General features: G+C 32.9%; 1 protein-coding gene across 1 annotated transcript; it reads left to right on the top strand.

Annotated features, from left to right (window-relative positions):
* Positions 1 to 35,863: 35,863 nt before the first annotated feature.
* Positions 35,864 to 66,761, top strand: LOC123664662. Its single transcript, XM_045599179.1, has 3 exons — positions 35,864 to 35,916; positions 58,354 to 60,254; positions 66,441 to 66,761. Exon 2 carries the CDS (start codon positions 58,371 to 58,373, stop codon positions 60,246 to 60,248), a length of 1,878 nt encoding a protein of 625 aa, XP_045455135.1. The 5' UTR covers positions 35,864 to 35,916; positions 58,354 to 58,370; the 3' UTR covers positions 60,249 to 60,254; positions 66,441 to 66,761.
* The last annotated feature ends 5,328 nt before the right edge of the window (positions 66,762 to 72,089 follow it).

Below are 72,089 nucleotides of genomic sequence, written 5' to 3'. Positions count from 1 at the left end.
CTTTTTAATAAAGTTTTTATATAAAACCTCCTAACATTCCTTTTTAACCAACTTCAAAAAAGGAGATTTGACCTACATATGTTTTTTAAATGTATGTTCGGGGATAACTTCGTCGTTTATGAACCGATTTTGATAATTCTTTATTTGTTGTAAAGGAGATATCCCAAGTGTGGTACCGTGATAAGGAAACCAGGATCTGATGATAAAATCCCAGATAAATCAATTGAAACCCTCGAAAATCGTAATGACAACTAGTGCGTTTGGTAATTTTTTTCGTCTACTTACATTTTATTACTTGTCGATGTAATTGAAGTCGGTTTTTTTTTCGTTTGCGAGCAAACACAATTATTCTTATTTTACATTATATTGCATCTGTTCTTTCGTTTCAATCGCGGACACAAGCTGCCCCTAATTTATATAAAAAGTTTATAAGTCCAAATTGTCTCTCTATATACCTTCCTAAATTAAATATATATTTGCTTACAGCAAATAACATTTTTATTATTATAAATTTCCTATCTTATATGATGTAGAATTTTTTATTACTTATAACTCACACACACAAGTCAACACGACAATGTGTTATTCAACATTTATAATTCGAACACGAACACACACATTCAATAATGATTGCGAACAAAAATCTTTAGCATACGTAACTTAAGGTTTCCATAGTGATGGTAATTATAGACTTGTACTCTTTCTTTTTATAAAATCAGCATTATTTTCCTATTATATTATACCTTCTATGTGCTTCAAACGCGGACAGGTTTGAAACAAGCTAATTAATATGTGTGTTGTGTCTGTGGGCGCGGTGAGTTCTTAGGTTCGATGTCCATTTGAGGTATAGCGCGGAAATATGTTCTTGCTATAATTTTTAGTTAATTAAAATTCATGCCATTAATATATGGCCCCATAGATGGGGTCCAGTTGTCATAGCAACTTGTAATTGTTCTAACGGTTACGAGTTTGATCTCCACTTATATATTTTTTTTTTGTGTGTACATATTTCTGTCCCAGTCTGTGCGCTTGTGTTTGTGTAGCGTGTATCTTGGAACGACAATACAGGATTCTCATCATAGAGTATATTATGTATTATGTTCCACACCGACAAGAACCGAACCGGAGAGAAAAAATAATTTAGTTGTCATTCTATTGCTGTTCAAATTATTTCTGTTAGTATTTTTGACAACTTTATGATGACATTGTTTTTTCAAGATGATGACAATTTTCATTAATAACGCCGTGTATCATTAACATTTCGAAGACACTAAAAACGTAAAGACACCGAAGTCATTGACTTTTCACTATTAACGGAAACGTTGACGCGATGTGCATAAATAATATGATAGGGCCTGATTCACCGGAATTGGATAACACTATCTGACGGATGACGGTATCCAATAAATAAAAGCTTGATATAGTCATATTGTCATAGAGATATTATTATTCGTAAATCTGAATCTAAATGTTGTAATTTATCTTATCCAGAAATCGTCCCATAGCGTTGGACGACCAACCTTAAAAGGTAGGCGTGTACCCCATGGTAATGAAGTACAGAAATTTTTAATAGAAAATTTTAAATTACGCCGATCCTTGCAATTATGTTGCAGTGTTGTATTCGTTTTGTTTCGGTCGCTAGATTGAAACAAGATGAGTTGTTTTTTTTTTTATTTGCTGGAAATAATATTACGAACGAAATTATAGCGTACGCGATTTTGCGTGTTAATATGCTTATTTTTTATGTCTTATAAAGGTCAATCAATGTTACAAAAAGGGATCATTACTTTGGATCAATGCTTTAGTTTATCGAGGTATTATAGGCTACAAAAACTCACGCTACGACTCACAGCAAAGATTGACTGAGTTGTCTAGGAGGTAGTTAAATAAAGTATATAAAATTTAAAACAAAATTTAATAATTTTCTTTGTATCTTTAGAATCAGAACTTTATATTTTCGATTCTAAGTTCTATTCACAATTTATTCCTTATTTATTTCATTATTTATATTTTCTTACATAATAGCAAAACGAAGCAAATAACAAAAGGCAATCAAACAAAATGCAACGGCGGCCTTATTTTTATAAGCAATACTCTACAAGCAAGCTTAATTGAGAAAAATTTAGTAACATAATATGGAATACAATTCAATAAGCCTTTGTATTTTAGTAATCTTATCCCTAAAAGAGCGATCTCATCCCGACAACCTCTAGCATGAAATCAGGAGTAATAGAAAACGTACTGAAATAGAGTTATTATTATTTATTTTTTTGGAATATTATAGGTTAGGACAAAGCTCACAAAAAAACGAGTGTGCTTTAGACCACACGACTGAAGTAAAACTCCTTTAGCAATAGACCTGCACTGTGTCTTAGATATACGAAACGTAACTGGCTATGAGAGAAAAAGAGAAAGAAAACGTGTGCTCGCACCTCTCTCTCTCTTGCTCCGTTCGTCTCGCCCGATCACACTTTTCGTAACGTACTTCCCGCATTCACCAGCTCACTCCCCAAGTCAAGCGTACGTAAAGAAGTTTGACTTCAATAATGCTACTGAATACGTCACAGTGACTCCTTTTTATTAAATTCAGATGTGACATCCTCAAAAATTAAAGAATTGTTATTTACCGTTGATCTACTAATATTTATTTTGGGTAACATTTTCTATCAGAATAAGCATGTTAAGTCGCGGGCTGGAGGCAGCTCGTATAAATCACAGTCACAACATACCGGTCGTTATGCTTTTCACATGGGTATCACCGCAAAGTATCACCTACGAAAGTTACAATTTGCTATGCTCTCCTTGACCTATTACATCAAAATTGAATCTTATTTCCTAGTCTACTTAGTCTCAAATTTCTTTAATTAAGTATTCGCAAGAAATATAATTTTGTAAATAAATATGAAACTTGTGCCAATTGAATTACGGTTGAAATTCATTTGACAAAAATTTCGCATTGGGGTGGTCGTCGATCCGTGACGTCATTATATTTAATATCGTGCATATAAGGAGATATGTAACGTATAATTTTTAAATAAATTTCATAGAATCTTAGCTCTTATAGTTAATGTTTAAGGTATAATGTTCAATGAAGCTAATGTTATATTTCCTTTTGTTACAGATTACTACGTGTTAATTTATTCGAAAGGTAATGGTCTACAGTTTTTATTATAAATATAGTGAAACTATTTTATATGCGAATAAATAGCAATCGTGCTCAGTCACGGGCAATTTGATTTAAAATTTATCTTTGTAAAAGATACAGACTCAATATTTTAAATTCCAATAACGACGCATCTCACAAACAGACACACGGACATAGTCTTACTTACTGCAAACTGCGCCAACGGGCGAGTCAAAATTATTGCTTGATTTATTGGTTTAATGGCTTTTAGTTGTGGCAGTAGAGCACGGTTGATTCCGCCAATGTCACGTAGAGTGGAGAACACACGTAGGAGATTGATTGGTATCATAATTATAATTTATTAAATCAATAGAATACTAAAACTGTCAAAATCAACTATAATGATAGTTGTAATTGTCCGCATTCTGTATCCTTAATTTGCGATATAATGTTTTTTTTTAATACAACGGTAAGAGATATAATATATAATAACTTATAGACGTCTGCAACACCAGAAGCATTGCAAGCGCGTTGCCGACTCTATCCCCAATTTCGCCCAGGAGCTCTGATCACCTTACTCACTAACAGGAACACAACACTGCATGAAAACAGTATTATTTAGCTCTCCAATTTGACTGTTCCATATTTTGAGCGGAAAATTTCCTGCTTTGTTAGTTATTAAAATAATAAAAAAATGTTCTATATAACCTTCATTAACAAAAAACCAAACATTTACCTATATTTAGTTGGTCATTTTAAAAATAAATTTGGGTATAAAGTTTCAATGTGATAGCATCATATATAGTTTAGGCATCTTTGAATTATAATTCGTTAAAAAATACTTTTTACGTATTATAGTATATTTTCTTAGGTACTCGTAACTGGCTCTCTCTTACCAGCCTATCGAAGTCCACTACTGGTTTCCACAAATCTCATCCAGCCCCAACCGGATATCTTCGGTCCAATAGCTGGCCTAAGGACGTCCCACAGGCTGCTTTACATCAAATAGAATACTATAATAGGCTGTATAATATCGTGATATTATACGACAAATTCTATAAGAGGATCTGTAGACATATTTAATTCAATTTCAAGTTAATAGAATTTGAATAGAGAATTAATAAAGACAAAGTCGAGTGAAACAGCAAGGACTAAATAGTTGTTTAAAAATATAGCATAAAGTAATTGAAACAGAAATACACCCAGTAATATATAATTTACTCTTGTCTGTTGTTTAGTAAAACTATCGCGTAAATACCGCAACAAAGAAACCTAGGAATTACTAAACCTTATTATTTCATGCAAATTCAATGGAAAATGTAATCCTTGTTTAGTTAAAATCAAGTTTATTCGGAATAAAGTTCAATACAGCACGAAGTTATAATTACATAATGCTTAGACTGGATCCAGCTCTGTCAACTTATACCTTTGCGTTTATATTTTACTGCATCCACGTCAAAGGTTCTTAAACTTTTTAAAATTATATTGTTTAAAAGCTAATATCATTTTTTCTCACTTAAAATTTATGATCATGGGTGTTACAATTTTGTATAAAAACTAATAAGCCGATTTTGATAGTATTTAGACACACTAATACAACAGCCACGAAGCTTCACATTAACAGTAATAAAGTAATTATGTTAGAATATTAGTTCACCTAATACCAACCGTTACCGTATCTTATGGATGCCTGCAACATCAAGACCATCACAACCACCTTGCCGACCCTACTCATACTCTGACCACCACGCATTTCTTGGAGAACTCTCAACCTACCTTACTCAACACATACACACAACACTACTTTGACCGGTATTATTTTGTTATGATTATCTGTTAACTTGAGAGACCCTCCCAATTTGGCTAATCCAGCTTTGAGCAAATATTCCCTGTTATGCTCTACCTCAATGAATTTGACTAGCCCGTTGGCGCAGTTTGTAGTGAACCTATTTTCTGCTCCGAGGGTTGTGGGTTCGATTCCCACCCCGAGTCTGGGTGTAATATAAATATTTATTTATATATTTATATGTTATTGTGTTATTTATAAGTATGTTTATCGAAAAAAAAGTAGCTATACCAGTCGGCTATTACCAATAACACAAGCATTAAGTTACTTACCTACTTTAGGAACAGACGACCGTGTGTGTATTGTGTAGATATTTATTATTATTATTATTAATACAACGAAAAATATAACACAAAAAATAAATTATAAAAAAACATAATACTTAACAATAACACACATCAAAATATTCGATACATATTTGAACGGGAACAAAGTTTGATTACCACTGGCCTGGAATCCAGTGCCTATACATGGTCAGGTTTATCTAGGCTAGAAAAAATCACTGATCGGAGAACCGGTGAACCTGTTCGGACTCACTTAGCAGGTCAGCTGTTAGCTGTTCATTTTTACTTGTTTCAAACGCAAGTATGTGTTTAAAAAGTCGATAGAGTGATTGAACTCTAGAGTAAGAATGTAGACATAAGTATGTATTGACTTTAAAAGCTAAAATAAATTTTATTAATAAAATAAAAGAGAGGAACTCAATCGTTAAGACTTTATCTATTCAATTTTCTTCTCTTTCTTTTTCTCTAAGTGATTTTAAAATAACTTGTTTCGAAACTAATAAAATTGAAGCCAACAAAAAATTCATGTCCAATTTTCGCACCCTCAAAATGACTTATTTTTCAAATTTAATAAAGACAAAATGAAACATCTGATTTTTTTTTCTGATCAGTTAATAAATTTTGGAAATATTATGAATTAAAAAAAAGGGAAATTGGGAACAATCTATTTTGAGATCGGTTAAAAGATAACATGATATGACAGATACAGAACAATTAGTATATATTATATACAAACTATGCCCGCGACTTCGTCCGCGTGGAGTTTAACAAAAAAGTTATCTTCAGTTCGCAGAGTTATAAAATAAATAAATTTCTAAAATAAAAATAGCCTAAGTTACTCCTTACTATATCAGCTATCTGAGCCAGTGAAAGTCCGGTCAAAATCGGTCTAGCCGATTTAGATGAGATTAGCCGGAACAAACAGACAGACAGACACAAAAAAATTGTAAAAAATGTTATATTGATTATATGTATCGTGTATACATCCATATGAATTTAGTATACAGTGGTTATTTTAATATTACAAACAGACACTCCCTTTTTATTTATCTATATAACGCGACAAATATAGTTAATATTAGTTGCGAATAAACGTACAACAGTTAAAAGAATAAGATACTCTTTGGAGCATCTTGAAAAATGTATGCCCTAATTCAGTCAGCTTTTATGTCAACAGCTCAGCCTATCGCACTCCACTGCTGGACATAGGCCTCCCCAAGTTCGCGCCAGACATCCCGGTTTTCCGCAATCCTCATCCAGCCTACACCGGCAATCTTATTGCAGGTTGAGCGACTTTAAGCTCGTGGACCAGTCCCTTCCTCAGTGTCCACGTCTGAGCTCCGTATGTTATAGTAGTACTCCGTAGGTTACACAGGCAGTACGCAATGCTTGAAAACTTTTGTCATCAAGCATTACGGAATCTTCGAAGGGAAGACTCGACGAAGCCTGCCAAACGCCGCCCAGCCCAACCGAATCCTCCTATATATGCAAATTAAAATAATCGCTAAATGTATGGCTAAGCGCTAAACTTGAAAATGTCTGTACCAATCTTGCAGTTTTTTTTCTTCTTTGTAATAGAAAGAAAAAGTAAAAAAATTACTCAGTAAGCTGAAAAATTTAAAAGAAATGTCAAATTGTACCAAATGTGTATAAAAACACAGTTTACATATATTTTTTAAGCGTTTTTTGCCGGTTTTTCTCTGCAGAATCTGCATTCTGTACTGGCGGTAGCTACATTTTAAAAAATAATTAAAATTTTAATTTTTAAAATGACGAATCGAAGGTACTTTCGAAGCCATTTTGAATAAAAATATTTTTGTTTTTTATTTTGACAGAAAAAACGTAAAATTTTTTTTTTCAATTTTACGTGTTTGAAAGTTTGCGAAATTCCACATCGTCTAACAATTTAGTTAGTTAGGTATTTAATGTGTATAATTATTATATTTTAATTATTTTATTAGAAGTTTATAATACAACAATTTGAAAATTCGACAAACATCACGTCATGTAACTGCATAATGTCACGGACGTAATAATGTAAGAACAGGGCTGTCAGCTAATATAAAAACAGGTATATTTGAAGCACGGGCCCAAAATCATACAGTTTAAAGCTTAAATTTTGCTCCATACGTTATAATTTCACCAATCTACCTACAATTACACAAAGACATAGTATGCAAAATATGTTTTAAATTTAGAACACTTCAAATTGTATTCATATAAAGAACTATTTAGTATTTATGACGTAACATTATTTCTATACACGCACTATAACTGGCAACCACTAATATTAATTTTGATATTGATAGAATAATTTTATTTATTTTTTGATTTATTATTATGATTTATTATATTGATTTATTATTTGATTGATTCTGTCTGTTTGACTGCTTTTCGCTGCAGAAAAATTGCTTTTTTCTACATGTAGAGAAGGATAGAATAGTTAAAAATAAATTCATAAAGAGTTGATAAGTAGAGATTTAAAACATTACTATAATTAACGTAAATATTCATGCGGCCTTCCAAACTATAGGAATCGCGCGGATATTGAGCTCGGCGACAGAATGAGAATTGCATCGCGCATCGTGCAGGGGTCGCAAACCGAAAATAGTTAAGTTTACTAGAAAAACAAAAATAAATCGCTCGCTTCAGCCTGTAATATCCCACTACGGGGCATAGGCCTCTTTCCCCGTGTAGGAGAAGGATCAGAGCTTAAACCACCACGCTGCTTCAATACGAGTTGGCGGATATATTCCCTACTATGAGTAACGATCGCTATCAGGTATACATGATAACAACCTGGACCGACGGCTTAACGTGTTCTCTGAGGCACGTTGGGGAGACCCACAAGGACTACACAAACACCCAGACCACGGTAAACACCTGTATGGCCAATACAAATGTTTGTCATGTACGGGAATCGAACCCGCTACTGCCAGCGCAACAGGCACAAAAATAAATACTAATAAATAATTCCTATATATATAAACAAAGCGTTGAAGTAAACTTGAAGGTCAGCGCTCAAAATCCGTGCCTATAACTAAATAAAATATGAAGAGTCAGCCCTGATATAAAACTAACGAACACTTTTTCTATGTTCACACATGTCACAGTTCGTAAAAACAACATTTGGCCTCGAATTCAAATGTCAACAATGTTAGCTTGTTAATCGTATATTGTAAATATGTTTGTATTTAGTGGTGCTGTGTTCACGCAAAATATTACCAATTTGATATTAAACCACAGTATTAAAAAAAAAAAGAGTAACTGCGGAGTTTCTCGATGGTTCTTCTTTACATAATCTACATTCCGAAACGATGGTAACTTCACTTTTAACGATAATTAAATTCTAATTTGTAAAGTGACGAACGTACGTTTGAAGTCTGTTTGAAATAAAGTTATTTTGATTTTGTACATAAGCACAATCGTACATTAGAGGTACAATATTTTGTTGAACGATCAAATACTGAAACTCTATTCTGGTCATTATACAATTATTATAACTTCAAACGTCACTAATCAATAATGTAAACGTTTCACAGACAACGACCCGAAGCACAGATTACTAAATAGTTACTACGTACCCGAAGGAAGAAAGTGTACGTCTTAACCTTTGTACGATATACATTCCGAGTCCACAACAAAGATTTTTATGGTTCTTTCTATACGGGGATCGTAACACTAGTTTAGCGAGAGACAGAAGGTTTAGAGTCTGTCAAAAATATGCAAATAAAATATAATATAGAAAGAAGGATTTATTTGTTCTTGTAACCACAGATACTTTCACAATTTTTAACAAACTATCGAAGCTTAAAATTTTACTTTCACGTATTTCTACGTAATAACGCACTACTTACACTTCATTCTTAGAACATCGTGCTTCGCTAATTAGAAGCATTCTATTAGCGACACGAGATTCCTCTCAACAATTAACAACACTTAGGCCCCAGTGAACCTAATGTCTAGTGTATTCAGGTCATCAAGGTTATCTAGACTGTGACGGAGCGATAGGAATCCACGTAGGCGCGCTGACATCGCTTAATGTCCGCTAGGGATGCGCCTGATTGACTTATCGATTTTGAATGTATACACACAAAAGTATCGATAAAGTTCTAACCTATTTTTAAACGACTTCAAAAAAGGAGGACGTTACTCAATTTGACTGTACATATATTTTTTTAATGTATGTTCGGGGATATCTCCGTTTTTTATGAACCGATTTTGATAATTCTTTTTTTGTTGGAAAGGAGATATCCCTAGTTTGGCACCATAATAAGGAAACCAGAATCTGATTAACTTAACTATTTTTTCGTCTACCTACGTACTATACGTTGTATTACTTGTCGATATAATTGAAGTTGGTTTTTCTTCATTTGCCTGCAAACACAATTATGTACTAAGCTATTTAATAACCCGGCCCGGCTTGTACCGTCATAATTTTATAATATTTCATTAAAGTAGAGACAAAAAAGTCGTTTGTAAGTTATGTGCAGACATACTTTTCCGCTATCATTTTTGTTTAAACAGATATTTATTGCACACAGCAAAAATACAATTAAAAATATTCACATACACATTCATATATACCAAAACAGCAAATTCGCTTTTACTACTTTTTAACAAACTTCAAAAAAGTAGGGGATTTTCAAATTGACTGTTATTTTATATGTATTGTGTTAAATAAGAACTTTTTATTGGATGGAACGATTTCAACTATTCTTTTTTAATCGAAAGGCGGTACTTGTCATGCAGTTCCATTTAAATTTGATCGAGGTCTGATGCGAACTTCTTGAGTTATCACTAATAATGGGTGTCTATTTGAATATTTTTTCATTTATCTATGTCATATTAGTAGTCGACGTAATAAAAGGTCATTTTTTTTTGTTTGCAAGCATAATTATGTTAAGGTTAATTAGGAAAAAGTGTCAAAAAATGGAGACAAAAAACAATGCTATATATTAATGCATGAAAACTTTATAAATCACATACATATAGCAAATATAATTATACATTTATGTAATTTGTAATACTATGACATTTAAAACGATGTCAAAATCTATTGATATGATGACCGTTTGACACCATCATCGTACGATAAAAAAAAAAAAATTAATAATCACTAGGTGTATTAATATTTTGTAACAGTCTCCTTACAATACAAACCGAACAAATATTACTATGTTTTCCTCTAGAATATCTCTAAAACTAATTTAAATAGGTCTGGGCGTTTGCGCTTATTAGTAGTACACAAGAGTAAATCCTAGTGGGGGCTAGTGTTTATTATTATTATTTTTTTACTTACCGTAACACACGTTTTATTATTAATTTTTTTTTTTATTTTTTTTTTATTTGTAAGTACTGAAACTGACAAACTAATTCTAATTATTGTTTAAATATAATAATGTTAAATTATGCAATAAGAACGTGTTAAACTATGCAAAATGTTTAGTGCGTACAAAAATTATAATTTATTTTATACTTGTATTTTTTAATAAAAACAACATAATTTTGCAATGTAATTATATCTAAACCTTGGCATTTACATAATATTAAACGAAATCCCAAAAACAAAAAATTCTAATATACTTCTTTGTAAATTTAATTTAACTATTTGCACAACTAAAATGAGTACCTCGTAGCAATTTACATAATCTAATACACGGCGATAAATAAAATTTAAGAATTACATTCAGAGGAATAGTTCAATGACTTGTTTGTATAGTTACTATTATCATATTAAAATACATTTTTTAATAATCCAATATTCAGATAAAATATATATTTGTAATACTAGTACTAAATAACTTAATAACATGTGTGTAATTTATTATCGTCGTGAGGAAGTTATTGAGAGTATATGCGTAAAATATGACTTGTAGGATATTTTAATGAGCATTCAGTTAATTAGGTGTATTTTTTATTTCTTTCCAGCGTATCATAACAACAGTTTCAATTTATACGAAATGAATTGAAAAAAAAAAAATTATACGACATTGATTAATACGATGTTGGTCTTGAAGAAATGGTGAATGAAAGTTGAAGAAAAATGACAGCTTAGTCGTTTGTATTTATTAAAAACATTTTTAAATTTAACACGCAAAATTAGTGAATTCATTAACGAAATACCGTTTTGTCAAAAATTAATTAATAATTTGATAAAAGAATCGATATCTGTAGTCATGGTTATGGTGGACATTTATCAGACGTCATTCTTCATTCATAAGCGTCTAACCTTATTTTTTTTTACTATAATTTAAGAATTAATTTTTGAATCTAAATCAAATTTTTATTAAAAATAAAAGAATAAAAATTTGAATCATTTATTTTGTTGCATTTTGATTTACAAAATAGAGTCGTTAGTTTTGTTGTACTTTGTGATTTAAAAAACAAAGTTCATGTTGAAAACCCCTATATTCATATTAAAAAGTAACATAAATTAATATAATTATAAACCGTTGTCATCATAAACTTTACTTATGAGACGACTTTTACATTAATGACATCGATATTATTTATCGATAAAAAATTTCATTGATAACGCCCACCACTATCGAGGTCCGCGTGGTAACACTTACGCGTAATGTGTGTCACATGTACCTCTACAAATACATTCAATAAATCGGACATAGACGCAAGAATTTCTATACAATGTTTGAATTGTTTTTTTTTTTTTGTATTCTTCATGAAACTTTCTATTTGATTCTAGAAAGATTTGTTAGATTTCTAATCAACCTTTAAATATCCACTGCTGGGCATCGGCCTCCTCTATCCGTCACTCCGTCCAGTCCTGCGCCCTCTGAATCTGCTGTCTTCTTCAGGTCGTCAGTCCACCTAATTGGAGTGCAGCCTGTGCTCACTTTGCCAAGACGTGGTCGTTAGTTAACAATCGTTAAAATTTCTTGTATTCGTTTAAAAACTATTTTTAATTACATCAATTTGCTTCATTAATATCTCATAGCATATTAACAGCTACGCAACACGATAAAACTCAAGCTTTACCCCGTAATTCTGCCAAATACAACTTTCTCATGTACCAAAAATTCATTCTCAATATCCATATACATGTGAAATTTACGATTTCGCTTGATCTTGACTTTGAACATAAGTAACTTTTCTAAAATAACATAAGTTTATATAAATTTGTGACCATCTTGAACTATTGATAATGAAATATTTATATATTTTTAATCATCAATTCGACTGATTTTTTTTTATGTTATACTCATTAATTTTTTCATAAATTTCTCATAATTTTTTCTTAGTGTACCGATTTTGACAATTTTTTTTTTTTATTAAATATCTGGTCTTTGTCGTGTGGTCCTATTTAACTTTGAGCAAGGTCAGTTAGTTGACTTCCACTACGTATATGCTGTTTTCATCGATAGGAATAGAAGTCAGTTTTTTAACGATTGCTATGAGGTGTACATGATATAACAACCGGGACCGACGGCTTAACGTGCTCTCCGAGAGACGGTGGGGAGACCCAGAAGGACAGACATTCAAACCGGAAAGAAATATTTGTCGTTACAAATATCCATTTCGAGCGGGACTGTACCCGCAAACCGTTGGTGTTTTAGGCGACTATTTCCACCACTACACCAGAGTGATTGTTATATAAATTGTATTAAATAAAACAAAAATTATTTTACTCTCGATTTATATTAATTTTAATTAAATCGTGAGAACATTACCGATAAATACAATAAAATTAGTAATTGTAAAGTGAACAAGCAAGGCCAGGTGACAGCTTGTATGAAATAAAACTTTACGAACCAAACAAGGATGAAAGTTTTTTGTACTTGCATAGCCAACGACATTTAAATGTCTTTCATATTAATCGTCCTTCAATTTGCTCAGACATCGTTTTTTAAAGGAAAGTAATGAGTTATGTTTTAAAAATATCTTAGTGCTTTCGTCTAAGCAGTAAAATTTTGTTGCGCTGACGACTGTTCGATTCCCGCTCACGACAGACATATGTATCGAGACATATGTTTGTGTTTGTGTATTGTGTGTGTTTCCGGACCCTCGACACAGGAGAAAATCCTACTGGGGGATCCTTTGAGTGTGAAGCGTTTATTAATTTAAAAAAATCAATATTTAATCTTTCGATAACTAAAAGGGAACTGCTTGTAAACTTTTTACAGACACACAAAAATCGTGTTTGAGAGCGGACCTTTAAATTAAGAAGATTTTTTTTTTTTCTAATTTATTAATTAATATCCATAGCTAACATTTATCCATGATTAACTTTTTAAAAACTTAAAAAGTAATGATAGTACGACACACTGTAACATTCGGTCTTAAATTTTTTAACAGTTTACAGGTTTTTCAATTTTCATTCGAATGTAACCACCAGTATTCAACAGTACGACGCAGTTATAAGTGTTGTACTATTATTAATTGTCTAAAATGTCAAGTTCATACGAATCGTAACGGACAAAGCGATCTCAGAATGCATTAACACTAATTCTTAAAAGTTACTGTGTAATGATACGTAATTAGTAGCTCTAAATAGAAATTACCTGTCATTCAATATAGCCTTATGGATGTGACACTTGAATATTAATTGATAAACGTAATGGTGTCATGTTGCGTAGGAGTGGTCTGTGCTAATAGGCCAATTAAACGCCTTTTTATCCAATTTCAAAATAAGGAGGAGGTTCTTCTTATTTTAACGGTATTATTGTTGTGTACAAACAAATAAATTTTTACTAGATTTACAGATTTTAATTATTCTTTTTTTTTATCGAAAGCATGTGCTCACCACGGGGTCCCGTTTAAATTTTAGCGAGGTCTGAGTTTTGAAGTTATACTTAATTATGCGAAATTGACGTTTAATTTTTTGCTTTCAAATTTTTTATTTAATACTTATCGGTACAATCTTTTTTTTTTTATGTCACTAGGTCGGCAAACAAGCGTACGGCTCACCTGATGGTAAGCGATTACCGTAGCTTATAGACACCTGCAACACCAGAAGCATCGCAAGCGCGTTGCCGACCCAATCCCCCCCCCCCCCCCAGGAGCTCTGGTCACCTTACTGACCAACAGGAACACAATACTGTTTGAAGACAGTATTATTTTGCTGTGATCTTTTGGTCGAGGTACTACCCCAGTCGGGCTGCTCCATATTTGGAGCAGGAAATTCCTGCTGTGCCCTACCACTTTACCTTTAATAATGGTTATTATCAAATTGGCATGTCGTATCAAGTATCCGAACATCTTACCCTTTTAAAAGCTCACTCACTCGCTCACTTCAGCCTATCGCAGTCCACTGTTGGACATAGGCCTCTAAAAATTCGCGCCAGCAAAGGCACGAACTCGTGTGTTCTATTATTTTTTATTCATTTTTCAAAAGCATTACCGTAAATTAGATAACTATAAATAGATAACTATAAATACAAACTAAATAAACACATTAAATTTAATGCGCACCAGTTCCGACACTATTTTATTTAACGACATCTATAAGAAACGCAATTTAATCCTTTAATTATCACCATAACAACATCTCAATAAGATATCTCATGGAAATACACTTTTATCTGTAATATTAATTTTATTATGATTCCGCTTAAACTATTCTATAATTTACGTATGTAATAATGGAAGTACGTTAGATGTTTTACAACTTATTTTATTAGCGCATAATGATGCTTTCGAATAAGAAATATATGCGATAAGGACACTCGTAAATATGTGCCTTATTTGACAAATTTCTTCCTTATTACGACTTAATGGCGCGATGGACCAGGAATCGTTAAGCTGGTAATAGACTGAGTTTGTAAATAGATTTATGCTATAACTAGCTGTACCCCGCGGTTTAACACGCGTTAATTTGAGGAAAAAATAGCCTATTTTCAATTCCAATTAGTAGTTCGTGAGATTAGTACGTTTCAACAAACAAAGAAACTTTTCAGCTTAATAATATTATCATAGAAAATATGAGTAGATAATATGAATGGATATAGAAAACGATCTTCGTAATAGTTTCGGAATCAAAACATCCAAATTTTTGTGATGATTAAATCTAAATATGCCCATTGGAAATATAAATAAACTTTGTGTATATATTTATGTCAAGTTCACAAGCCTGAAGCGGGTTGAATTGCAAAAAAAAACTAGTAATACATAGTACACTAATAACAAAAAAAAATCATTGTAAAAGCAGTGTTTGTAGCAGTCAGTTGTCTCAAAAGTAATGGAAATTTTCCTCAATTTTAAGTTCGAAGCGGTAAAATTCATAAAATAGCACACGAACATCGAACTTAGGGTCTTAGGTCATCCGTCATCATTCTCACTACCCGCTCGCGGGCAGTAACGGGTTATTGAAATAGTGGAAATGTTAGGAGTTATCACACTAAACGCGATATCGCTGCGGCGTGATACTTCAGACTATATTAGGGTATCGCACTTTAGAGATATTTAAAACGCGTAAGCTATCTTCATACTAAGCTGACAATCATGTACAGTATGAATAGTTCATTACAATTCACAAGTATTCATTAAGTAAAATAAATAAAAATGTTTGAAATACAAGCACTGTTACTAACGCAAACAACTTAAAGCTTTTATTATAGGAAACGTCAGAATGATACATTTATTTTTATTACACACAGACTCGAGGCAAAAATCATACTGACATCCCGCATCCGCTGTCGTCGGATAACAGAGGTCCTATTACAAACTCACGATACCATTTGTGTGGTCTCTTAATCAACAACTATTGCTAAATAAACGCCGCCATAAACGCCACTATTGTTTACAAATTAATTATTATATAAACTCAATATATAGCTAGTCTCGTACAGTAACATGAAGAGATATCAAAAACAAACTATCGCATAATACTCATTTTTGAAAAAAAAAGTTGACAAATGAAACTAACCGCAAGAAATGCGGGTGACACACAGCACCCGCTTTGCTTGCGGAAGACCACATCGTAAAATGTGCAACTTAATTTTATAAACATGTACGTGCATTTTTAACCGACTTCGAATAAATTTTAAAATGATTTTTTTTTTAGTTCTACTTTATGCTGCGAATTTTAATGATTATTTTTTTCGACTAACTACGTTGTCTTACTTGTTGATGTAAATTGGAGTCGGTTATTTTCTTTGCGAGCAACACAATTATGCGGTTAACAATAAAGCTGTGAGTTCTTAGCTTTAGACTAAGCGTATATGGCATCTTCAGGAATACTCAACACATGGCTACAGGGCAAACATTACCAATGCCTCACGAATTTATATGGAATCTCACATTATCAATAAGTAAGCGTATGCGGCACCGCATTCGGTGTGTTAAGCATCTACGTTCCTAAAAACTACGTTCCTTAACACAATTAGTATGTCAAAAACAAAGTAATTTAACAAATTAATTTATATTGTATATATGTATTATTGAAACTGTTATTTATATACTAATTGATATAAATCATTTCCGAATAAAAAGAATATAAAATATTAATTTGATTATAGTCAACTTAATGTTATTTAGTTTTGATTTGATGTTAAGACTACTTTAATATGTGTATTTAAAGTTGCTATTTTTGTTGTAGCTTCTAACTACTCCAACAGATTGTTTATATATATATATGTAGCTAGATCGGTAAACAAGCGTACTGCTCACCTGATGGTTAACAATTACCGTAGCTTATAGACGCTTACTACAACAGAAGCATCGCAAGCGTCAACCCCACCCCTGATCCAGCTCTGACTATCTTACCCACCAGAGGAACACAACAATTAAGAGCAGTGTTATTTAGGTCTGATCTTCTCTCAGGTCGAGGTACGTCCCCAGACGATCTGCTCCAAATTTTGAGCAGAATATATCCTGCTATGCCTTTTGATTCAGCCTATAATATCCCACTACTGGGCATAGGCCTCTTTCTCCATGTAGGAGAAGGATCAGAGCTTAATCCACCACGCTACTCCAATGCGGGTTGGCGGATATGGCGGATATATTCCCTACTATGAGTAACGATCGCTATCAGGTGTACATGATAACAACCGGGACCGACGGCTTAACGTGTTCTCCGAGGCACGGTGGGGAGACCCACAAGGACTGCATAAACACCCAGACCACGGCAAACACCTGTATGGCCAATACAAATGTTTGTCACGTGCGGGGATCGAACCCGCAACCGCCAGCGCAACAGGTACAATCCATGGCTGTGTCCGTTGCGCCAACGCGGCTATGCCTTAACTCACTAAATTTTTTTAAAGTATGAACTTATAAATATTAAATTTGAATATGCATTCATTTGTAACAATTATATTTATAGTTTTATTACTATACAGGTGTAAAATAATACACAGATGCATAAATAATTAATTTACGTTACATAAGTTTAGACAAGCGATAGACGTATGTCCGGTCTTTAAAACGGTCGCTTGGTTTCTAAAGGTCAGGGTGTTCGTACCGAATACCGATGTGCAGTGACCGTACACAACAAAAAAGTTGAATATAATAATTTAAAGGTCGCATTACATATTGTAAATAAATGATTTTATACAGTTTTTACTCTGTATATTAACCGTTTTATTGACATCAGTTTATAATTAATTTTGTTTATTGACTAGCTGTCACCTGCGGTTTTACATGCGGTAATTTGAAGGAAAAATAGTCTGCTTTCCACGGTAAATAGGATACCTGACACAAAAAGAATTCTTCATTCAAGCAGTTCGTGAGATATACGCGCTTAAAAAAACAAACTTTAGAGCTTTACAATATTAGTATGGATATTAGTTATATAACTTGAAATAGTTGTAAGAATTGAATACGATACATAATAATAAATAATAAACGTACGGGGTCCGGAAACACGCATAATACACAAGCGAAAATGCCCGACCACGATAAACATCTGTTGAACATAATGTTCTTTATTTGAATTTCGCGCCTATTTGTGCAGTCTGTGCGCTTTAATTAATACTTGTCTCTCTCTATAATCTGTTACACCAAGCGACCGGCGTATTACTATTAATTTTTTTATTATTTAAATATATAGTGATTAAAACCTGAGCTACGTCTTTTAATCCAACAACATCTATATGGCCAATACAAATATCTGTCGTCAGCGTATATCGAACCCGTAAACCGTCAGTGTTTAGGCGTAAACCAGAACGGTTGTTATTGATTTTTATAGTCTTCCAAAAAATTACCCACCTATCCTCATGCCCATGCCCTTTAATCCCTTAATTTAATTAAGCTATACGTTAAGACTATCGTACATAAATATCATAATAAAAGATTTAATCATAACATCTCGTATACAAACTTTCTCTCTATAACATTCAAATTTTCCGTAAACGCGATGTGAATTCAAACAAACGAATGGTTTCAACGTATTGAGAGCATGCCTTTGTACCGAGATCTTCATTAAACTTTTAAACGATACCCATTTATTTTATTACATTTAAGGATACGTATGTATGTCAGTGAACCAGAACTTTATATATCTGTTACACAAGAGTCGTAACGCGGTCTCACCTACGTTCAGTTTAAGAACAATAGATCGGTGAATTTTTATGACAGTCATGGTCCCCTGGTATGATTTTTTAAAGCCTACCAACCTTCCTTTTTAAATAAGGATTCTTTTTTTTAATCTTTATTTTTTATAGAGGGTTTGGTCACAGGTTGAACATTTCACCCTCATTTTTACACACTAAATCTTACACACGACGCTTAAGATATGTTTGTACAATTTGATACAATTTTTTTGCTTCTTCGCTAAGAGGAAAAGTAAGGATAGTATTATTAACCCCTATGTTACTACGTATTACATCGTGTTCTGTATAAAAAACGTCTCTTTCGGCTTCAATTCGGACACATTCAGTCAAAATGTGATGGATATCTTCTGTTATTTCGAAATAAGGATTCTTAAAAAAATAAAATAAATAAAGTCTAATTAAGGCAAACGTACTTTTACGAGCTTATATAGTGTCGTTCTTCTCGTTGTTGTCTTTGTTCGAATTGCATGATTTTACTTTTATTCCCTTAATGGATCGTACTGAATTTGAGGAAAATCAAATTTAGTGTTCTAGTTGGTAGTATAATCTTTTTATGGTAAACATTCATTTTTATTGCAGAAAATTCATTGTTGTAACATAAAAGAATTATGTTATCTTCGATAACGTAATTTATTAGACTAAAACTACAAACTTCACCTTTAAAAAATATTATTAAAAGGAGTCCTTTAGGCAAGGTTCCGAAGATACTGGCAGCGTTCCCCTTTTGAATAGCTAGACTAATTCTTTGTCCAAAGTAGCTGCCAGCTCTTCGGTCTCATGTGACGTCAAATAACCTTTTTACTATTTCCTTAAAAAGTCTTATAGCGCTAGGACCCCACAGACTAAGGGTCTCGACATCGAATGGGACAAAATTATATTATCATTTAATCTTTTTATGGAGATTAGTTAAGTTTGGGCTTCAGTATAGATTAAATATTCAATTCACAACCAAATCCAGTTCACAAAATGCCCTCTGAAAAAAAACAACATTTCTCCAGTATTCATAACTTGAGGTCCTATTACATTTTTATTACATGTATAGATGCAGTTTGAGACTCACCGTTCCAAAGAATATGTCAAAAAACCAGCATCTAGTAGGTTTTTTTTTTTTTTTTTTATAGAAGAGGGGGCAAACGGACAGTTGGCTCACCTGATGGTAAGTGAAAACAACATCCACAAACACCCGCTACATCAAAGGATTAGCAGGCGCGTTGCCGGCCTTTTGAACACAGCAGAAATTTCCTGCTCAAAATATGGAGCAGGCCTGACTGGGGTAGTACCTCGACCTTACAGAAGATCACAGCAAAATAATACTATTTTCAAGCAGTATTGTGTTCCTATTGGTGAGTAAGGTGACCAGAGCTCCTGGGGGGGTTGGGGATTGGGTCGGTAAGGCGCTTGCGATGCTTCTGGTGTTGCAGGCGTCTATAAGCTACGGTAATCGCTTACCATCAGGTGAGCCGTACGCTTGTTTGCCGATCTAGTGACATAAAAAAAAAATCTGTCAGAAACGTTCTTCCATACTTTGTAGGGTTTACTACCTTTATGCTATCTTTCGGAAAGCAATTTTGCCCAGCTGTGGGAAATTTATGGGCTATTTACTAAACACGAAATCCCCTCAACAAAACCTTAGGTCATTAAAATCTAGTGTACGGTGAACGTGACATTTCGATGCGACTTTTTACGATGTCATAAACAACAGTATTGTCTTGCTGGGGGTCGTTAACATCGCCTTCACGAACCTACCTTATGTCTAACATTAAAACATTACAGGCAATTTTATACCTTATTTAAATACACATAGAATCTATTTTTTATTAATCTCTATTATATTTTTGTTTGATTTGATAGATGTTTAGAATCTCGGAGAACTTAACATGAAGCTAGTTTTATAGCGAAATAAATGGCGTTTTCGTTTTAAATATTTTGTTTTATTTATTAGTTCATAATATTCTCGCATGTGATAGTATATTTTTATAGACTTCCCGATCGTAATAGTGTTGAGGTACCAGGAAATCATCAGTATCGAGGAGTTAGTAACATTATAATGAAGTTATATACAAAAAGGTTCCTTAAAAATGATCTATTATTTTTTTAAATTAACTGGACTTCCAAAGTGTTTTGATTTTTTTTTTATTGTATTGAACTTCCAAGCTTCATATTGTTATGTGATAATTTCTTAAATACGATTTTGTAAAAGATTTCATAAATTATAATAGAATCGATCGTTAAATTAATGAAAAGAATGAATAAAGCAGTCAGCAAACGGTTGGAAATACTTTAAAACAAGTATTGCTTTAAACAAACTGCCACTAATTAAATACATTTTAGTTAACCTCTTCAATTTTTCAGTAAAGCTAAATAATTTACAAAGCCATACACTTTAAATATCTCGTCGGTGCTTTAAAGATAAGTCGATATATATTTTGCATGCAAAATAAACGCTTAAAAAGAAAATCGTAAGGTTAGATTCACCATATTTATTTTATTACTAGCTTTTATCGTGGCTTCGCTCGCGATGGTCTAGATTTATAGAGTAGAGTATCTAGATTTGTCTAGAGAAGATAAATGATAATAATTTTATGAGATTCAGTATTAAAACGAGTGTGCTTTAGATCACACGACTGAAGTAAAACTTCTTTAGCAATAGGCCTGTACTGTATCTTAGATATACGAAACGTAACTGGCTATGAGAGAAAGAGAGATTGAAAGTGTTTGCTTGTATTTCTCCTTCTTGCTCCATTCGCCCGATCACACTTTTCATAACGCTCGCATCACGCATTCACCAGCTTACTTCCCAAGTCAAGCGTCTGTAAAGAAGTTTTACTTCAATAATTACTAAAAAAAATTGTTTAATCGATATGGAACATAAAAAAAATTAATATGTATACTCGTACATTTGCCAAATATTTTCATTAAGTTTCATGTTCATTATAAATTTTTGAGATATTTTCGTGATTCTTTCGCTAATCCCAATTGAAATAGTGAGGCCTTCCCTTTTGAGTTCGTAGGAAAGTCGCCAGGGTGGGGTTACACCCGTAATCTCTTAGAAACTATGCATTTTCGAGGATGAAAGGTAGCCTATGTCCGTTCCGCGTACCTAAGCTTTATGCATGCCGAATTTCATGGCGATCAGTCCAGCCGGTGAGCCAGAAAGTGGAACAAAATAAACAAATTCCCTTTCACATTTATATTATTAGTAGGGCTTGACAATGTTGAGCAGAATATTACCTGCTTCTTTTATGAAAATATAAGTCTGTGCTTCCCGTGATGAGTGATGTAACTCGAGTAATTAAACCCTTTTTGCGATTTTAACATGGGCATTCTTAGAAAAAAACTAACGAACTTTTAAGTCAAATTCATGTTCTTTTTAAAAGATAGGCTATTTTTTATCCTGATATTTCAATTAAATCGAAATTTGCAAATAAAACTTCGGAACACAGCTGGTGATAAATATTTCTTCGCAAAGATGATTACAAAAAACATAGTAATAAGTTAGTTCATCGCGCTCTGAAGCCCATACTTATTATGGAGAGCCCTCAGTGACTCTCGAGTGCGATACCCTTGCTATTCACAATATTCAAAGCCTTTCCAATGTTTTTTTAAGCTAAGAAAACTCCACTGTTGCACGTTTCAAATAACTTATTCTCACTCATGAAATTTAAATTTATTTTCCTTAAGTTCTTTATATTTTCAGATTTGATTTAATAAGTTTCTAGCATTCTAATGCTGGTTATATGCTTTTTTTCTCTTCGACTGCACCCAATCGCATATTCTCTTTATGTTCGTTATTATTAGAATAGTTTGGAGGAAGAAAATAAAATAAAATCGATATCTACACAAAAATATATAAAAGTACAAATCTTTATAAGTCAGCATTAATAATAATAATAATAAAGCCTTTTATTTCCAAGAACCAAAAAATAGTAACCTAATACATGTGTTTATAAAATATCCCTTATCTCGGTGTGCCTCTTGGCATAAGCCTCCTCCAGTGATATCCATTAAGCTCTGTCCTGCGCAAATCTAGTCCACAGATAAGTTGATAAGTCAATTATTAAAATATAAATAAAAAATGCTGAAATCTAGCAAGGCTAGTTATAAGTCTATTGCTAAATCGACAATTGTCACTTGCGTCACCGTGGATTGTGTTCTTACAACATCTCGAGCTAAGGGTCAAATAACGTGAAGGCATGTTAAACTATTTAATACCTTAAATAAACACGTATAAGGAAGATATTTATTTGTTTGCCTTAATTGAATGTAATTGATATATCAAAATAATAATACATATTTTAACCGACTAAAAAAAGGAGGAGGTTCTCCATTCGATTTTATTTTTGTACTTTTCGGTGGGTGGAACGATGTCGATGAAAAAAAATTTAATCGTTAATTATAGTTAATATCATTTAGGTATTAAAATAATTTTGAATGTGTACACAAACCTAACCTAAACCTTTACCCATTACTTGAAGACGGTATTCGAATCTGACCCTTGACCTTTGACATCACAATCTAAGTCTTTCGTCGCGTCCTTGACTTCTGTTCGACCTCAGTTTGAATCGCTGACACACTTAGAAATATTTACTAATTATGATTTATTTTGATGAATACTAAAGGGTTTTAATATTTTTTTTTTTATAATTATCTTAATTTTTTTTTTTTTATCTTAATGCAGCATAAATTTTTATAATTATATTATAGTATTAATTACATACACCAAATCAATCAACAAATGTACGAGCTTAACTTCCCAGATAGCAGTGAATTCAATTTTTGTTACGTTTGTTATGGCCAGTAAGGTTTGTTTAAAAGTAAACATAGTGCAAAGCTCGCCGTGTCATCTACCATGATACTGTACCACATGACATGTAGTTAGATTTAGCAATGCTGACTTTCTGCAAGACATATTATTATTATATACCTTATTGCACTAAAAAAGAATATACATAAAATTACATGTGTAGTTGCTGGCAAAGGTGTAGATACTTATCCCTAGAAGAGATCTCTTCCAGTCAACCAATGGTCATAAGAGAGTGTCATATAGCGGGGGAGACAGTGCAAGAAATAACAAGTTAAAGAAAATAGCTAAATAACTGTTATATATTAGATACTTGCAAGTATAAATACATACACTTACATAGACGGGTCCTGGAGTGGAGACCGCGTCTTGGCAAACGCAGTGTGGGACGTCCTCCGGCCCGTTGGACCGACGATCTACGTAAGATTGCCGGTGTAGGCTGGATGAGGATTGCGGAAAACCCGGATGTTTGGCGCGAACTTGGGGAGGCCTATGTCCAGCAGTGGACTGAAATAGGCTGAGCTGCTGAGCTGCTACATAGACACATGTACATACAAACGTACATATATATGTACATACGAGTATATACTGAGTTACATAATATTTAAATTCTTGTCGCTTCTTGTAAGCAGAATTTTCATTCCGAATCGGTTGTAGCTTCACGTCAACTAGAATTAACCAAAACATGTTATATACTTTGTAAAACGTGATGCAAGAGTTTGAAGGCTTTATTTGATAAAGAGATGTTTAGTTTTTAAAAATGGCTTTAATAAAACAAATATTCTCTGTTAAACGGTTCACCTTTTTGATTTTCGAATTTTATTGCAGTAATATATAGGGGACAGCATGTATGAACAAACTCACAGTTAACCAATTTTGGAGTGATGACAAAACCTAATGCGGTAATCAATTATCGTTATTGTGTTTCGACCTTAAGAGGTCACGAGGTCATTTCGTAATCGTTACGTGAAAATTATAATTATAATGAAATACGCAAAACGTTACTCATAAAACAATTTTTATTATGCGTCATAATTCTTAAATGTTGCTTATTTAAATACCTCGTCACCGTGTAGTTTCTGTAAATGTTTAGACATAAATATTACATAATTATAATGTTCGTATGCATTTACGAAAATTAACTTAACCTCTGATAGAATTAAACCTGCTATCGTGTTGTCCTATCTGCATAAAATGTATAACGATTCAGTGTCTAACATTCCACTGCTGGGCATAGGCCTCTTTCCCCATGTTGGAGAAGGATCAGAGCTTAATCCACCACGCTACTCCAATGCGGGTTGGCGGATATATTCCCTACTATGAGTAACGATCGCTATCAGGTGTACATGATAACAACCGGGACCGACGGCTTAACGTGCTCTCCGAGGCACGGCGGGGAGACCCACAAGGACTGCACAAACACCCAGACTATGGAAAACACCTGTATGGCCAATACAAATGTATGTCATGTGCGGGGATCGAACCCGCAACCGCCAACGCAACCGGCACAATCCATAGCTGTGACCATTGCGCCAACGCGGCGTCTTCATTGTGGTTGTATAAATAACCATTTATACAACTACAATAATGCACACCGAGCAGAAGTCGAACCCGCAAACCGTCGGTATTTTAGGCGTTTACAAGCGCAACTACACCCAAGCATTTGTTGGTCAAACTTTATAATGCCTACAGAAACATATTCAAACATTTATATGCGTATATAAATGGACGAAAAATTCAAAATTTTCCTTTAAAATGTCAGTAGTTTTATGCCTTAGTAGTTTTTACGAGTAGCTTTGGCTATGAAGGAACTGGGAACTAAGACCCACTGGTGAAATATCTTTAAAAACAAAAAAATATTTAAATCAAATATATAATCAATAAAAAAATATAATCAATAAAAATATATAATCAATCAAATTTCTTTAAGAAAATTTATTCATTCATTCAGATTAATGGAACAAAAAAATTACGAAAATTTTACACTCGTCATAGCGTCAAAACTCAAACAAAAGATTTCAACGAGATTGATGTTATTACATAATTTTGTATTTTTCATTATACAAAAAAATCATGTCAGTTAACAAGTGTACGATCGCATATAACAGTATTGTGGGTATACTTGTATATACTGTTTTGACTTACAATCAATATAAATTATTCTTTTCTAGTTATTAATTACCTGCCCAGCAGCGTGGTGACTACGGGCAACACATATGAGTTCACGTCATTTTTGGCGCGAACTTAGGAAGGTCTATGTCCAGCAGTGGACTGCAATAGGCTGATGTGAAGTGAAATTATTAATTATTCGGAGTATATACATAAACTGCTGAAGAGTTTGTTTGTTTAAATCTTAAAATTCACTTGTTTGAATTAAAAAAATATTTTTCTGTTGAATAGTCCATTTACCGCGGAAGGCTATAGGCTATTTTTTCCTTAAATTAACGTGTGTGAAACCGCGGGACACAGCCAGTTATAATACATATGTAGTTACGAAAGAAGAAGACTGTCTTGCAAATATTCGCATATTTTTTCCTCTGGGCTATTTCGACTTACATTTATATGTTGTTCATTTCTAATTATTAATTACAAGCAATATATAAACCTCCTTTCGAATGATTTATATAAAGTTATCTCGGTATTGACATTGACAACTACATTATATATTGTTTCATAATTTTTAACGAGACACGCCGATACATTTGCAGTGATAAGGCCCTTGACCTCTGTGGCTTGTGGTCCAAATTATAAACTGTAGCGGTTTCGATAATTGGACATTTTATTATGAAACTTTGGTAATCGAAACTACAAACAAAATAAAGTAATGATGAAATATTAAATATATATATATATATATATATATATATATATTAGTCTCGTACGTTCTAAGTTTCTGGCATTCAAACAAATAAGGTCTTTAAGCTTTGATATTATTTCTATGAAAAAAAAACATACAAAAAATTAATTTAATTAATATAATCTACTTAACTATATATCGTTAGACTCACAAAAAAACTAATGCAATAAAATTCTATACTTTACTAAGAAAATCAACTTACAAGTACTGTCAAAATAACCACTAACATCTATAAGTCCATTAAAAATATATTTAAACATGTGTCATAAGCAAGAACAAAACCTCAGTCACTGACGTAATCAGCTAACGCATCAGTTCACGGTCAAAATAGGTCACATATGATTTACTTAAAAATAAATGAAAATCGCTATAAGCTCGTGACTTATACCTTGACGCAAAATCTGACCGTCCCGTTAATGAGATACTGACCGATATGCGGGGGAAAGGTCAGCTCTTGACTTTGCCCCATTGTACACTATACAGTAAAACATACACACACCATAATAATCCTTATTATTATTACACAAGACATATAATAGCGTGTACGTTTGCTTCAATAGAAATAGTAATTTTAAGCTTATTGGTCTTATTACCTGATCTGTACAAGTGATAAAATTGTATAGAATTGCCTGTATGTGAATTCAGTATTATATAAAGTTGTTTTGATTCGCTTCTAGTCGACTTCGAAAAAAGGAGGTCCTATTCCTTATAGTCGAACTTGCATGGTCTCATTCAAATTTGATTGATATCTGACTACTTTTTAAGTAAGCCCTAATAATTCGTGTTAAATTGATTATTTTTTCGACTACCAACGTTAGCGGCATCTATTTCGCGACTTACAATCTAGAGAAAACTGACGTATCCTACATCGCGCTATCAAAATTATCAGAGTGATTGAGTACCTATATATATAAGAACCCGACAACAACCGTCGGGGCAGTAGCCCACCAGACATAACACCCCGGTCTGGTCGGAGAATCCTCCCTTTTCAATGGGGGATGAGGGTCTTCACACCCTGTTCTTCCCTTCTCACCCTCAAACTAGTTCCCGACGTGACTCCTCACACTTACCCCTCAAAACATTTTATTGCTTGTCGATGAAAACGGAAGTCGGTCTTTTTCGTTAGGGAGCAAAAACAACTATAATATTAGTTTCTACCCTAGTTTGTACAACGGCCTGTCTCTTTCACAACTGAAACGTGAAAATATTTAGCCTAAAATCCATTTAAATAAATAGACCATCAATCTCAAGAAATATATCGTAAAACGATTTTGTACATTCTGTTTTTAAACGGTTTTATTTAGCTCACCCCGTTTGTTTTATTTATTTTTTATTATTTATTCTTGGGTCAAATTTAGTAATTCAAATTTCACCCTCTTCCTGTCAACCGATTAATCTGAAATTTTGTATACACTTTGGATTTTGGTGACAATACAATTATGTTTATTCATTATCATTATAAATTCAAGATGGCCGCCGCTACAAAATGGCGGATTATTTATGTTTTATTAATCCCATCAATATGGGTATCAAATGAAAGGGCTCAACAAGCAGAATACAATATACTATAAAAAATTGAAATCCAAGATGGCGGCCGCTACAAAATGGCGGATAACGTAGGTTTTATCGATCCCATCAATATGGGTATCAAATGAAAGGGCTCAACAAGCAGAATACAATATACTATAAAAAATTGAAATACAAGATGGCGGCCGCTACAAAATGGCGGATAACGTAGGTTTTATCGATCCCATCAATATGGGTATTAAATGAAAGTGCTCAACCAGTATAATCAATGTACTATATAAAATTAAAATCCAAGATGGCGGCCTCTACAAAATGGCGGATAACTTAGGTTTTATCAATCCCATCAACATGGGTATCAAATGAAAGGTCTCAACAAGTAGAATACAATTTACTATGCAAAATTGAAATCTAAGCTGGCCGCCGCTACCAAATGTCTGATAACAATTTTTTATCAATCCCACCAATATGGGTATCAAATAAAAGGGCTTGACAAGAAGAATACAGTGCACTATACAACCTCAATATTTAAGATGGGCCTTGCAATAATGAAGCACTAAATGAATTAAACAGAATGCGAAATAAAAACTAAAAACTAGAAAATAAAAATAGGTAAAAAAACTTTTTAAGTTAAACGGTTTTATGTTAAACATACATTGCAATGTTTAAGATAAATGTACTAAAAACCAAAAAATAATAAAAAAGATACAGTCGTGGGAATTATAAACATATGCATAGACTAGACTAAAATAAAACCGTGGGGCACGTCAATTGTCTACAAATTATCGACTTAATGTGCGATAGAAGAATCGTTTAATTCGTCGTTAAAATAGACAGTTGGGCCGCAGACGGTGAGGAAATTACTTACTATTTTCTTGCTCATGGAAATTCCAATAGTTATACACTCCATGTAAATAAAAGAGATGTTTCAACTAGTTTATCGTTGGACATTCACACTGCTGGCTGGCGAGGAATCGTTTCACTGCTCGTAGTTTGTCTTTAATCGACAAAACATATGATAAAAATACTACTCGCTCACCACTATGAAACCCTAAAACTCGCTTATAATCGAGCTTGCTAGCTTGTTTCCACATTCTAGCCCTACTTATCACACGTCCATCGTTGTCGGTTGAACAACTGCCTAATTATTGTGTAACATTACAAAACAAACATTTTAATCAACGATTGTAGACAATTGACGTGCCCCACGGTTTTATTTTAGTCTAGTCTATGCATATGTTTATAATTCCCACGACTGTATCTTTTTTATTATTTTTTGGTTTTTAGTACATTTATCTTAAACATTGCAATGTATGTTTAACATAAAACCGTTTAACTTAAAAAGTTTTTTTACCTATTTTTATTTTGAAATAAAACAAAGAAAATATTAAGCCTCAATGTATTTTTATGGAAATCCAAAGACTTATTTAAATATTAAAAAACCTTCAGTGGCTCCGATCACAAATTTCACAAGGACGCAAATTACAAATGTCAATTTTAATATTGAGAAAAAGAATCAATTTGCTGGAGTAAATTCTTTCTCACAGAGATTTATTGCAAATGGATTTTTTATAACAATTTCACGGGAATATGTATCTTATGGCTTATGTAATAAGTATGATAATTGCATGCTTCCAATATCTCATTGAAAATCTTGTAACATCCTCTGTAACCCTAAATTAACTTAAGTAATTTCCTGCCAATCATGTAACGTTATACCTCTCTAGAATGAGATGATTTGTGCTTGATCGCTTATGTACACTTTTATTAAAAAGTTAGTAAACACAAAAATATTAAGATCGGTGAAAGGGAGGAAGCAGGACTTCATATATTTTAGTTTTCTTTTTATTTTAAATTAAAAATAAAGGACAATAATTGTGTTGGTCGCAAACGAAAATAATACCGACTTCAATTTATGTAAGATTGTTGTTGTCGGCTGGATGAAGATTGCGGAAAACCGGTATATCTGGCGCGAACTTGGTGTGGCTTATGTCCAGCATTGAAATAGGCTGAACCGACTGACTGACTGACAATTTACAGTGACAAGTCATAAAGTAGTCAAAAAAATAATATATAATAATAAAATTTTAGGCTACATATTTTAAGACCATTTCTATACTATATAACTCGCACTGCCATTTACTTATCATTGATCAATTATCATTGATCAATGCAATACTTATCATGTAATTATGTTTGCTCGCAAACGAAAATAAAACCGACTTCAATTACATCGACAAGCAATACAACGTAAGTAGACGAAGAAATAGCCAATTAAATACGCCTTATCAAAGGTTACTCAAAAAAACATTGATTACATCTCTATCAAATATTTCAATAAAAAAAAAAAAATAATCATTTAAATCAGTACACCCATTGAAACGTTATGCGGTATAATACAATGTAGGTCGACGAAAAAAATAGTCAAGTAAATACGCATTATTAAATATAACTCGAAAATTACTTGTTAGATTTCAACTAAATTTAAATGTGGTCCCACACATGACACGAACAACAAAAAATAAATGGCGTTTTAAAGTTAATCGCATTATATTTATAGAAAAGTCAAGCGATGCACTTTGTACGTGTGAAATGGGTGTTATTTATATTTAAAAACATTGTAAGTAGGGATTTTAAAATTGTAAATTAAGTATGTTATTTATATGGTCTTATTGCGAACCATTTGTCTGCCTTATTTTAGTAGCGATTTCATACTTATACCGGTTGCTAGGTAAAGTTGTGTTTACATGGATGTAGTCATTTCACTTACCGTTAAGTGGAAAAAACCTTCCCATTACTTTTTAAGTACTTCAACCTCTTAGAACATTACAATTAAATGTTACTGGTCTTAATTATTTTTGTGTTCCTGTGTGAATAAGGGGATCAGAGCTCCTAGAGTAGATTAGGGGCAAGGTCGGCAAAGTGCGTGCAAAGCTTCTGGTGTTACAGGCGTCTATAGGTAACCGCTTACCATCAGGTGAGCCGTACGCTTGTCTGTCTATATAGTTATATAAACTGTGTGTGTACTTATGTACGCACGTAAGAAGTTATATTTCATTCACTAGCTAACTTCACGTAGCTAAATTCTTCTTCGTTGAGTAGTTAACTTCAGGGTGTCGGTTTTTTTATGACGGTGCGCGCGTATCGTAAAAATTGACTCTCATCATTTATCCCTAACGCACCAAACGAAGTATAACTTCAAAAATATAGGCACATAGCTAGTAATACTCAGTAGTGTTATGTTCCTGTTGCATGTATTAAAGGAGTATTGAAGTGTTGGAGTATTCAACGCGCTTGTGATGCTCCTGATGTTACCTACATAGGTAAGTACATAAGCTATTGGAAACGCTTATATGAGAAGAATCATATATAAGCTTGTCTTAGATAATTGTTTAAAAAAAACGATTTGACACGCAATTCAGATATCCACATCAAGATCTTAGATCATTGATGGAATATGTGTATTAAAAAAGAAACCCGTCAATAGAGCTGTTCAGCCCACTGAGTAAGATGCGAACGCAATATTTGCAACATGCATAAAGATTTACAATCAAAAACTTGAATGTGCTTATTGCGCTCAATTTAGAAAAAGTTTAGGATAGTTGTATAAATACGTAAGTGATCGTGCGTTTTTTTTATATTGTATTATTTTATAAATTAAAATAGGGTTTTGCAGTATCGAATGACTTGACGATAACGATAAAATCTGTGATTTGGTTATTTTAATTTAATATTAATACTTCTGTGAATCAAACTAGTTTTTAACCGACCTCAAAAAATGAAGAGATTTTCAATTTGACTATATTTTATGTACCTCAGTACTTTTTTACTAAGTGAAACAATTTCGACTATTCTTTTTTTAATCGAAATTTGGCCCTTTCTTTTGGTCTTATTTAAATTTAATCGAGATCTGACAAGAACTTTTTATGTTATCTCAAATAATGCGTATTTACTCAACTATTTTTCATTGACCTACGTTGTATTATTATTAATAGTCGATATAGTTGAAGTCAGTTTTTGAAGTAAACTTCTTTAGAATCGTTGTGATTGAAACTCGGTGAGACGAAAATGCATCACGATAAAGAAACAAACACAAAAATGTATAGGAAAGAATGAGATAGAATACATTACACAGTATTTCATACCCTCAGTGAAAAAACCTCTCGTAGGCTATTTTTTTTTTTTTGAAGTTTTACTTCAGCCGTGTGTGAATTGCACACACACAACTTTTTTTGCAAGCACACATATTAAAGTCACGTTTAATAAAACAGTAAACCAAAGATACAATAGCTAAATACACCATGTGCGTTTCTTATCAGATTGAGTCAGTTACAAAACAGCAATATTAAAAACCGCAACTGAATTTCACGTAGTGAAGACATAGCCTTATGTATTTGCATACTTGTAGCCGAGAGCGTCATTCGCCTAACGTTATTACCCTAGCTTCTGTATTACGTTGGCTATACTGAATGCTAATATTATGGAGCTGAAGACTTTGTTTATTTGCTTGTACGAACTAATCTCGTGAACGACCCGTTCTATAAAAAAAATAGTTTTTAAACTGACGTAAATTGTAACAGGCTGTAAAATGTCAAGTTGTGTCTAATAGATGTGGAGAGTAGTTGTAATCGTATTTTTTAGATTTTTCTATTATTTAAAATATGATTTTTGAATTTGAAATGGCTGGAGTTTCGGAAAAAATCGAAAAAAAGACCTCTTTTTATACGAATAGAATATTAAATTTCACTTAATCTGATCGAAAGAGCTACTAAACAGATGTACCGTTAAAAAAAAGTGCGTGCTTACAAAATACATAGGTCCGAAGTGAAACTTCTTTGGCAAACTAATTTTTGAGTCTCGTTTATATTTATATAAACCTAAAGCTTTAGATTTCCGTTCCAGCGCCATCGACAAAACGTTGCCGATTCATCAAAACGTTGCTGTTTCATCCGTAAAAAATTTACCCTCATGCGCTTAAAGAAGTCTCACTTCAAAAAAAAAAAACAAGATATAAAATACAATGATACGACTTGTATATGATATGAAAATTAATTATAAAATGAGGTTAGAGTCCGAGTTTGTACAAACTCAATATTGTGGAAAAGAAACTATAAATGTGACTGAAAGCCAGGAGGGTAGTCCATAATATAATCTCAGTAAGTAAGACCTTTATTAATAGCGTTTGGCGAAGTCCTTTTCTTTATTATAAGTATAGTCTTAATAACTGTCAGACGAACATTATCAATAAATGATATACCAGTTTTACCGAATGAAAGTAATATTTATTTATTTTGTTTATTTTAAAATTTATTTTACAATATATTGGAAAGATGCACAAAAGGTTGGTTTATGTCTATAAAAATTCTTCTCTACAGGTTTTCTAGGTGTCTACTTAATTTAGGTACTAGTGGATTGAACAGATTTTCTCTTGACTTTGTCGCTCTGTGATACAAGAACAAGAAGGATGTTAGATTTTAGATACTTATTATTTGAAGAATTAGAAGTTTAATTTCGTAGAAATTTAACGTCATCAATATAAACCCATAAATAAAAAGAAATTATCATTTAAATTAATTATACTCCGGATGTCAAGGGCGTTTATTTTCTGCTTTGAGTTTTGCATATTTTTTTTTTGAGTTATTTATCCAGAATTTTTAAATAAACAAATATGTAATATACCGCCAAATATTAAATATAAAACTGTTTTCTTAAAATGTTACCACGAGTCAATACAAGTAATAAAATTGTACGAACGTATGTCAACTCAGAAATGTTTATTCAACCACTTATTCCCTATCGGATATTATAATAAAAATACACCTATCCCTCATAAACTTCGCCGCAGGCGGTCGGTAATATATGTAAATTAGAAGGTAAAATAATTTCTTTGTGCAACTTGTATTCCAGTCTAAAATATCTCCTTTTAAATAAAACTGCTCATTTGAATATTCTACAAGATTGTTTATATAGAAAAACCATTTATAGCACTTACATAGTTTATACTTTCAAGCTTATGACGGCTTAAGTATAATATAGGTACTATGTCCTACGTTTTCACTCGTAAATATATTTTTTATCTGCAACGATTTTTTTTTATCTTATGCCATCTGGTGTCGGCCGCGTAGAAATAGCACCACATTCTTTCTTCCCGTGGGGGTCGTAAAAGGCAACCGAGGGATAAACCTGGCTCAAAATCATCAGGGTCCTGGAGAATGAAAACTTTATTTGAAACCCGGAATGGGGTCTCCGTCAAGCATTCCTGGCAAAGCCTCTAAAATTCGAAAGACGCCTGCAGCCGAACTGGCTCCACACGTATCGACTCGTCGTTCCTGTGGGCCTAGCCAGTGAGGTCGAGAGGGTTCCTGAAGAGTATCCTAGGCGACACAGTGTCTGTCTGACACTGTCTAAATCGTCTGCAATAGACAGACTACGGCCAATGATGATGATGAATATATTTTTTTATACTAGGTCAACAAACAAGCGTACAGCTCACGTATAGTATGCAATTACCGTAGCTTAAAGATGCCTGTAACAGAATCATCGCAAGCGTGTTACCGACCTCTAACCATCCCTCCAGAAGCTCTGGTCACCTTACTCACCACAGGAACACAACAATACTTGAAAGCAGTATTATTTAACTATGATCGTCTGTAAGGTCAAGGTACTTCTCCAGTCGCGCTGTTCTAGATTTTGAGCAGGATATATCGTGTAGTGCCCTGTTACAACTTTATATTTCCATGTGTTATACTATTAGCTTTCAAAGAATAATGAATTTAGTATCCGCTAAATTATAATTTAAAAAGTTTTGATTCTATTTAAAAACATAGTTATTTATAATTAACATTTAAAATATTTTTATAATAAAATAATGCGATTGTTTTTCAAACTATTAATAATCGGATAAGCCAATTTTAATGATTAAACAAAATTGCTATGATTTTGATTTGTTAATAATTATTTAAATTACATCGTTTCGTTTTTTGTTGAATTATGTGTTTGTTATTTAATTTTATACGAATTTTATAATAATACATTGCCCGCGCGACTCTACTCGCTTTGTAAACAAAAATAAATCGCGGTAATGTAAGTACGAGCTTAACATTCGAACAATTGCACCCAATTGGATAGTTCTTTTTTAAATAAAACTTCTTTACGTCCGCTTGACTTTCGGAGTATACTCGTGACGAGAGCGTTACGAAAAGTGTGATCGGGTGAGGGGAACGGAGCAAGAGAGAGGTGCGAGCACACATTTTATTTCTTATACTCCTAACCAGCTACGTTTCGTATATCTACGACACAGTGCAGGCCCATTGTAGTATATTAGAAAACGTCGTAACGCCGTTGATAATGAGATGAAGATGGCGTTAGCAAAAACGTAACGCGGTCATTCGTTCAGTAGATTTTACTCCTTATATTTTTTTCATACCGGCCTTATATGAAAATCGTTTCTTAAGGAGTAAAGGCCAAAAAACTCCAATAATGGCGTATAGTTCCAATTAGATCTAGCCTAAGCTGTCACATGTACATCATTACAGCCTATACAGTCCACTGCTGGACGTAGGCCTCCACAGGTTTACGCCAAAAATAACGTGAACTCATGTGTGTTGCCCATAGTCACCACGCTGGGCAGGCGGGTTGGTGACCGCAGTACTGGCTTTGTCGCACCGAAGACGCTGCTGCCCATCTTCGGCCTGTGTGTTTCAAAGTCGGCAGTTGGATGGTTATCCCGCCACCGGTCGGCTTTTTAAGTTCCAAGGTAGTAGTGGAACTGTGTTATCCCTTAGTCGCCTCGTCTACCCACGGGAAGAGGGGGTGGCTAAATTCTTTACTACCGTCGCCACACAGTACACAATGTCTACATGTACACAATTTCACACAATTTGTATATTAATTATTATTATTATTTTTTTTGTTTCAGATAGATCTCATCTATTAAACGAAACAATTCTTCACAGGGCCTGTTTATAAGGTAATGTATATTGACAATATGCACGAAATAATGCAACAGTTTTAAATAAGCTACAATGTACTGTATTTTTAGGGTCCCGTACCTCAAAATAAAAAAATGGAACCCTTATAGGACCACTTTGTTGTCACTCTATCTGTCAAGACCCTTTTTCTCAGGAACGCGTGAAAGTATCAAGCTGAAATTCATATCAGGTCTACTGTCCCTTGGAGCTGTGAGAAAAATCAAACTTCTAAGCCAACGCAATTAAAATATTTACCCTACAAACTTTCGACTCTCGCAAGGGAATCAAAACCTACAGGGTACTCTTCCCGTAAACTCAGAATCTTGAAATGTGGTACGAAGCAACGTCTCATAGCACAGATAAAGGAAAAATTGCGAAAAGCATAAATTCTAGTTACATCATAATTATAATAAAAATAATTTTAATAATTTTGTTTCTACGGAACCCTCAGTGCATGAATCCGACTCGCACTTGGCTGTTTTTTTAATTCAATATTATTATTAAGATAGACTGTTAATTCTTAATCAATAATCTTTGTTGTTAATATACTTATACTGTGTTTTTAGATTTTTAAAAACTGTTTGAGACAGGGAACGTAATAAATATATCATCACTCATGATAAATGTTTTAATACTCGCAGGTCATAGCGATGTTTTTATTTATTTATTTTACTTATTAACTAAAGGATAACCAACAAAATTTAAATTCAAACAAAATTATTTGAAAGAGCCAACAAAACTACATGCTCTGATCAACCGAAATCAGTTTAAAGTCACACACACACACACACACACACTTCAGCCTATCGCAGTCCACTGCTGGACATAGGCCTCCCCAAGTTCGCGCCACACATCCCGGTCTTCCGCAATCCTCATCCAGCCTACACCGGCAATCTTACGTAGATCGTCGGTCCAACGGGCCGGAGGACGTCCCACACTGCGTTTGCCAAGACGCGGTCTCCACTCTAGGACCCGTCTACTCCAACGGCCATCGGTCCTGCGACACAGATGACCAGCCCACTGCCACTTCAACTTGCTAATTCTGTGGGCTATGTCGGTTACCTTCGTTCTCTCGCGGATAGTCTCATTTCTAATCCTGTCTTTGAGAGAGACCCCAAGCATAGCCCGTTCCATTGCACGTTGAGCGACTTTAAACTTGTGGACCAGTCCCTTGGTCAGTGTCCACGTCTCGGCTCCGTATGTTAATACAGGCAGGACGCATTGCTCGAAAACTTTTGTCTTCAAGCATTGCGGAATCTTCGAAGTGAAGACTCGACGGAGTCTGCCAAACGCCGCCCAGCCCAACCGAATCCTCCTATCGGCCTCCTTCTCGAAGTTGTTGCGGCCTAGTTGGATAGTATGGCCTAGGTAAATATAATCCTGAACAACTTCGAGAAGGGTACCATCGACCGATACCGGTATCGGTATGACTTGGTTGTTAAACATAACTTTCGTCTTATCCAAGTTCATACAGAGACCGACACGTCGGGAGGACTCGTTTAGGCCGGCCAGCATTTGGCCTAACTCATCCAGCGTCTCCGCAAAGATGACAATATCGTCGGCGAAACGAAGGTGAGAGATGAATTCACCGTTGACGTTGATGCCCCGTTCCCCCCAATCCAAGGTCTTAAAAACATCCTCTAGCGCAGTGGTAAACAGTTTCGGTGATATTACATCCCCCTGTCTTACCCCGCGCCGGAGGGAAATAGGTCTTGTTCTTTGGTCATTGACATGAACGGTCATCGTCGCCGCGTCGTACATAGATTTTAGTACCTCGATATATCGCCAGTCGATAGGACATCTCTGCAGAGAGTCCAGGACAACCCAGGTCTCGACGGAGTCGAAGGCTTTCTCGTAGTCCACAAATGCCATACACAGCGGTTGATTATATTCTTCCGTCTTTTGGATAATCTGCCGAACAGTATGGATGGTTTAAAGTCACAGCTTACAAATAATAATTTAAAATATTAATATTATTGATATATTTTTCAATTTATTGTCAATATTTTTTTTCTTTCTTTAATATGTATCATTTCTGTTTTTGGTGTACAATAAAGTGTATTATTATTATTATTATTATTTTTCATACTAAGTCCGATAATAAAGTATAAAGTAAGCTCTGTAAACAAACCTGGCAAAAATTAACAATCATTAGTTTAGCGAGGTCCAACAACAGCTATGAGAACTACAAACAAGCGAGGGTCAAAGGGTTTCTTGGTTTACAATTAATGTTTATAACGACGTGGGACCCAAGTTCGGTGCCTTGTTCGAACCTGTCTACATTTATATTCAGTTGGAGATTTAAGATGTTTAAGCTTTATTCACTAGTCATACCGCGTGGTTTTGTCCAAGCTGTTATTCAACGTTTCCAAACTTCTGGTGTGATTTAATTCTGGTCAGTTCATATTGCGTACTGGCTAATTTTTCTAACAGCTAACGTTAAAACGCAATTTTTTTCCTGAATATCTATACTAATGTTGTAAAGCTGAAAAGCTTGTTTATTTAAAGCCCGCTAACCCAGGAACTCTAGTTGTAGATATATGAAAAATATTGTTGTGTTGGTTATCCCATTCACCGAGGAAGGCAATAGGGTGTTTTCCTCATATTATGCATGTGAAACCGCGGTGCACAGCTAGCATATACATAAACGTTGCTATTACAATAATTAACAACTGAAGTTACGCGCGTACATATATTACAGGCATTCAATTCTGTTTATCGTTATTAACCCCCTTATCCCCCCCCCCCCCCCCGTAACTTGATATGCACACAAAATTTAATGAAAATCGGTCCAGCCGTTTCGAAGGAGTATTGTAACTAACATTGTGACACGAGAATTTTATATATAAGACGAGCTGCCCGATCAGACTTCTGTCTCTCAAAAGTTAATAGTAATTTTTTTATTTATTATTATTTTTTTTCACATTAAAACTTTTCGTTGGAACATACAAAAAATAAATCAGTCGAATTGTTCAAGCCATTCTCGAGTTATGCGCCTAGCAACATCTTTTTTGATTTATAATTATATATATTATATAATAATTATAAATCAAAAAAGATGTTGCTATAAAAACAAACATTAACTTTGATAATAGTCGAGAATAAATGGTTCCGCGTTAACATAAGAGAAAATAACAAGGAAATCCGCTAGAAATATCTCATTAATATTGATTTCCTTAATATAGCGTCGTTTTTCATCAATTATTCGTGCTATAAGCAGCTTTAAATTGCTTTTCTTGCACCGGTTTTATAATACTAGCTGCGCCCTATTGTTTCGCCCGTGAGATTGAGAAAAAAATAAACTATAGCCTCGGTAAATGGGCTATCCCAATATAATATGGCAATTTATATTTATAATATGGCAATTTCAATTCGAACCACTAGTTCCTGAGTATTCTAGCTAAAAAAACAAACAAACAAACTTTTCAGCTTTATAATCTATAATATATATAAAAGCGAAAGGTCACTCACTCATCACGAAATCTCCGAAACTATAACACCTACAAACTTGAAATTTCGCAGGTAGGCTCCTTATAGGACGTAGACATCCGCTAAGAACGGATTTTACGAAACTCGACCCCTAAGGGGGTAAAACGGGGGTTGCAAGTTTGTATGAAAGTCCTATGTTTTTGAAGTAGGAGACTTGAAATTTAAAATATATGCTCTATAGATGATGAAAAGGTGTTCAAATAATGTATCTTTAGAAATCAACTCCCTTTTGGGGTTAAAACGGGGGATGGTAGGTTGACTCACTCATCACAAAATCTCCGAAACCATAACACCTACAAAATTGAAGTTTGGCAGGAAGGCTTCTTATAAAGCGTAGACATTCGTTAAGAACGGATTTTACGAAATTCGACCCCTAAAGGGGTAAAACGGGGGTTTAAAGTTTGTATGAAAGTCCTATGTGTTTGAAGTAAGAGACTTGAAATTTAAAATATTCGCTCTTTAGATGGTGAGAAGGTGTCCAAATAATGTATCTTTAGAAAGCAACTCCCTTTTGGGGTTAAAACGGGGGATGGTAGATTGATTCACTCATCACGAAATATCCGGAACTATAACACCTACAAACTTGAAATTTAGCAGGTTGGTTCCTTATAAGACGTAGACATGCGCTAAGAACTGATTCTACGAAACTCGACCCCTAAGAGGATAAAACGGGGGTTAGAAGTTTGTATGAAAGTCCTATGTTTTTGAAGTAAGAGACTTGAAATTTAAAATGTACGCTCTTTAGATGATGAGAAGGTGTCCAAATAATGTATCTTTAGAAATCAACTCCTTTTTAGGGTGAAAACGGGGGATGGTAGATTGACTCCCTCATCACGATATCTCCGAAACTATAACACCTACAAACTTGAAGTTTGGCAGGTAGGCTCCTTATAAGGACGTAGACATCCGCTAAGAACGGATTTTACGAAACTCGACCCCTAAGGGTGTAAAACGGGGGTTGCAAGTTTGTATGAAAGTCCTATATTTTTGAAGTAAGAGACTTGAAATTTAAAATGTGTGCTCTATAGATGATGACAAGGTGTTCAAATAATGTATCTTTAGAAATCAACTCCTTTTTAGAGTGAAAACGGGGCATGGTAGGTTGACACCCTCATCACGAAATCTCCGAAACTATAACACCTACAATCTTGAAATTTGGCAGGAAGGCTCCTTATAGAACGTCAACATTCGCTAAGAACGGATTTTACGAAATTCAATCCCTAAGGGAGTAAAACGGGGGTTGGAAGTTTGTGTGAAAGTCCCATGTTTTTGAAGTAAGAGACTTGAAATTTAAAATGTAAGCTCTATAGATGGTAAAAGGATGTCCAAATAATGTATCTTTAGTAATCAACTCCTTTTTGGAGTTAAAACGGGGGATGGTAGGTTGACTCCCTCATCACGAAATTTCCGAAACTATAACACCTACAAACTTGAAATTTGGCAGAAAGGCTCCTTATAGGGCGTAAACATTCGCTAAGAGCTGATTTTACGAAACTCGACCCCTAAGGGGATACAAAGGGGGTTGCAAATTTTTGTGAAAGTCCCATGTTTTTGAAGTAAGACACTTCAAATTTAAAATGTATGCTCTATAGATGGTAGAAAGGTGACCAAATAATGTGTCTTTAGAAATCAACTCTCTTTTGGAGTTAAAACGGGGAATGGTATGTTGACTCACTCATCACAAAACATCCGAAACTATAACACCTACAAACTTGAAATTTGGCGGGTAGGTTCCTTATAGGGCATAGACATCCGGGCATAGATTTAACGGAAATCGATCCCTAAGGGGATAAAACAGGGGTCGGAAGTTTGTATAAAAGTCTTATGTTTTTGAAGTAAGAGACTTATATAAAATATATGCTTAAAATATATGCTCTATAGATAGTGAAGAGGTGTTCAAATAATGAATCGTAATCTATATATATAAAAGCAAAAGGTCACTAACTCACTCATCGCGTAAACTCAAAAACCGCTGGATGGTCTATCCATCCAGGTTGGACAAAGATAAAATTTGGCATGGAGGTAGATTATAGTTAGCAGACGTCCGCTAAGAACGGATTTTACGATATTCCACCGCTAAGGGGGTTTAATTGGGGTTGATAGTTTGTATGAAACATATACAGCCTGAAAATAAAACTAAAAAGTGGTGTATAGAGATGTTTTATAAAAATAACTATTAAATTATACTAAATTGTGCCTTTTAAAAAGTTACTCAGTTTGATAAACATTTCAAGTTACTGAAATAAAAAAATTATTTACGTTAAACATCTGAATAGTAATGCATATCTTCATAACCATGCGGACGTAGTCGCGGGCAACAGTTAGTGTATTATAAAACAAAGTCCCCAAAAGTGTATGTGATCGATTCGCTCAAAATCTACTGAACGGATTTTCATGCGGTTTTACCATTGGAGAGAGGTCTCCACCATTGGCAAGAGGAAAGTTTACGGAACGGCTAAACCGATTTTGATGAGAGTTTCACTGGAAGTTTGCCGGGAAACCTTTGTGACAAACTAATTTCAACGCGGGCGAAGCCGCGGGCACAGCTAGTATTAGTATATATATAAAGGAATATATTCCTTTGAGTTTATATATTTGTATAGTACCTTTTTTATAGCGGTACTAATACGTATTGTTTTATAAAGAGATTTTTGACACCATAACAGTCACATCTAAAAGAAATATTTAATTTTAATTTTATGTATAGGAATTGGTAAATAGCTTTGTGTTAAATGCTGTTATATCTATGTGCTGTGTTAAATGTCGTTTCTTTGTTTTTTCAGGTAGGTTAAGGGTTTTTATCTTTGTTTTTTCAGAGCAACATATTGTATAATTTTTCAACTAATGTCTTATATATATAAAAATAATGATTATTACCTACACAAAATGATGTCAAAACTTTATTTCCGAGAAGGACTCCTTAATAACACAAAGGATTTGATACTTTTTTTTATTATGGATAAATTCCTTTTTAATCGACTTCAAAAAAAAGGAGAAGATTCTCAATTCGACTGTATTTCTTGTACACCATGTGGTCGCATTTAATTTTGATTAAGATCAAACGTACTTTTTAGCTAACCTTAATAATGTGTATATAATTAATTATTTATTTTTAGACCGCCTACGTTTTATTACTTGTCGATGTTAATTGAAGCTTTAGTTTTAAATTAATCACATCATTGTTATTAAGTACCAAATAGCTTACAAAGACTTCATACTTCCGATATATAAATTTAAATAAAAAATAACACAAAATATTATCGACGCCATTTAAGCACACTGGATGAAACTGTTCAAAATAATAATTTCCCGCACCGTTATTCAGAATTATATAATCATGATTTATGTCTATTTTTAATGACAAGTTATTGTTATATTTTTTTTTTCTTATAACTATAAATTTGAACAGAAACGGTAGTATCTTTTGATAATATAATTGACGGATTGAATGATTTTATAAATCTAACGGATGGCGTCATTAAATTGTTCAATCAATCTCGAATGAATTAGGTCTCGGCAGGACGTTAACCCGAGGAAGAAGGATTACACCGCTGGACAAAAAAAAATATAGAAAATGGATTTAAAAAAATATCAAGACTCATTACATTTATATAGTCATGTCAATAATGTCACTCATTGTTACTTTTTTGACAGCACAGACACAAAATGTAAATCAAAAATACTTTTTATTAAAGTAAAATAAGTCTAATAACATCGCTCTGATGTAGTGATGCGTGTACCGTGTATTCGCTCAAACATCGGTGATTTCGAGTTCTATTTACGTTAGGGATAGATATTTGTATTGTGCAAATATTTCTTTCGAGTCTGGATATCGGACCTTGTGGGTCTCCCCACCGTGCCTCGTAGAGCAGGTTAAATTATCGGTCCTGGTTATTATTATAGACTCTCGATAGCCATCCGTGGTGGATTAAGCTCCGATTCATCTCCTACATGGGGAAAGAAGCTTATGCCCAGCAGTGGGATGTTACAGGCTGAATCAATTAATAAATGAAGTGTAAAAAAAACTAATGACCGCAATATAGATCACAAATAAATATTAGAAAATAATTTAAAAATAATACCCACAAAAAAAATCGATAAACGTATACCCAGAGATTTTTTTTAATTTTGAAGTCATAATAGTGCAATGACGCCGAAAAACAGAGCGCAAAATTTATCCTTTTATGTGTCATTTAAATTATAATCTTTAAGTATTACATATAAATGTAATATTATAATAATAATTCGAAGACAAGTCGCTTAAAAATAAATTAAATCAACAATCAGTGACCCCTTTAAAACCGAGTAAAACCACGACGAACATATAGTTATATTTTGCGTACACCTATCCTGAGCTGTACGTATACTCGTACGGAACGTCAAGTCCGCGTCAAATAACGGTTGGACCTGTCCACAGACGGACAAACCAGATATTGCATAATTATAACAGCGGTAACATGCACAAGTTTATTACCTTACATTTGTGCGATTGCGCAATTTGTACACTTACGTGCGATATTAACGTGTATATTTCATTTTTTTTTTATTTCCTCTTACAAAAATATTGTTCACAATAAATAGTTCTAATTTAAAATTAAATAAATTAATGAACGTTAGGTGGATCAAGAATAAATCCTATTATGTATTTTCATTATAGACTTAATTATTTAGGACGTAGGGCATAGTAGCATTGGCGTACCCACAGTGGGGTAAAGTGGGGCTTTTTTTGAGCTAACAATAGATATTTTTGATTTTAATATGGAAACGTTTGATACGTTTAGATAAAACCGCAAGACATTATTAAGTTGTGTAGATATATAAGTCAATATAAGAGAATAGTTGCAGTAAAAAAAATTATTTTTCCACCCATTTGCCTCACCTAGGGTGCCTGTACAAAATTCTGGGCACGCCTATGCAAAGCAGGATATATCTTGCTCAAAATCTAGTACAACTCGACTAAAGAAGTACTTCGACCTTATAGAAGATCACAGCTAAATATAGAGAAAAAAGCGGGACCACTACAAACTGCGCTAACGGACTAGTTAATCTTAAACATATTAAATTTTTTAAGTAAATCATAAAAAAATCAGGATTTTACAATGTAACTTACAATTTTCTTAACAAAAAAAAAAGAATATTTAAAAAAATACATGTACTTACACATGCCCGCTAGTGTACTCCTACTAACGGTCGAACCTGTCCGCACAATATCTCAAAGTTACCCGTCATTTCGCATAATATCACTGACAGCGGTAACTTGCTTCTCAGGTATGACATAAGAAAAAAATACTAACAAACACATTTTATTTAAGACTAAGTTCAAAGATCGACATCTATACAAATAAATAAAATTGGAGTGTCTGTTTGTAATATTAAAAATAACATTTTTTACAATTTTTGTCTGTCTATCTGTCTGTTTGTTTGTTCTGGCTAATCTTCTGGCTTTGAAACGGCTGGACCGATTTTGACGAGACTTTCACTGGCAGATAGCTGATGTAATAAGAAGTAACTTAGGCTACAGTTATTTTAGAAAATTATTGATTTTATAACTCTGCGAACTGAACAATAACTTTTTGGTTAAGTTCCACGCGGACGAAGTAGCAGGCACAGCTAGTTCATAATATCACTATCAACTGCAGTTTAATTTTAGTCTATTTCTATTTACACGTTTTTTTTTTACATTTATACAAAAAGTAAAAAAAAAATCAAGTAATCAAACCAAAATATTCAAGTCACGTTAGTTACTAAACGCAGTCTTGACAAATCTCGCTCTAAATGTCTGATAATATAATTACCTATATTACGTATATTTTATTTATACACAGTTATTGTTGTTGTTACAGTAAATGGCTCATTTTTTTTCACTTTTTTTTAAACAGTAAATACCAGCATACATTATCTAAATACTTGTAACGTTAAAATTTGTAATTGTAACCTTCAAATCTACACTCTTTAAAGAGAAGCCTAGGTTAAACTACTGTTACCGATAGTCAAATCAAAATACAGACATGTACATAATTATGAACTTAATTTAATTTATACAAAATAACTATACAACACAGCGTATATATATATACACGTTGTTATATAGTTAACAAGATACTACCGCTAAATAATGCAGAAGCTAAGAATAGAAGCCAAGATATTCAATAGCCCAACTATAAAGAAAAGTTATCAAACATAAGTAACTTTAGATGAAGTAACTTCAATAACAAATACGAGTATGACATCAACAAATACTGAGCCCACGCATTATTATCATTTACATAATCTTTCGCTGATAATATTTGTCTGTACGAGGTTTTTATCATAATACGGCCTGTTTTACCCATTGTCTATAAAATTTATTCCGCACATAAGTTAGGAATTGTATTATTGTAACAGCAAGAAGCATAATAAGCCATTAGAGCCAGTTTCACTTAAATTAATAAACTACAAATTTTAGGTTCATAATTGCGAATAAAAATAATCTATAAATAAATTGGAATTCGATTTTGAATTAGAAAAATACTCCTTTAACTTTAATCGTTTTGTTATCGTCATACGTCAAACAGCGTTAACAGCAAACGGTGTAACCTTATTGTTCAGCAATTAAAATACAATAAATAACACTCTAGCATCATTATTTATATATTATATAAATAGTGAAATGGAAAACACAAAGCCAGTTATTAAACTCTTTTAATGATATATTGAACAAAATTGTTACTTGTGAAATATAATTCTATATTTGTATTAAAATTACACTTATTAAAATTTACAATGTTGCAAGATTTCTAAGGAAAGTTGGTTATTAAATAAATGTTACCACTGTTTCACTCTCTCTTACCTTTCAATGAGTATTTGTTTCATTCGTACAACGGATGTTTCTAGTTACAGAAGCAAATCCTTGAAACAATCTCACGTATATTATGTCAACGTATTATGATTATAAAAAAATAATAATAATAATAATAATTTTAATTTGTAACGTCACACAAACAACGTGACACAAAGGTTACTTTTGTTGAGTTAAATTAATAATAATAATAATAATAGTAATTTTAACACACCACACGCTGCATTTACTTGGTTTTGACCCGTAAATGCAGAAAAACCAGCCAAAGGCTGAGAAAAAAAAAATACCAAAAGTAATAATAATAAAAACTCTTTATTGTACACCAAGAGTGAGCAAAATTACAAAAATAAAAACAGGAGATAAGTACAAAAGGCGGCCTTATCGCTAATGAGCGATCTCTTCCAGGCAACCTTTGGGTAAAGGAAATGGTATATGTGTAGACAGTTTAGGTGGTTAAATTATTTTGTAACTATTAGTGTTGCCCAAATTCAGTCTTGGTCTTGCAGTCTTGGTCTTGTTCTTGCGTTTTTGCAAGACCAAGACCAAGAACAAGACCGCGTATTTTTAGCAAGACCAAGACCAAGACTGACCGTGCAAGACTTGAGCAAGAACAAGACATAGCCTGCAAGACTCTTGCGTCTTGCAGCTAGGACTTAGCGCTATTTCACTGAGTTAGAGAGAGTTAGGTGTAACAGTTCGGTGTATAGGTAGGTACGCTTAGGAATTCTATGAGACGCAAAAAACTGTATCAAAGAATATGAAAAACTGGACCTATGCGCATTACGACTAATACCATAAACATAGCGAATAAAAAAATATCTATTAAAATCAAACTGAGTGCATGCATAGTTATGTTTTAACCATCGGCACTTTGATAATGCGGCATCAAAGGTTTTGTACTTACTTCTCAAAGAAATTTGCCGCTTTTCGGAAGTACATGGTTATGATACACGCGCCGGCGGCTTCTTTTGAAATCTAAAACAATCGTTGCCGCCACGCCGAAATCATAACATTTGACACTATTTGATTGCCGCCATAGGGCGTAAAAAAAAAAAAATTGATCTAAAGTATCATAACCTAATGATAAAGCTGTTGATTTGTGTTGTATTTTATTTTTTATTCAAATAAATGATAAATCGTAAAACTCTTTTATTAAATTTCTTATAAGTTGAGGGTTCAATCTCTTTCTAGACAGATAAGTATTGTTCTTTAAAATACAGTCAAGTTATTGTAATTAATTTGTTTTTTTACATGTTTTAGCAAATGTAAGCTTATAAATCATAAATGTTTATTAAGAAACAGTTACTTCCATGGAAAACGACATATAGGTCAGTTGATTTTTCGAATTTCTTATCAAATCTTCAGTTATTTATTAATCTGCTTGATCTTTACTATGGCTATGTTAATTCAAGCTCACAATGTTCCAATTCTAATACGTTTTTCTAAGATTTAAAGTAAACTTTAATAAATAGTAATAGACTAATAGGTAATTGCAAGACTTGCAAGACTCTTGCTGCAAGACCAAGACCAAGACCAAGACTGGGAGCGCAAGACCAAGACCAAGACCAAGACCAGGTGTATTGGCGCAAGACCAAGACCAAGACTGGCTAAGTCTCGTCTTGTTCTTGCATTTGGGCAACACTAGTAACTATAATAGCTGACTTGTCTTGCGAGCAAACGAACGAGTAAGTTTATGTAATCATTATGTTTTCTAAAAATTTACTAATTTTCTTATATATATTATATTATATTTTTTTTCCGTTAGAATTTTTAAAAACTTTCAGAAAAAATAATATAAGTTTATTTTATTTATATAGATGAAATAGAATAGAAAAGCTCGTTAAGTATGATCATGATAATCACAAAACTTGGTTGATGGCTGTAAAAGAAGTAATTATGATCCACAAAAGCGTGACAATTACGGCAAATGTCAAATATTTTGATTAAATCGAATTTAGCGCGGGAAACATTCAGTAGATAAAAAAATTTAAAAAGAAAAAAGTAATCGAAAAATTATATTTTTAATTTTAATTAAAATGGTTATTATACTTATTGAGTAATAATAACAGATAGTTATTTTTAGCAAGAACATATTGCAAAACAGGAACAAGAATAACCAGACTGTTGTAAGCATTAACAGAAGAATGATAATAATCAAGATGCCGCTTTTTCTGGCACAAAGATGTCAATGTTTTAATATCTATAAATGCGTTACAGCTAATAATAGCAACTAATTAAAAACAGGTTCAAAGATACAATATGCTTATATATAAATTTATTATCTTTTTTTGTTTTATTTTTTCTCCTTCTTCTTAATTAAATACTTCTTGTTTGCCTCGCTATATAAAACATTTACTCATGATAATGGGTTTGACTGGAAGAAATCTCTTTCAGAGATAAGTCCACCTTTGCCATAAACCTTATTATTATTTTATGTTTCTTCTTTTATTTTTGAGTGCAGTAAAGTATTATAATATATATGCTGTTGTATTTCACATATTTATACAAAAAAAATATATAAAAAAACAAGCAATCTATTGCACATTAATAATAATTAATCCCCGAAATGTTACGCGTATAACTTCCAGACGACTTTACCTAATGGGTTATTTTTTTCTTTGTATTTGTTAATGTCATCAAAAATCTTGATTTTTATGATAGAAAAAACGAGTGTGTTTTAGACCACACGGCTGAAGTAAAACTTTCCATCTTCACTAACTTATATCTCCCTGTCAACTTCCTTTTGTCTCACTCGATCACACTTGTCGTGACCCTCTCGTCACGCGTTCACCAGAGGACTCCTCAAGTCAAGCGTGCGTAAAGAATTTATACTTCAATATTTTTTTTTTTTTTTTTTTATTTTTTTTTTTGAAGTAACCTATATATTCGCCCGGTCAGATAGTATCTTATAAATTTTATCTACAACATTATACTTTTAAACATAATTTTAGAATAAACACGAACCTAATGACTTTAAAATCAAAGAAGAATAGACGTAAAAATATTCTTAAATTGGAATCATTTAAACGGTATAATATAAATATTTTAAAACGCATTAAGGTCATTTCTTATCTCTTGTAATATAATAAATTTTATAGGTTTTTCTTTGTTCGATTATCTAAATGCGCTAATTTTATGAAGACCTTTTTAGATCTGATTAATGCTTTTTTTTCTTTCGGAGTTAACTCCTTAAGAAACAATATAAGATCCGTGATAAAATATATCGGGAGTGAAATCGTGTAATGCTTTACAGCGCTTTGAGCTTTTTATGCAAAACTAGCTGCCTGGACAGACTTCGTTCTGTCAAAAGTTGATAGCAATTTTTTTTTTTTTTCTATTTAAACCTTCCGTGGAACATACAAAAAAATAAATTAGCCGAATTTCTCTAGCCATTCTTTAGTTATGCGCATAGCAACATTCATTTTTATTTATAAAGATATAGGTATAACAGTATACCAGCTTTATTGTACCGATACGCGTAGCCAGCGTCATATTATGTTTTGATTTTAGAATTTTTTAAGCAAAGAAGAAAGTTCTCTATTTCACTGAATTTTTTATGTGTGTTACCTCAAAACTTTTTACTGGATGCACCGATTTCGATGATTATTTTTTTAATCAAAAGTTGGTACTTGTTATGTTGTGTTATTTAAATTAAATCGAGAACCGACCAGTACTTTTTGAGTTATTTCTAATAATGCTTATTTACTTGTCTATTTTTACGTTGGCGAGTAAACACAATATTTTATATGTTAGAAAGCCTGTTTACTAAAGAAGAATATGCTATAAAGCATATCGACCCTTAGATCTGAGTTGTAGTCATGGATAGCGAGAGTCGCCTATAGTCTATTCGCGTTAAGGAAATAGTGACTCATCGCTCTCTATTAGCTTAGCCACGCTCCTTGTCTAACTAAATATATAAATATATAAATCTTGTGTCACGATATGTATATATGTATATATGTAACTTTGTCCAATTTAAAATATAGGCTATATTTTATTTTGATTAATGATCGCGATATATTCATTGCAAAATTAAAAAAATACGACACGAAGTTCGCCAGGTCAGCTAGTGATATAATAAAAACGACTTATGCGTTAATTACTATTGTCTATCTACCTGTTTGAATCTGTATTTGGTTACCTAATTGCTTGTTTGTGTACTCTTAGTATGAAAAACGGGTGATTAAACTAAGGATTTAAAAAAAGTAGTAATAAACGAGAACGCATGCTAAGATAACTTAAATGGTAAAGAACACGATGTTCTAATTTTTTACAATTTGATTTGTTAAGGACGATGATGATGATTTTTTATTGACTTAAAATAAGGAGAAGTTCCTCAATTCAACTGTATTTTCTTATATATTTTACCTCATAACTTATTAGTTGTGGAACCAATTTGGAATGCTCTTTTTCTTTCGAGCTCGTGCTTGTGTGATCGATGATCATTAAAAAAAAGGACTTATGTACTAAGTACGCACATAAGAAGTTATACTTCATTGGCTAGCTAACTTCACGTTGCTAACTTCTTCTCCGTTAACTAACTTCAGGGTATCGGTTTTTTGCGTGTGCTCGCATCGTATAAATTTCCTCTCATCATTTTTCCCTAACACGTCAAAAGAAGTACGATCAAGAATCACGAAGAAGAACGATCAAGAATCACGAAGAAGAACGTTCTGACGAGTAATTTTTAAGCTATAAATAATGCGTATTGTACTATACTTGTTGATGTAAACTGTAATCATTTTTTTATTATTATTTGAAAACAAACACTTACCTTAACGCGAATAAATTACAGTCCCTTACAAAGATGTTAAGAAACAACTTTTTTACCCAACAGGAAGTGAACTGGACCCACCGTTATATATTGAGTACCCGTTGGAGGCTGCATCTCTTCTAATTGAAATGAATTCTTTATGGTGACGCGTAAACTATTGATAAAACTCGTTTTTTTGATAAATTACTTTGAACCGCGGAAAGTTCGATGTCGACAGTAAATGATGATTTGAATAGAAATTATATGAAAGTTTATCGATTTCGCAACGATGACAGAATAATTTTATTATATTAGTAAATTTTGATATTCTATAATTTACTGCTTTAAAAACAAATAAAAAAAATATTTTGGTATTTCTGTCTCTATTTTTTATTATGGTATATCTCTTTTGGGTAGAATCTTTATTAGTATAATAAAATTAGAATATTGATAGTTTGATCACTCATAGTTCAAGATCTGAGTGTCCCATTAGTAAAAGATGTTTCGGAGTAATTCAGCGTGTTTATCAATAAATAATATCAATAAATGAATTCTGCCTGTATTTTACACTTCTGGGCATAGGCCTCTTTCTACATGTAGGAGAAGGATTACAGCTTACTCCACCACGCTGCACCATTGGGGCTTGGCGGCGGATATATTCCCTGCTATGAGTAACGATCGCTATCTGGTATTTATGATTACATCCAGGATAGACAGCTTCACGTGTTTTCCGAGATCCCTAAAAACAAACATCCAAACTGATACGAAATATTCGTACAAATAACCATCCCGAGCGGGAATCGATCCCGCAAACTGTCGACGTTTTAAGCGATTCGCACCACTACACCAAAGCGTTTGTTGTTATAATTAACGTATAATATGTCAATTATTAATAATTAGTACATTCAAAACCGCTAGAATCTCGTAGTTTTGTACAAAAAAATAATCATTGTAGGCTATTACTAACTGTTCATCCTTTGTCTAAATTGTAATGTGAATGTTTCAAACATTTTCAAATGTAAATAAAATCCGTTACTTGACCGCTCAATTAACTCTTATTAGGGGCGTGAAATTAAAAGTACTATTGTTTGACGCCATTTTGTTTCTGATTTATTTAGGTGAACTTGTATGACAATTGTCATTTGTTTGTGTGGTTGAAATTTAACTTTTTTTTATCGCAAAAGTTAGACTTTTAAGTGCACTTATTTTATGTTTGTGCATTGACAGAACAACCTTGATTTTATCAATTTTATAATTATAATATTTAAAAATGACCAAGGTTTGTTTCCCACGCGGAACGTAATCTATATCATCTACAGAAGCCCCTATTTGAATGAATACAGTAAGGAATCGAACAACCTGTATATTTTAAACAATATTTTTATTATTAAACTTGAACAAACTTTATCCGTATCCGTTTCTCCCGGTTGTCCATCTCAAATTATAAAATTAAATATATTTACATCAAGATACTGATTAAAAAAGTCCTATGCCATAAAGTATGTTCTCATAATTACCACGAGTCACATAAATATAGTCCAAATCAGGGCTCTGGACAAATCAGTCGGTAATAAATCAGCCATCCATGGGAAACCCGTGTAGCGGTCCGTCACTGGCCGCTGTGGCTACGAAACTAGCGACAATAAGTTGACTAACAGAACATATTGTCTTACGGCCCTTTCAACTGGCTTTAAGACAATTTGTCCACAATATCTGACATGTATCCTACACTATAAAATAATCAGTCAGTAATTTTGACTTACTAGACATAAATTTTTGACACAAACTTTGTACGAATTATTAAACTGACAGAAAGCGATTGTCGAATTCGGTCGAAAGAATAAAAACGTACGATATTGACATTCGATAAGGCATGTGAAGTTTCATATTTTTTTATTTAACCGACTTCAAAAAAAGGAGGAGGTTACTCAATTCGACCGTATATGTATTTTTTTACAAAAGAATTTGTCAACTGTGAAAATTTGCCTCCACAATTGATTATCCACTCTCTATTATTTTACAAAGATTTTTTTTTAGAAATATAATTACGCTTCAGACTGTATATCCCACTGCTGGGCATTGGCCCCTTTCCCCATCATATGACCAAAGCTTAATCCACCACGCTTCTCGGGTTGCTAATGTTAATACGGGTTGGAAATGTTTTAGAGACTCCAGATCTTGTCATGAAAATAATGATACGAAAAAAGGAATTATCCAATTTTCTTCTTTCGGAAGTTATGTCTATACGTACATTTTGGCTATTTATTTCTATTTATATAGATGTACTAGCGACCCGCCCCGGCTTCGCACGGGTGCAATGCTGATACTAAATAGAATGTCTTTATTTATAGTGTAAAGCTAGCTTATGACATAGTTATTAACATAATAACAACAACATTCAAATATGCGTCGTTAGATTACACGTTGTTACAGAATGCGTTGAACAAATAAACGTTCATTGCTCGTTCCCTGTAGGTGATAGCGTGATAGTTTGTAGCTTATATGTTGACCCGACTTCTTAATCGTGCCAATTTGAAGTAAATCCATGCAGTACTTTTTGAGTTTATCCCGAACATACATACAGACAAACAGACGAAAATTCTAAAAACTATATTTTTGGCTTCGGTGTCGAATGTAGATCAAAAATATTCAATGTACAGTTTTGAGTTTCCTACCATTTTATTATATGTATAGATTAGAAAACGACGAGTGTCAAAGTTGAAAAAAGCTAAAACTGTAATATTCACTTTAATAGTACATAAATATATTAAATTTAAATAACCTGTCCGGCGAACATTAAGTCGACCGTCCAATGGCCAAACTACACGCTCCTTATTTGTCTACGAGCAATCCAGTACAGTTAGCCGCGAAATTATCTTGAAGCACAATAGGTTTAATCGTGCGATGAAGTCGTGAGTTACACTCGCCCGCAAATGTTAGATAAATAATATTTTTTTCTCCTATCAATGACATTGCGATTCCATTATATCTTCGTGTTTGACTACTTCGAATCTGAGTTGTTTTGGAGAGAATGGATAACGTACGCTTTATCCTATCTATACGAAGTAAAATTATGTTTTGGTGTCATTATTTGTTTTTCTTTTTCTCTGGAAACATCTAGAAACGTTCATGTGAAATTACACACATTTTTATTTTCAACCAAGTTAACAACCAAGATAATCCTTAATGACTCCAGAAAAATTAAATGATTCAAAAATGTAATCATCATCACATCATCATCACATCACACACACCACATATCACCACGCTGGGCAGGCGGGTTGGTGACCACAGGGCTGGCTTTATCGCACCAAAGACGCTGCTGCCCGTCTTCGGACTGTGTATTTCAAAGCCAGCAGTTGGATGGTTATCCTGCCATCGGTCGGCTTTTTAAGTTCCAAGGTAGTAGTGGAACTGTTATCTGTGTGGTGTGTTATCCCTTAGTCGCCTCTTACGACACCCACGGGAAGAGAAGGGGTGGCTATATTCTTTGATGCCGTAACCACACAGCATGTGAAGTGTAATGTCTAAGTGAAATACTTTTAATCCAATATTTTTCAATCAATATTGAAGTAAATAAAAAAAGATGATAGTATACGCCTCACACTCAGTGCCCTTCCACATTTACTTCGACATAGTAGATACAGTAGGATTACTGTCGGGAAACACACACAACACACAACGGCAGCCACAAATGTTGGCCATGATCGACCAGTGCAAGTGCTTTGACCTCTGCGTTAAAGTATCACGGAAAAAATACACAAATTTTGTCAACATATTTGTATTATACATAATTTGTATTCAAAGCAATGTTTTTGATGATTAAAGTAAACTATATTGAGGAAACCTTCGTATGTCGGAAGGTACTGAGGCACGAAGTTAAATCTTACTGTAATGGCATATAAATATCCTACTTCTGGCCGTTACCCGAAAGGTTCATTGTCTTTATTTCCTATTAAGAACCTTAAGCAGTCTTGCTGTTCATGGATTGGTGGTTTGACGTGTCTTAGAATTTCCCACGAGCTAGTTCTCTTTTGCTGATCAAGTGAAAAATAAAGTTAAAAAATTAAAGCAGAAAAGCAGCTAGTAACGCGCCTTCTAATTAATGAATCACCTTAAATGCATAAGATAATACCATATAACGGCATAGGAATAAAGTGGACCAAGAACCAGACCAAGAACAGAAGACAGGAATATGGGGGATTCCCAAAACTCATATCTCGCTAAAGTTTTAGTTCGTCAGCTAACGGCAGCATTGGCCAAAATTTGGATATCTTCAACCGGCTAATTACACACAGCTAGCAGTAGCTACAACAGCCGGTAATGCTAAAACCGCAGCTAATACCTAAAAATAAGTTGCACCGTTACGTCAGAGTTTTCGTGTTATGAACTTATGAAGGTCAACGTACAATGTTTTATGTAACGACGTAATGTTACGTTACGCGTCGATGATTGTGATACACCGAGCTCGATCGGAGTGAATTGTTCTTTTTTTTTATAAACTCGTGGTTTTATCCGGTTTTGATATTTATGTATTTATTAAAATCGGATTTTGAGATTAGCGCGTAATAAAAAAAATAACGAATTATTTGTGGATATAATTTTCATATCAATGTTCATTTTTTTATTCTGATTGAGCTAAAATTCTGACGATTCCAAAGATATTATAAGTTGGAACCTTTGCTAAATGAACTACCAGTGGAGTCCTAGTAAACAGGATATCAGAACAAAATTGTTTCGTACGCTAAAAAAAAGAAAAAATGATGTTTATTGATTTAGAGTTACGAAATGAATATACTAGCACCAGGAGGCACAGTGAGATGACATATCCTTTTGAAGGTCCGAGAAATACACTAAAATAAAAATCAGATATGACAAGCATCTGTATGACCTATCCAACATTCGTTAGAAAACTGTTTCAACCTCATTCCAAATAGAAGTTTCTTAATAACATGAAAAATAATATTGCAATTATTTCTCACCCTTTTTTCACCAACTTAGATTTTTTTTTTTTTTGTATCTCGACTATGAGTCTCATTGTTGCGATTCGTGCCATATGCTCTTTCTGAATGATTAAAATTAATGTTTTTTTTTTTTATGTCACTAGGTCGGCAAACAAGCGTACGGCTCACCTGATGGTAAGCGATTACCGTAGCTTATAGACGCCTGCAACACCAGAAGCATTGCAAGCGCGTTGCCGACCCAATCCCCCCAGGAGCTCTGGTCACCTTACTCACCAACACGAACATAATACTGCTTGAAAACAGTATTATTTTGCTGTGATCTTCTGTAAGGTCGAGGTACTACCCCAGTCAGGCTGCTCCATATTTTGAGCAGGAAATTCCTGCTGTGCCCTACCTCAGTTGAGTAAATATTATTATACATGTTAAGGGATTTTAAGCATATAATCACTATATTTTAAGTATTATTGTATTAACTTATTCACTGAAGTTTTAGTTTTCTATTTACCCAGAGGATTTTATGCAAGGTTAGACGTACACGAAACAAAGTTTCTATTATAATATATTTGTCTCTGCATTCTATTATCTATTATATTATATATAATAGAGATCTATATGTTTTCGGTACAAAAGAATTTTAATTAAATTAAAGTATATATTCGTACCAATTTTACTATGTCATATACAAATAATAAAATATGAAAGAGACTTGACAAAACAAAAGTTACTGATCAGCAGACAAATATATATTTGCCTTCAAACTTTCTGAAGTAAAATAAAAGTCTCTGTATGTCCCTGTCTTGAGTGTCAGAAATGTGAAATATTTCTAATACTGAATCACTCCTTAACTGTACTCTGACCAGAGCAGTGGTCATATAAACAAAAAAAACCCTGTTTGCGGTCAGAACGCCACATTGAGACTTGACATTCTATTTCCATTGATCGCCGATTATTTTGTTGTTATTTTGTAACAAATATCAGTTGTTTTGAGATTTAATTAATCAACGCAAAACGAGCAATTTATAAATATATATTTATACCTTGAATTTGAATTTTTAAATGCATGTTTATAACAGTTTTTACGCAGAAACCACTGCATCTATTGCAATGAAACTATATGCTAAGAACACTTGGATCAAAACTTGTGTATTAGCTTATATGCTGTTGATTATATTCCCATGGATGCAGGCAGAGAGACGCCAGAAGCGTTAAGCCGGTAAAACTGCGAGGCGCTGCTTATAACAATGGAACTTAAAAAACTAAAAATAATACATGTAGCGATTAATTACGAATAAATACATTAAACAAAGAAATAAATAATTTATTACAACATTGTAATATTTATATAATATTTTCGAAAAATTCTCATAATACTAATGTGGCTCTTAAATTTCAAATAGATAATTTGAAGTTAGAAAGTTCATTATCAAATGTAGGTATCAGTTGTAATTATCAAATTGTAAATTATGTTGAACTTTACAGAGACTACTTGTTAATTAACGACAAAGGATCAGTAGAAAGTTTGAGAGTTAGCCTCGAACATTTAACTGAATTCAAAAAAGAGAGATTCAATTTTTTACTCTATATTTTTAAATGCATGGTCAACGAAAAGTTATCTTAATAATTTTTCATATGATAAAATGACAATTAAATATAAAATGTTAATAATATGGGTGATTTTTCAAATGCTATTATGATCTAACTATCCGGCTTCCCGTGTGAATTTTTTCACATTGAATTTTAATATTTTTGAAATCAGTTGATAGAAATATTGTTAAAGTTTTAACCCCTAATAAAAATAATTGAATTTTCTGAGAATGTTGCAAAAAATTCTTAAAAATAATTGAATTTTTTACTAGTTATTTAAACTACTTTTCTCTACGTTCTTAGTTTATATGTAACATTAAGTCGATCTAATTTCTGTCTTATTTTTTTCGCTGCTACAAATAATTTACAAACCCCGCTGTTCCATAAATATGTTTTAAAAATAGTAACAAAATTTTAAAATTTACATTTTATAAAAATACAAAATAAAGAAAAATATTGCTCTGGTACCACGTAAAGTCGCATGGTGTATGACTCCAAATTACACTTCTTTTATCAAAAAGTTGTCGGAGCATGACAATGAAAACTTTGTTATGGCTATTTCACTCGCCACAATGGTTTACTGCTATAATGTTCTATTAACTGTTATGAAATTGTTTCATCAGATTCTGTGATTATTATTAAGATAAGTGGTAACTGTATTCGTCGAAAAATCTTATTTTGGGTAACGTTTTCACGCCAAGTAATTGTCATTATGTAACTCCAAGATTGTGTTTTTAATTAGACACAGCTCGTTAAGTTTATTAAGCTGTTACATAATTATTAATATCATAAAATTTCTCCGTTTCAGATGTGACAAATCTAACAATGGCAGCCACAGACGGCCAGGTCGTGGTCGCAGCGTCGCGGTGGTCAGACGAAGGTAATTACCTCAGAGAGTTCGTGGTGAAGAACCGACTCCCAAACGTCGCAAAAATCATCAAAGGCCAATATGGTGGCCTCGGAGTACCAACACTACCTAGTCCCGGCTTACAGAGCACGGCTTTACTTGTATCAGCAGGGAAAAGGAAGAAAATTATCGCCCAAGGTATCAAATTAAAAGAAGGTCGACGTATGGTCAGTGTAGGGCCTAGAATTGCCATACCTGAAACTTATAAGGGCTATTTTGAGCTATTAAGTGAAGAAGGCAGAGCCGTACGATGTATAGAACACGTATCAGAGCTAGCGAGACGGAAACTTGAAGACGGGTGCCTAGTTAGAGAACCCGTTAGGGTTATATGTGCTAAAATTGACTTAGACGGAAATATTACCGCTGACGGTGCGAGAAATCTGCCAGCAGGTGAAATAATAATGCCCAGAGGTGAAGCGTTTTTAGGTAAAAATAAATATTTAAAGTGTACCGATTCAAAAGGCGATACAATTTTGTTAAGTTTAGATCAGAGAGGCAAGTTCTCAGCTGTTGCTAAGGAAGAGAATATAAGTGGAGTACATACAGCCAAAACATTGTTAACGAAACGTCTACCAATCACTGTTAGACTCGTTCATGGAACCCCTCCTAGAGGATTAAAAAGTGCCAGTCATTTTGTACCGGAGTTAAGATTACTTTCATTGTACGAGGAAGATCATGTTTTTGCTTTGCCCTTGCAAAAAGAAGGTAATGCACTGGTTGCGCTACCACTCGCAGCTCCGTTGAAAATGTTAAGGTGCAAAAACGAGGAACATATCAAAAACTTTATGGAATTCTCGAGACTAGTTGAAAAATGTAATAGGTTGCTAGTAGACGTTGTAGATCGAATACACGTTCTAGATGGAAAGCTAGGTGATCCTAAAAGATTATTAAACGCGCCTGTTCATGCTCCACCTTTAATCAAATCCGGTTATTTCTTGCGAAGAAGCGCGTCATCAGATTCGGCGAATCAACATAAATATATGAGTCGACACAATCATATATACAGTAGTCACAGAGACGAACACAGCATCCCTGATGAGTATGATGAAATAGACCAAATTTACGACTACGTCAGAGGATTTGCTCCTCTTCCTAAAAACATTAAGGCATCATATAGCAATGAACCTGCAAGGCACGAATCCGCACCCGCTTCACCCGCCGCTACACCGATACACATGCCCTTGATAACTGAAATCAAACCCGAACCTCCTCCCATAGAGACGATACCCACCAAGAAACCCTTCAACCAAAAAGCCGAAAAAAGAACGCGTAAGTCGACCAATATAACAAAAGATACACCAATAACCGTATACAAAGAAAAGTGTTCTATCGCACCAGCGGCTAACTTACCTAAATTGTACATTAAAAACAGTGTTAACAATAATAAAGGTAGGGCATTATTGAGTCAAAAAAGTCATTCGCCAACTAAAGAGGCACCTAGTCCCGGAACTAGTCCTATTCGACCTCTCACTAAGGGAGATTCTCCAATCTTTAATATTCGTTATAAAAGCCTATCAAATATCCACCAAGCAATGGAATTAGATGGTACGCTTGATTCGAGTCATTCGGGTGGTCGTACGTCTGGAGATTCTGGCAATGGTCCAAAGTTACCAGAGAAAAGGTCTAGGAAGCTAAGTAGACCTAAGTCTTTGACAAATTTAGTTTGGGAGTTAAAAGGATGTCCCGTGGAATCGAATGAAAAACCCAAAACTAAGGTTAAAAATGAAGGCTATAAGAAGCTTGGAAACAAACTGTCATTGGGAGCGCAAAAACGAGTACCAACGCTGTATCTTTAATTTTTGGTAAGTGTGTTATTCCTTTTTAAATAATACTATATATATGCCGCCAACCCGCATTGGAGCAGCGTGGTGGATTAAGCTCTGATCCTTCTCCGACATGGGGAAAGAGGCCTATGCCCAGTAGTGAGATATTACAGGCTGAAGCGTATGTATATGGTTCACACTTCACAAAACCCTTACAAATAAAATCTTGTGTCCTCTACACAGAACTTCAAAGTGACAGAAAAAAGAAACACAAGCCTTTGCTTCGAGTAGGATCGTATTTGTAACCGCTAGCACAAAAGCCAACATCATTATGCCATACCGTCAAAAGTTATAAAATAAGTAACTACTTAATAACCTGTGTTATCGCAGCGGTACCTTTATAACTAAATAGTAATAATAATTATGTAGGTAGCCATTACAAGTATCTATTAAGCTTCGCATTATGCTGTGTCTGTTAAAGAATTAATCTTCCTTAAATGTCAAATTATTTAAACATTAAATTTTGTATTTAGTTGTGTTGCAGGTAATCGATGACTTTGCAATACTGCAGATAAATGTTAAACGATTGTTGGTAATAATTCTGAATGTAATTTCCTATTATAAATTGTAATTGTCTTATTTCTTTTAAAAATTATAAATTAATGAGATAAAAGTAATCATTTAAATTTATTAAAGCCAGAGGTAACTCGTGGTTTTAACTGTGTGGCTATTCATATTGACTATTGTAACGTTATGCTAAATAGTGTAGTTAAATAATAGTAAAAGTATTTTTTTTTATTCCGGTAACAAACAATGATTATAACGTACAAAGTTTAATAACGACAAATAATGATTGATTTAGTATTTTAGTTTTTTTTTTTCAATAATAAAGAAATCATTCTTTGCAATATTATTACTAATGGAGGTTAGAAGAACAATGACTTTTAATCATTGAAAAAAAATTGTCAAAGTTTTAACTTGAAAGAAGAATTTTGTTCAAAAAATGTCTGTTGCTAAATTTACATATCACGAATTGAAAAATTCGTATCGTTAGAAATGTTAAACAAATACTACGAAAAAATACTTCTAGGTATAATGAAAATAAATATCAAAATTATTTTTAACAAGAAAAATCGCGGTTAATACTAACACGATGTAAAATATCTAATAAAGCGTATTGCGCGTTGCGTCTTCTGCAATTTGAAATCGTGATAGGCCGTACATACAATCGCTTAAGAAAATGCTAAACAATCGGCAAGAAATAGAAAAGCAATTATGAAGCAATTGATAATTTATCTAATACTATAAAATACCATTTATTTGCTTGTTTGTAATCTTAACTTTTGTAACTCTTTCCATAACATAATGTTAACACCCCAACTGCTGTGCAAAGCTATAATCTTCAATTAAGGTAATGCTTGGACCCTGACCAACTGACGAATAATTTTTCTATTACGCATAACAATCTTTACCTGTTATGTTTACCTTAACGAACGGGACCGACCAGATTTATGTGGTCTATGAAACATGGTGAGGGGTGCTCATAAAGGCAAATACTCTGAAACAGACATTTATTTTAATTTTAAACGAGAATCGAAACTGTTGGCATTGAGAAATTACTACTACTATTATTATAAGATCACAGATATAGACTTACATTCGATTTTAAAAGAGTAACTGACGAGTTCGGTCGGTCGAATGAGTAGTAACTTTAATTGATTCATTAAAAACTAACAAATGGTCGCCTAGTGGTCGAAATTCGCCCATAATTAATTTAAATTATAATTTTGAACATTATTAAGGTTTTAATAAATTTGTATTAATCTATCTATATATATTTTCAATTTGACTTTAACAAACAAAAGATCATATATGCGTGTGTGTGACAAATACATGATAGTGTGTGTAAGGTTTTTTTTATCAATTTAATATATATTTTATGTATAATTTTTATAATTAGCATTCTGCACTCCTTCTCTATATAAACCATAAATGTACGAAATTTCATATTCCTCCGTCCGCGCAATTTTCGTAAAAAGGGGTACGAATTTTTCACTTCACGTATTAGTATATAGATATAATTAATATATACATAGATAAAATTAACAGTTCAAAAGTGCTTTTGAAGCCTAATTGTATAATGTAATTTTTAATATTGATTTTCAATTTGCAGTTATTGAATAATGATCGAATGTATACACGAGGGAAGTGTTAAATGTGTAGTATTTAAATAACTCAATTATCGTGTGTTTCAATTAAAATTATCAGAATATCGTAGTAGATAAATTACTTTAAAAGGTTTATAACTAAACAAATTGCATTTAAATTATTATTCAGACAGTATTTGTATGTATAATATTACAGAAACATGCACCCCGACGATTATGACGACGAAAAAACTGTAATCTAATAAAGATTAAATAGTTTGTTTATTACCGTTTTTTTTTTAAATAAAATAACTAATACCGTGAATATAATTACTTAACTACCTTTTCTTTATTTTGTAATTAGAACATTTTTTAGTTTTTATTGGTTATTTCGTTTTTTTTATGTTTTCAAGTGAGTAGAATGTATTGGTCAAGATTAAATTTTTTAAAACTAAGTTTTAGAGAAATAGTTTCGTTCCAAAATCTATTTGTATATATTACTAGCTGTGCCCGCGACTTCGTCCGCGGGAAATTAAAAAAAAAAATATTCTTCAGTTCGCAGAGTTACAAAATAAATCATATTTCTAAAATAAAAGTAGCCTAAGTTAGTCCTTATTAAATCAGCTGTCTACCAATGAAAGTCCCGTCAAAATCGGTCCAGCCGTTTCAGAGATTAGAAAGAACAAACAGACAGACAGACAGAAAGACGGACAAAAATTGTAAAAAATGTGATTTTGATATAGGTATGTACCGTGTAAACATAATTTTTTTTTTTAAATATATAAGGTCGGCAAACAAGCGTACGGTTCACCTGATGGTAAGAGATTACCGTAGCATAGTATACATATGCATTAGTAAAAATGCGGTTATTTTAATATTACAAACAGACACTGCAATTTTATTTATTTGTATAGATTTTGATGTTAATTGTTTTTGGCAATTAAATGAGCTTGCAAATACAAAATACTCTATAAAATAACTGTTACAGATTTGAAAAGAAAAGTTCTCAATGTTTACGCGAATTTCATTCATTTTAATGAAACAACTTTTTCGGATTATTTTTTACGGAGGACTCATCCTCATGACCATGGTTGCTGTAAAGCAGTATTTCCCAAAGTGCACAATAACGCCCCCTTGTGAGCGCTGCAGTGCTAAAGGGTAAGAGACCTAGAAAAAAAATGGTGCCGAGAGAAGAATGGTGGTGTAGAGGCTTGGGGGCGATTTGTCATTTAATCTATAAGGACTCTCGACTACAACTTGTGAACATCAACTAATATTCATTAAAAGATTGCTTAAAGAGGTCACTATAAAATAATTAATTCTCTTAGTGGGCAGTAGACAAAATAAGTTTGGGAACTCCTGCTGTAAAGTATCCTATCATCTAAAAAACTTACTAAACCGCGATAAAATTCGAAAAAGTTGTCTCAAATTCTCTGTTAAAGATTTGAATAAGAAGCCGCGGGCAGAAAGTTAGTATCAATATATAGTTGGAACCATTAAATCAGTGTTGTTGTAGCCGTGTAATATTAGTAGTATGGTTTTTCGCGTTACAAACATGATGGTCTGATAACTAATTACAAGGAGCGGCGCCGCGCCCCTCACTCGCCCACAATTCGCGTTCACTGTCTAATATCGTGCGGCTCTGATATAATAATAATCATGTCGTAAACGTGGAAATTGCTTTGTTTATATTAACGAAAATTGTATTTAACTTAATGTTATTTATTAACCGACTTCAAATAAGGAGAAGGTAGTAAGGTGGTTAAGAAGAAGGTTACTCAATTCGACCGTATATACAATTTACAAAGCCATACTTTTTAAATGTCTCGTCGGCACTTTAAGATAGCTCGATACATATTTTGCATGCAACATATACGCTTATAATTGTAATTATGTATTTGCTCGCAAACGAAAAAAAATCGACTTCAATTACATCGACAAGTAATACAACGTAGGTCGACGAAAAAATAGTCAAGCAAACACGCGTTATCAAAGATTACTCAAAAAGTTGTTATTAAATCTCGATGAAATTTAAATGTGACCATATGATAAACATCAGCTTTCGATTAAATCAAAAATCATCAAAATCGGTACACCCAGTAAAAAGTTATGCGATATAATACAGCGTAGGTCGGCGAAAAAATAGTCAAGTAAAAACGCTTTATTAGATATTAAATCAAATAAATTTGACCATTGGGACCAAATGACATATATACCATCTTTCGATTAAAAAGTTTTTTGTCGAAATCGGTCTACCCAGTCAAAAGTTCTGAAATAACATACATAAAAAAAGTACAGTCGAATTGAGTACCTCCTCCTTTTTTGGAAGGCGGTTAAATATATATATTCATATATATAAAAAAAACGGTAAAAATATAAACATTATCTTAAAACGGAAGAACATCGCTTACTATCAAACCGATCTCACAAGTCGTATTCTAGAAATAGAATTTGAATTATTTATAGCATGGATGTGTAATGCCTTTGAGATACTACCGAGATAAAAGAACAACACGAAGTATTGTTTATTGAACAATAAACTGTTTATTGAATATATGTAAATAAAAACTTCGTTATTAATCGCAACATGTTATTTTTTTTTTTTTTTTTGTTTTGTACCTATTTGTGTGAACGCGGTCTATTTTAATGACTTTTATGACGTGGCTCATTTACTTGTATTCACTATTATTTCATATATTTGATTAGCCCTAGTTGAAGGGTACAAATTAATCATCTAATATTTAAAAAATGGTATTTGTTTAAAAACGAAAATAAACTATATTTATATTTTTAACTTTGGATCACATTAAAAGTTATAATTAAGATCTTTGTATACAACAAGAGTAGCAAATTAATGAATTGAAATTGTATCATCATCATCTCTTCAGCCTATCGCAGTCCAGTGCCGGACATAGTCCTCCACAAGTTCGCGCCAAAAATGGCGTGAACTCATGTGTGTTGCCAAGAAAAAATTGTATGTTATTTGTTAATCTACTTTTAGTATGTCACCAAATGAACAAACATAATCGTACATTTTAGCACAAAAATTATTAAAATTTGTATCGAAATGGTCTAAAAACTTTATCGCATAATTACTAACATAATTGTAATAGATTCTCATAAAATAAATAAAAAGATAAATAATTATCATGGCTTATTATAATTTTAAATAACTTTTAAACCGGAACTAAAAAAAGAAGAAGAAGTTTCTATTGAATGTTACAGATTATTGTTTAATTAGTAGTAACAAAATACACAACATAATAATATCTTGACCTTTACATTGATTCTTATAAACAAACGCGTTAAATCTATGAAAACAATGACTCATTCATACAATTAATTTAACATATGACGGAATAATTGGCTATTATCTTGATATACTAAAGTTGTTAACCTTTTATTACTTTATAGATAGATTTATAATTAATTTTATTTGAAATACTTATTAATTAAAGTTGAAGAAGTCGATTCGTCTAAACACTGACGGTCGCGGCCCAAATATATGTACCTATTTGTGCAAATATTTATTTCTGATTTCTGCCTTTGACCTTGTGGGTTTCCTCGCCGTGCCTAGGGAACGTTAAGCCGTCTCGGTGTTATCATAGACACGTGATAGCGATTGTTACTCGAGGTAGAGAAATTGTCATTAACTATATATATTTTATATCGGTCTTTGCCCAATAGTGGGACGTTACAGATTTATTTATAATCAGTGTTAGCTTCATTTTTAACTATACATAATTTGTCTTTAAAAAGAAAAAGAAAAATACAAAAAAAATTAAAAAATTCTCTATAAGTTTATCTCTTGACGTTGTTATAATAAATTACTAGTGATGTATAGAAGTTTTCAGTATAATATCTAGAATTCAACAATAATTATATATATGTATATCAACATATAGCTATCTATATAGTATTTTAAAATAGTACGTTATCTCAAATGTGAAAGTCTTTTTTTTGTTCCGCTTTCCTACCTTTTTTGCGGAATTACGCAATTTAATATTTCTGATAAAAAATAAAACTCATTTTCTATAAAAATGTATTTTTTATAATTATTTTTTAATTCTATTTTCAGGTCCACGTTGTCCACAATAATACGACAAAGCAGCGACCAAAATGGAAAGAGTCATCGAACGATCAAGAACAAAACGACAACAACGAAAAATTTAAATGTTCTACAGAAAAAAAATCATTTAAACTATTGTAAAATTGGTATTTTCAAACCGAACTTCATGTCACTTACACCAAATTATTAAAAAAAAAAAACTGTCACGAACACTAAATGTCAATGTCATTAATTGTAACAAAATAATGAAAACATCGTCATTACTGAATCGTCTGAAACCAGAATCAAATCGAAATCTAAAATATACACAACAATTGATAGTAACGAAAACAAGGCATTTTGCTTACGTGCCGTTAACCATCCGTAACGAATCGTTTACTGTAATATAGAAAACTGGTATTATAAAGTTTTAATCACAAGATGGATTGATTTTTCCATGGATATTTGACTTCAGCTAAGTCCTACTATACTAACAGTATCTATAGGGCTATGTCAATTAATCACTGTTAGCAGTCCCCTGATGGACTTAGGACTTCCACGCGGATCTCCTATACTGTCCTTGTTTTTTTTTTATAAACTAACACACTGCCACATCTTTAAAGATGGTGGATAGAAACTACTTTTATAGCGTATTGGTCGCTCAATTGCTACCTTTCCTGAAATCCATTCCAGCACATAAAACCCCTGACCAGCTTGTTTGAACAATTAGCATATACCTACTGTTTTGAATTGAATTCCCTAATAGGTATATATGTTAATGAATGTTTGTCTTTCAAATAGGATACAATCAAATTGTAACTATGATCACATTCCCAACATAATCGCAAATGATCTAGTTTTAAGATTCATTGAATTATGTAAACATCAAATATATTTTGATCTCTTTAATGATTAATTATTTTATCATTATTTATAATACTAATGCCATATTACGGTATAATTTGATGTTAGATTAAGAATGTATAAGATGTGTCAAGATTAATTGTATTCCTAATGTAAGTTTTTGAAAAATCTTCACCGAAAGTCCAAGGACCAAGTCTACTATAGCAATTGTGTCGTACTGTACGCAGTTGGTTGAGAATCACTGTAATACAATTAAAAAATTATTGACAGCTGATTATTGTGAAATGGTTAGCTGCTGTAGCAGACTTGTGTTCTTATTCAGATTTCACAGTTACGAAATGAATTTACAACGTATTAGAATTATTAAAATAGATTCTAATACAATGTACAATAATAAACAGGGATTTTAATTACAAAATCATGAAAAATGATATTAATCTTTGAAAAGATTAATTATCCTATAATGTGTGACGTAGCTGACCCCTTGTTGTTTAGGCATTACCTATTTTTGCCAATGAAAAGCAAATGCAAATTTAAAAAACCTAGGCACGATTTATATATTTTTTAATTTTATCGTTTTTACATAATTTTTATAATTCTGGTTCTAGTTTTTTTTTTCTTGAACTTTAAAAAAAATCATTCAAATTTAGGGGTCTTAATTCCAATAAATATTTAATTATTATTGTAAGCATAAAATCAGGTACATTTTGTTTATTTCACTCGTTAGTATTAGATTACTAATTAAATTTAAAAACAAAAATGTCACAATTACCATGTCAATCATTATACACCGTACAGAATAAAAAGACAAATGTATTTCTTTCTATTGGTCGTGCATGTATTTTTACATAAAAAAAAAATATATATTTTCACGAAATACAAACCAAAAAATCGAGGTGCCTTATTATGTAATTAAAGTAATGCTTTTTACGTAACGTTACTATTTTCGTCGAAATGTCTAATCGTAAAGTAAATTTAAGTTTTAAAGTCACAACACTTTTTATTAATTAGAATAGTCGAACAATGTTTTATGGTATGCATTTACATTCTTTATTTAAAATATTTTTGTGGAATCAGTTTTAGACGATTTTTTCATTCATTTGATATTATAATAACTTACTAATAAATTGTAATTCAAAGTTAACTAAGGTCATTCGAATTTGAATTATTTTCTTTTATTTACATTTAAATTATGTTACGTTTATTCAATTGTTGTATTAAAAATAAAACTTTGTCTGGAACTGATTCCCTATTACCAATTTAGACATAATTACGTACCTTCACTAAGTTTTAAGTTATTGTGATAAGTCTCTTGGAGGTTTAAATATTGACATAAAATAACATTTTAAATCTTCAAAATGATTTATCATACTAAATGTAATAAAAATGCTATCACATTAAAAAATAATCCAGCATTTAGGAAGCAGGTATTATGTTATGTAGCTATTTTCTCTCTAAAATTAAACAATTTATATTTTGTATTCCAAATATTCTTTAGATTAAGCTAGACTTTTCATTAAATGTAATTTCTAGTGTATTTTTAATCACACGTCATTATTGTAAGTTTTAATTGAGTCTTGATATAATTATTATTCGAAATAAACGACATGAATGGAAGGTGTTTTTTTTTTAATATAAAAATTAAAAATTATAATCGCATTCAAACTTGATACAGGCAAAAATATGTAATGTAAATAATTAAAAAAAAATTAGAGGCTTGAACCCGTATCTTTTTTAGTTCTTAATATGAATTGTAGGTGAATTTTATTTCAATAGTCAGTGACGAGACTAAAAAGGTTATTTTAGTATAATTTCTACTCTCAACATTCAATTAAACTAAAAATATCGCGTAATGACATACACTATCATTATGTACGAATAAGCAGACCAGTAAAGTCAAAAGAAAAATACCACTTAAAATAGTGAAACTAAAATTACACGGATTTCTTAACTCGTATTCAAAATTCGCTTACTCGAATCAAATCAAAATAGCTTTATTCAAATAGGCTTTAAAACCACATTCTAATCGTTATTTTACAAATTAAAAGAGTATAGCAGAAGAAGCATGGTTCAGATGCCCCTGGAAAAAGGTCAAACTTTTACTATGAAACCAGCTCAGCTATCACACCTAAAAGTAAAACATAATATATCATGTGATGTGAATGAATCAGAGCCATCTGTGATTCATTATTTTTTTATTATTACAGCCTATAGAGTCCACTGCTGGACATAGGCCTCCACAAGTTTACGCCAAAAATAACGTGAACTAATGTGTTATGCCCATAGTCACCACGCTGGGCAGGCGGGTTGATGACCGCAGGGCTGGCTTTGTCGCACCGAAGACGCTGCTGCCCGTCTTCGGCCTGTGTGTTTCAAAGCCAGCAGTTGGATGGTTATCCCGCCACCGGTCGGCTTTTTAAGTTCCAAGGTGGTAGCGGAACCGTGTTATCCCTCATTCGCCTCTTACGACACCCACGGGAAGAGAGGTGGTGGCCAAATTCTTTAGTACCGTAGCCACACAGTATCTGTGATTCAATCTAGTCTTAAATCATTTATCGAATTTATCATCGTTGTATGGTTGATCATTAGTTCCTAAACAAGCTACTAGAGAGCGCTACCAGAAGGAGTGCGTGGGTGCTTAATTATTTTTTTTTCGAAGTAAAGCTTCTGTGCGCACACTTGACTTGGGGAGTAAGTTGGTGAATGCGTTACGAGAGTGTTATTTATTTATTTGTTTATTTATTTATTACATAGACACAACATCGACACATTATAAAAACATTGCAAGTAGAAATACAAAGTTAGATACAGGTACAATACAGTATGATTTGTCTTTTAAGGTGTATACAGCAATTATTATACCACAGTTAGTGAGTACATAGAGTTGACAGGTATGAATCAATACAATACAAAAGCACAATAAGTCTAATAAACATACACAAAAATTGCAACAGATAAATAGATTACAGTTAATTTAACGAGTTGTAAGCAAACAAAAAAATTTTGACAAATTCTTTACAATTAATAGAAAAAAGGATATCAATGTCGCCTTCTAACAATAATTCATTGTATGTTACCATTAATCTGTTGAAGGGAGCATATTTACCAACGTTAGTCCTGGTACAGGAGTGAAAGAAAATTTTGTTATTAGGATGTCTAGGAATAGATCTAGGGACGTAGATGTTGATTCACTGGATGACATTTGAACAACTCACTTGCCCATGTAGAATCTTCTGAAGCGTTTTCAAGTCACAAATTCGTCACATCTCGAGAGAGCTTAAATTGGAGTGTGCTAATCTAGAGTGATAGTCCGCGCGATAGGGACATCTAGGATCCTTGTATGCCAGAAAGCGTGTGAAACTGTATGTATACTTATGAAAAGTGTAGTCGGGTGAGATGAACAGAAATTGTTAAGTTAGTGAAGATAGAAAGAGAGAGAGTTACGTTTTGTATTTTAGTGTAGGAGCTAAAGAAGTTTTTATTAGGTCGTGTAGGCTAAAGCAGTGTTCCGTAAACTTTTTGTATTCAAGGTACACCTAGGAAAAGAACGAACGAACGGAAAGAACCTTTTTTTGTAATAATATTAATCAATATTTATTATTAATCAACAAAGGTAAAGTTTAAATTGCAGAAAAGGTATTTAATGCGAAACATGATCCTGTTTAATCGAGCTTGATGGTCTAAATTTTGAGTAATCATCGACAAAGCTGCTCTCATCTCTTCGTCGATCGTCCTGAGGCGGTATTTTTTCGTGGTTTTTATTGTGGTAAGAGTCGAAAATCCTAATTTACACAAATAAGTCGTTGCAAAATATGGTAAAAGTATTGCAATAGCATGCTTTGAAAGCAGAGGATATTCATTTTTCCACGCGTCACGCGGCCCGCCGCCCGCTCCCGCGCCAAACGAAACTACACAATAAGATGAACGAAACAATAAAAATAGGTAAAAAAACTTTTTAAGTTAAACGGTTTTATGTTAAACATACATTGCAATGTTTAAGATAAATGTACTAAAAACCAAAAAATAATAAAATAGATACAGTCGTGGGAATTATAAACATATGCATAGACTAGACTAAAATAAAACCGTGGGGCACGTCAATTGTCTACAATCGTTGATTAAAATGTTTGTTTTGTAATGTTACACTATAATTAGGCAGTTGTTCAACCGACAAAGATAGACGTGTGATAAGTAGGGCTAGAATGTGGAAACAAGCTAGCAAGCTCGATTATAAGCGAGTTTTAGGGTTTCATAGTGGTGAGCCAGTAGTACTTTTATCATATGTTTTGTCGATTAAAGACAAACTACGAGCAGTGAAACGATTCCTCGCCAGCCAGCAGTGTGAATGTCCAACGATAAACTAGTTGAAACATCTCTTTTATTTACATGGAGTGTATAACTATTGGAATTTCCATGAGCAAGAAAATAGTAAGTAATTTCCTCACCGTCTGCGGGCCAACTGCCTATTTTAACGACGAATTAAACGATTCTTCTATCGCACATTAAGTCGATAATTTGTAGACAATTGACGTGCCCCACGGTTTTATTTTAGTCTAGTCTATGCATATGTTTATAATTCCCACGACTGTATCTATTTTATTATTTTTTGGTTTTTAGTACATTTATCTTAAACATTGCAATGTATGTTTAACATAAAACCGTTTAACTTAAAAAGTTTTTTTACCTATTTTTATTTTCTAGTTTTTAGTTTTTATTTCGCATTCTGTTTAATTCATTTAGTGCTTCATTATTGCAAGGCCCATCTTAAATATTGAGGTTGTATAGTGCACTGTATTCTTCTTGTCAAGCCCTTTT

The sequence above is a fragment of the Melitaea cinxia genome, chromosome 22 (assembly GCF_905220565.1).
Source record: "Melitaea cinxia chromosome 22, ilMelCinx1.1, whole genome shotgun sequence".
In the NCBI taxonomy this organism is placed as follows: domain Eukaryota; kingdom Metazoa; phylum Arthropoda; class Insecta; order Lepidoptera; family Nymphalidae; genus Melitaea; species Melitaea cinxia.
Note: the sequence above shows the minus strand (reverse complement) of the source record. Positions and strands in the feature narration are given on the sequence as shown.

Bases quoted from the DNA above. Each gene is read 5' to 3' on its own strand.
- LOC123664662 (XM_045599179.1), top strand. From the start codon at position 58,371: ATGGCAGCCACAGACGGCCAGGTCGTGGTCGCAGCGTCGCGGTGGTCA.